General features: G+C 44.8%; 1 protein-coding gene across 2 annotated transcripts; it reads left to right on the forward strand.

Moving 5' to 3' along the window:
• The first annotated feature begins 10,312 nt into the window (after positions 1 to 10,312).
• On the forward strand, positions 10,313 to 41,808 carry HRH2 (histamine receptor H2). Of its 2 annotated transcripts, XM_084839274.1 has the most exons (4): positions 10,313 to 12,247; positions 18,844 to 18,917; positions 24,204 to 24,354; positions 40,811 to 41,808. In XM_084839274.1, exons 1-3 carry the CDS (start codon positions 11,118 to 11,120, stop codon positions 24,314 to 24,316), a joined length of 1,317 nt encoding a protein of 438 aa, XP_084695400.1. In that variant the 5' UTR covers positions 10,313 to 11,117; the 3' UTR covers positions 24,317 to 24,354; positions 40,811 to 41,808. The 2 variants fall into 2 exon arrangements, 1 of the variants encoding a protein (XP_084695400.1); XR_014788440.1 differs by lacking the exon at positions 18,844 to 18,917 and having other exon boundaries at positions 11,087 to 12,247; positions 40,811 to 41,807.
• The last annotated feature ends 30,281 nt before the right edge of the window (positions 41,809 to 72,089 follow it).

Here is a 72,089-nt window from a genome sequence, read left to right on the forward strand (position 1 = left end):
TAGTGAACTTCTATATCATTTCCTTTTGTCCTGACTTCCCGCACTGCACAGTGACTCCACGTCAGTGTTTCCTCTCTCTCTCTCTCTGTCTCTCTCTCTCTCACACACACACACACACACACACACACACACAGGATCTCATTATATCGTCATGTACCTGGGTTAAAGAGACTGTTCTTACTTGTCAGCACACGGTTCCTGTTCTCATTTACATCATTCAGCACTTCATTGACTTCATGGTGCTAATCCTGCCCCAGGCCTCCCTGAGCTAATCCTGCCCCAGGCCTCCCTGAGCTTCAGGCCATTTTCAGGAAATATGAGGATTATTATGGCCACCAGAAAACAAGGGGAATTAAATATTAAGAGGAAAATTACCTTAGTGCAAAATAATTTTCTTCACCCTCTAGCACAAGTCCACTCTACCTCAAGATCTGAGGAGAGAGACCTTTCTTTTTTCTTTCGGGGGTTCTGAAAATTACAATGAATAAAAATAGCCTTCGAAATATATTGAGTTATATCTAAACCAGAGTCTTAGCTTCAACATTTGCAGTTCTAGGGGACTATCAAAGTTTTCTGCAGCTGGAATAGTGACAGGCTTTCTTCTGTTTCCCAAGCTAAATTTACTGATAGTCAATTCATAGACATCAGTTTGAATGTTAGTATAATGTGATCATATCTCCTGTTTGCTTCCGTCTAGATCAAAAGTGGGCAACTTGCCATGATCCTTCACCCTTGGCTGTATTGGCTAAGGCTGTTGGGGGAGTTGTAGCCCAAAATTTCTGGAGGGCCACAAGTTGCCCATCCCTATTATAGATCAAACACATTCAGATTTTAATTATTTCACTCTTCTCGTGATAATTTCTGGAGTCATTCTAGTCTATTTTCTTTGCACTTGCTTCAGTTTGAATTCAGTCTTCTTAAAGATGGTTGGTGAAAAAGGGCACAGTACTCTAGATCTGGCTTCATCAGTACCTTTTAAAATATTATTAGTAAACACACACACACTCATTTCTATATGCCTAGTAATCCAACTATGTGCTTCCTTTGCAGCTACAACACATGCTCACCTTGTCATTTTCTACATTTCTGCTCCTTCCCCAATATTTTTCTTTTACTGCGTCTTATAAATGGTGAGTTACTGTTTTTATTTCAGTTGATAGCAAGGAATGTCTTCTTAACTCTTATTTCCCAACTACATGATAATGCACTTTGTTGTGTTGAATTTCAGCCTAATCAAAAGGTCTATGAAATGAGCTGATGCACTTACAGTTGTATATGTGCAGGCTCTATTCAAAGCTTCCCATGAATATATGGAAGGAAGTGATGTGGTCACTCTCCCCCACAATGTTCATATCCCTAGGTATGTGTGAAGAGCCAGTGTGGTGTAGTGGCTAGAGTGTTGGACTGGGAGCTGGGAGATCCAGGTTCTAGTCCCCACTCAGCCATGGAAGCTCACTGGGTGACTTTGGGCCAGTCACAGACTCTCGGCCCAACCTACCTCACAGGGTTGTTATTGTGAGGATAAAATTGAGAGGAGGAGGATAATGTAAGCCACCTTGGGTTCCTTGCAAGAGGAAAAAATGTGGGATATAAATGCAATCAATCGATCAATCAATCAATAGGTATTCTGGCTCATATGATCATCCAAATCCTTCTGAATAATTTCCCGATCCTTCTCTGTACTGAAACTGCAGTCAATAGGTTTCATCAACTTCCTTCTACTTTTCTTCCTGAAGTCAGCAATGCAAAGACTCGGAATTCACGTCTCATTTGAAACAAGATTGAGTTTTCTGTTCCTCCTATTATGTGCTGATGAAATGAAAACAGTGAATTGTTGCATAAAGCTGCAACATATATAATAAATCATTTTGATTGTTTGACTTTGAGATGGGTAATCAGGGGAATTCAAGACACTCCAAAAGTTTGTATGGTAGCAAAGCAGCAAACAGCCTGGATCAGGATTTGAACAAATATTTATTTGGTATTTTGAAATATTGTTTCAATAAGTTATACAAGGTGATCTTAACAGTCAACTAGCTGGTAAACAGATTATACAAGATGGGACTCACTTTGTTTGAGGAGGCTTCCTTGGCTCCTGCATTCTTATCTAGAGCTGTGTTTAACATTCTCATATCATAATTCCGCTGTGAATCTCCTCACTACAAATACAGCTTTAAAATGGTAGCTGGTATATTGTATTTCTTTAAAGTTCGGAGTTGCACGTATTATATATTTTCACCACTCAAGTCCACCTTGCCTGATGGAATTATAAGAGAAACCATAAAGGCACTAATAATCATTTTAGGGTACATTTGAATCTGGTGCCAGAGTTGGGAACAAGTTTGGGAAAACCTTTTGAAAAAGGTCATTCTCAGTTAGAACTATCACAAAAGCATGTACCAGCTCTATAGATTACAATGTTTCTATCTTGTGCATGTTTCAATTTGCACTGCTTATAACTAGGGCTATGCACAGACCCCTGCTTCACTTCGGATGCCAATTCAGACTTTCCGAACTGTCCCCACTTTGCTTTGGACTGATTCGGACCCCATCTGCTTCGACTCGGATATGAATGTGAAGCGAGATTTGGACCTCCAAATCGCTCATTTTTCCCATTGACTTGCATGGGAAAACACAAATGGCCATAACATTTTCAGGTTTCGCAATACATACATGAAATTTGGGGAACTCTCAGCCCCCATGGAGGGATGTCCACCTGCCATATTTCAGACAAATTGGGCCAAGAAGTTTTTGTGCAAGGCGCAGGTAAAATTGGATTTTTTTCAACAAAAACTCTCAAAGCAAAGAACTATAACTTTTCACTGGTTGCACAGAAGTGCATGACACTGGGGAAACTCTCAGCCCCCCTGGAGGGGATCCCACCTGCCAAATTTCAGACAGTTTGGCCCAGTAGTTTTTGTGCTAAGCACAGGTAAAATGTGCTGTTTTCAGAAACTCAAACCAAACTCAGAAGGGATAATAATCAGAGAAGTTAGGTTTTGAAGCAGAGAAGGTCACTATCCCTAATCTCTGCTGTAGGTTTTTTTGAATTGCCAACAACCCCTTTTCCCTAGTACTTTCCTATTCAAAATCACAGTCATGACCTCAGGGTCTCAGTTGTCATGTCTGACAGAGGCAGCAAGACACCGCAAGCAACCCTGCCAGGAGGGCATAGAATCATAGAATCATAGAATACTAGGGTTGGAAGGGGCCTACAAGGCCATCGAGCCCAACCCCCTGCTCAATGCAGGAATCCAAGTCAGAGCATCCCTGACAAATGGCTGTCCAGCCTCGTCTTGAAGGCCTCCAGTGTGGGAGAGCCCACCACCTCCCCAGGTAATTGGTTCCATTGTCGTATTGCTCTTACAGTCAGGAAGTTTTTCCTGATGTTCAGCCGGAATCTGGCTTCCTGTAACTTGAGCCCATTATTCCGTGTCCTGCACTCTGGGATGATCAAGAAGAGATCCTGGCCTTCTTCTCTGTAACAACCTTTCAAGTCCTTGAAGAGTGCTATTATATCTCCCCTCAGTCTTCTCTTCTCAAGGCTAAACATGCCCAGTTCTTCCAGTCTCCCTTCATAGGGCTTTGTTTCCAGTCCCCTGATCATCTTGGTTGCCCTCCTCTGAACTCTCTCCAGTTTGTCTGCATCCTTCTTAAAGTGTGGTGCCCAGAACTGGACACAGTACTCCAGATGAGGCCTAACCAGTGCTGAGTAGAGGGGAACTAGTACTTCCCGGGATTTGGAAGCTATGCTTTTATTACTGCAGCCCAAAATAGCATTTGCCTTTTTTGCAGCCACATCACGTTGTTGGCTCATATTCAGCTTGTGATCGACAACAATTCCAAGATCCTTCTCGCTTGTAGTGTGGTTGAGCCACGTATCCCCTATCTTGTAACTGTGCATTTGGTTTCTTTTTCCTAGGTGCAGAACTTGGCACATCAAGTCAAACTATGAAAACCTCCACCTTGTGGACCCACACTTCCCCCACCCCATCTCCTCCATGGTGGCCTGCCTAAGCGTCTTGGGGTGAGATACGGAGAGCTTGCAGGAGTTCTAGCACTACCAGCCTTCTGCTGGCCCCTGCTGCCTGCCTGCTGGGACACACTACCCAAACTGGGGGACAGCCAGCTTGCCTGCCAGTGCTGCTACTCCCAGCAACACCTTGCCCACCTCTGCCCCTGCCAACAGCACCCCAAAGATGCCTCATATTGGGCTTGCTTCCTTTGCTCTACAGTGTCATATTATATAAATAATAGCTGTTGATGTGTGTAGTGCTTTTACCCACTGTTTTTGGAAATGTAGACTGTGTAGTGCTTTAACGCACACTCTTTGCTTGTCCACACAGCACAAGCATGCGCGCGCAAACATGCACACACACGAGCAAAAGAAAAGCAAACACTAAACTACAAGCAAAGCGGAGGTGGGGTGGGGGGACTAACTATAACCCTAACAGAAGAGAAAGGGTTTTTAGTTTAGTTTAGTTTTGTTTTTTAAGGAAAAGAGATCAAAAATGGGAAGGAATACAGGACTTGAGAAAGGAGGAGGGGAGGCAAGAACAAGAAGAAGAAAGTTATAAATCTATCTAGACAGAATCAAAGTAAGGGCAAGCTAATGGTTGAGAGAGTATTGAAAAGGGGGGAAGCTAAGCAACTAAAGGAAAATTTTCTAGTTTTTAAAATAAACAAACAAGAATGAAAGGTAAAGGGGTGGGGGTGGGGAGGGACCCAGGGAGGGAACTCAAAGTAAGTACTAAATATTTGGTTTTTAAAGAAGCAGAATAGTTCAATTTACACACACACACACACACCTCTAGCCAAATAACTTCAGACAGAGCCCTCTAACACCACCAGAATGATCTCTCTCGCAATGAGCAAATGCGGCCGTACAGATTGAAAGGGGGGGGGGGAGCTAAGCAACTAAAGTGAAATGTTCTGGTTTTTAAAATGAACAGACAAGAAGAATGAAAGGTAAAAACCTATTACAGAAGGGTGGGGTTGGGTGGAACAAAGAACAGGTACAAAACTCAAACTCAGTGCTAAATTTTGGTTTTTGAAATAAAGAATTTACAAAAGAAAGTAAGAGAATAATTGAATTCAGATGGGGAATAAAGAAAGACACACAAAGCTGAACATGCAGGATCTCTCTCTAGTCCCTCTCTAACAACAAAACCACCACCTAACCAGCCTGCACCCTCTCACACAATGACACAAAAGCAAGCAAGCAAGCTGGTCTCTCCACTCCAATATCCCACCTCACCCCCCACCACTGTCACTGATTGGAGACTGCTGGGTTATGTACAGCCCTAATTTGGCAACTAGAGTTGCCATTCACCAAAGCTCCCTCCCTCCTCCTCTCTCCTCCCCCCCCCCCCGATCTCATGCAAGTTGATACATTTGAGGCCAGGCTGTCTGGGCTGCTCAGAACGCATTATAAGAGCTCCAAATCACCAACGCAGACTGAGGTGCCTCGTATAGGAGCCGCTGCACTTCAGGGCACCTCGATGCTGTTCTGATCTGCCTCATATCACACACCTCCAAATCAGCCCACTTTGCCTCATTATTTGGGCTTTGGACCAAAGTGGTGCATAGCCCTACTTATAACTAGGGCTTGTATGGGATTCTGGCTGATTTCCACAAAATGTACAAGTTAGGCAAGAATCTCAGATACTAAGATTCTAACTCTTCTCTTCCCTTTGCTTCTCAACACTATGTTTTACTTCTCCGTGTTCTTCTCGGTGTCAAGTCTACCAATGGCGAGTTTTAATTACATTATTACAATGAATTTACACAGAGTCGATCTTTAGCATAGAAGCCTATGGCCAAAAGGAAAAACGGGGACTAAAGAATGACATGCTTTATGCCACATTTATCTTATATAGAAGCTCAATATCTTAAACCGCTTATTGTTATCCTCTCTTATTACCCTTATCCAAAAGGTAATCAGTCTAGATGTCGAGAGAGAGCTCTATATCCTTGAATAGATTCCTCACTCTATTTATTTCTTAGTCTTGGCCTTTAGCCCCACCAAGCCTACATCTGATGCTGTTACCAGTAACCAGAGCAGGGGTGTCGTTAGTGAAAGGCCCATCTGGGCACGGGTCTTTTTCGAGCTGTGTCCCGGATCTTTTGAGCTGTCCTAATTGCCATTTTTTTACATATTCCTATTGACTTGCATTGGAAAACAAAAATGGCCATAACTTTTTTAGTTTGTAAAATAAATTAATGGAATCTGGAGGCTTGGAAGCCTGCAGGGAGCTGACTGAATTTGCCAAATTTCAGGCAGTTACATCCAGTGGCTTTTGTGCTAGTCACAGATAGAATTTGCTATTTTCAAGAAAATCTGTCAAAGCAAAGAGCTATATATATATTTTTTTTGTTCTTCCACAAAAGTATATGGAATTGGGAAACTTGGCAGCCCCATAGAGCTGATGGAACCTGCCAAATTTCAGGCAGTTATGTCCAGTGACTTTTGTGCTAGTCACAGGTAAAATTTACTTTTTCCAAGAAAATCTGTCAAAGTAAAGAGCTATAATTTTTTTGTGCTTCCACATAAATTCATGGAATTTGGGGACCTAGCAGGCCCTGTGGAGCTTACTGAACCTACCAAATTTCAGACAGTTAGGTCCAGTGGTTTTTGCACTAGCCATGGGTAAAATTTCCTTTTCTCAAAGTCTAAAACAAAAAGTAAAAACTGTCAAGTCACCCAGGGGATTAGATATCCCAATGAGAAGGTGTTTAAGGTGACCATTAGGTAGTCACTATCCCTAATCTCTGGTGTAGGGTTTTTTTTGAGGTGCAAAAAACCTCTCACCCCCTACTTCTCTTTTCTCCTCTTACATGCCCACTGTTGGGAGCTTGTCTGCAATGAAATTTTGAAGAGGGAGACGGAAGGGTAAGAGCTCCATGTGAAATACTGGGATTTCACACAGCATATGATTTTACTGCCCCAAACTGGAACATCTGGATTCTGCAGAAGCTTAGTAGCTTCAGTCTTCAGTACAGCAAGGGATCCAATCGGCCTCCACAAATTTCTTTCTCCCCTTCCACTTTAATTTCTGCTAAATAGCTGTAGGACTCAAATTATTCCAAAGGGAGGGTTAGGACTATGTGGCGTCATGATCGAGAAACTGCTGGGGCTTTGAAATAGTTCTATAGTTTTAAAAAAAACCTAGAAAAAGCCCTCAGTCACATCACCTCATAAAGCTCATTTAAGTACGGGCAATCATTGCAAAACCTGCACAGCCTCCTAAATTCTTCTGAAGTACTACTTCTCTGAAAGGAGCCACTTGGCTTAGGGAATTCTCTCTACCTGCCACCCCCGTGCACATTTCCAATCACCATTCTTCTTTTCTTCTTCCCTCCCCTATCCTGTACTTTCTTTCTCTTCTTTATTCTATCCAGAGCATATCTTGGGGAATTCTTAAAGAGAATTTTCTTTGGTGGGCAAGAGAAGTTCTGAACTGTATTTGACTTTATACAAACAGACAAGAGGGTTGGTTTTTCTCCTCCTCCTCCTCAAGGCTTTGAGAAGAGTGGGTTCACATGGTTGCAGAGAAACAAAACTGGGGCTGTTTTGTTTGTCATTTGCCATTGTCCAGCAATAGGAAGGGCTGTAGCTCAGTGGCAGAGCACATGTTTGGCATGCAGAAGGTCCCAGGTTCAATTCCCAGCATCTCCAGGTAGGGCTAGGAAAAAATCCTGCCTGAAACCCTGGATTGCTGCTGCTGCCAGTCAGTGTCAACAATGCTGCGCTAGATGGACCCAGGGCCTGACTCAGTACAAGGCAGCTTCCTATGTTCCTCTGAACAGAAAGCTTTAATTTAAAAAAATAGTTTTGGGTTTGTTTTTTAAGTGGAGGGGAGATAAATATTGCTAATTTATGCAATCCTATGTATGCCTACTGAGAAGTCTCATTATGTTTAATGAGGCTTCCCCTCAGGAAAGTGTGGATAGGATTCCAGCACAAGTTACTTTTGCAGGGAGGTTTGCACCCTGATATTCTGCATGTTTACTCAGAAATAAGTCCTGAGTTACAAACATGGTACTGTAGCTTAATACAGTGCCTACCCAATTCCGTCTAATGAATTGACTACCCTTTCAGCTCAGTCCTATGCATGTTTTGTCATTTGTGGGTTTGGGTTTTTTTGGAGGGTAGCATGAACTCTAGCTTCAGTGGTGAGGGAAAAGCACATAGTACATGCTCAGAGTTTCTCCATAACTTAGTCCTAGTTTTGAAAACAGACTCATTGGCTGAATCCTGGTGAAGCCTTGGCACAAATGAAGTTATGAGGAGGAAGATACAATAAGAGCTTTTGCATAAGAAGGAGGAGGCAGAGAGGAGTTGCACAAAACAAGACATCTGTTTTGATGAAGAGTTGCTGGAGGATGATAGGATGAGGAGGGATGGTTGCATGGAGGGGGATAGAACTCGTAGGGGGAGAATGTAAGTGCTCAGTGGTGAAAGAAAAACTTTCTGCACATGCTCAGAGGCACTCTCTATTTAAGAATATAAGAAGAGCCATGCTGGATCAGACCAAGGTCCATCTAGTCCAGCATTTTGTTCACACAGTTGCCAACCTGATGCCCATAGGAAACCTACAAGAAGGACATGAGTGCAATAGCACCTTCCCACCCATGTTCCCCGGCTGCTAACACAGGTGAAATGTAAATAAATTCTAGTAATTCTAAATTAGAATGCATGTATATCCTTCAGAAACTTTGCAGGTTTCTTGCCTGCAGGACACCTTCAGTGACCTGTGCATTTTCATACAAATTTACCCAAAAACTATTGGGAAAGGGGTGAATAGAAGGGAAAGCAAATCACTCCCTCCCCAAATTGAAGAACTCCCCTTCCACATGAACTGCTGTACCTATCCTTCTGAAACTTTGCTGGTTTCTTACTTAGGGACACCTGTAGGCTGTCTGTAATTTTCAGAACAATGGTCCACAAGGAACATAGGGAGATAAGTATGTCCTCTTTTGGAGACCTCACAATGTCAAGGCCACCCTTGCACAAAACCCCTTGTGGTTAGCATTCTGAAATTTGGTGGACAGGATCTCCTCTGGTGGGGCAATGAATCCTGAAACTTTTATCCAATTCTTCCAAGGAATTAAAATGTTATTGGCAGTTCCCTTTAAAAGAAAATCAAAATATAAACCCTGCACCTATTTTTCTGACATGTGGCAGGTGTAATCCCCTTCTAGGGGGCTTCTATGCCTGAAATTATCATCCAGTTCTGACCAAGAGAAAAAAGTTACAGTTTTTTTCTAATTTCCCATGGTAGTCAACAGGAAGCATAAAGACTCATTTTTCCAAACATTGACTCAAGTTTGGTGTTGAGCTGAAGTGGTCCAACTACAAATTGGCCAGAGTAGAAGCGGGATGTTTTCCAAAATGCTGAATTGGGGTCTGAGCTGAAGTGGGGTGGGGGGTCGGTGCACACTTTGTATGTATGTCTGTATGTATGTAATCTATACACACACATGCAAGCACACTATATATTAGACGTGCACTTAGACTCGTATATGCAAATTTGTGTTATGGGCCTGTGCCCTGGATCTTTTAAGAACCTAGCAACGCCCCTGAACCAGAGTGATGTAGCTGTCCCTGAAACCATGAAGTGCCTGGGTGAATGACTGGATAAGAGGCCTTTTGTGTGAAGTAACACCCTTGTGGTTTTGGCAATTGTAAAGATACCAGTGAACCTCCAGTGAACAGTCAACCATGCAAAGAAAGGTCCTAACCTATGACTCAGGGGTGGGAAACTTCCAGGGATCCAAGGGTTGCATTGTGCCCCGCCCCCAGTCCCACTGGGGGTAGCACCCCTTCCCCAGCTACCTGCACTGCCAAATTTGCTGGTGATATTTAGTGGTGTAGCAGTGGCAAAAAAACCCAGCAATGTTGCTTCCAAACAAGACATGCAGTGAAGCAAAACTGCACTCCTTGGAAGTTTCTAGGAGTGCAGTTCTGCTTCCAAACAAGGTGCACTTTGTTTTGAAGGAAAATGCTGCTTTTTTCACTTCTGTCATAGCAAATTCAGCAGCAGTTGCTGCATGCCAAGCATGGGTCACATTTTGACCTCCTATGTCATGGGGGAGAGGGTGTAGCTCAGTGGAGGTCCTGTGTTCAGTCTCTGGCTTCTGTAATTAAAAGGACCGAGTAGCAGGCGATGGAACAGACACCTCTCTTCCTGAGATTCCAGAGAACTGCTGCCAGTCAGACTAGACAGTTTAGGGCTAGATGGACACATGGCCTGATCTGCAGCTTCCTATGTCCTATATGTGTCACCTGACTCTTACTTATTCTTTCCAGATTCTGATCAAGAGTGCATAATATCCATCCGTCTTCTATTCAGCTATTCTCAGTCACCTTCAAGAGATGTACATAGGGACCTCATCCAAGAGCAATGAGATAGCTGGGACTCTTCCAACCCTGCTTTGGGCTGACCTATGAAGCCACATACAGGTATTAACACATCATGTCACTTAATGCATCCTAATGCTTCCTCTAAAAGGAGGAAAAAGAGACTGAGGAAACAGAAGTGGCTGAGAAAAAGGGAGGGACCAAAGGGACTGAGTAGAACATAAGAAACATAAGAAGAGCCCTGCTAGATCAGACTAAACGTCCATCTAGTCCAGCATCCTTTTTCCAGCAGAAGCCAAGCAGATGCCTCCAGGAAGTCCACAAAGCAAGGCATGAAGGCAATAGCCCTCCTCTACTGTATGTCCCTATGATCAGGAGTATACTGTCTCTGAACATGCGGGTTCTATTTAGCCTTTAGACCTATCCTGTATAATTGTTTCAAACAACTTATAAGAACATTGCAAACTAAGAGTCTGATCTTTCTACAGCAAGCTACTTACTCATCAGAGGATCCCTCCTGAGGATCGGAATTAAATCAGATTTGAGGATTTATTTGGACATATTCATTTTTCTCTAGATACCTAATCAGAGATGGTATTGGATTCATAGCATTTTTTCATAACAAATGATAATATCCCAGTGGCCATGATACAGAGGCCTATTGGGAGACTGGCAGAAGAAAGTAGCTGGACAAGTTCTTCAAAGAATCAGACACCAGGCACTTCTGTTTGAGTACCTGTGGGGAAGCTACCCCATGAGCCTGCATGGAGGAAATCTGAAACTTCTCTGTCACATGAGCATGAATTCCACAAACGTAACAGACAGCTCTCTCTGTCTTTGGGAAAAGGTGGTGATTGGGGTCGTTCTCACAGTCCTCATTATTGTGACTGTCTGTGGCAATGTGATGGTGTGCTTGGCTGTCTATTTCAACCGGAGGCTCCGCAGCCTAACCAACTGTTTCATTGTCTCCTTGGCCTTCACGGACCTGCTGCTGGGCCTACTGGTGCTACCCTTTTCGGCCATCTATGAGATCTCCTCCCACGTGTGGCTCTTGGATACTACCTTGTGCAATGTCTACATCAGCTTGGATGTCATGCTGTGCACAGCCTCCATCCTCAACCTCTTCATGATTAGCCTCGATCGCTACTATGCCATCACAGCGCCTCTTCGCTACACCACATTGGTTACTCCTCTGCGGGTGGCTGTGGCTATGTTCCTGATCTGGGTGGTGTCGCTCATGGTCTCCTTCCTACCCATCCATTTGGGCTGGAACACCAATGACACATCTGTCCAGAATACACATTCATCCAATGGGAAGAGGGAGTGCAAACTGGAGGTTAATCCTATGTATGTACTGGTGGATGGCTTGCTAACTTTTTACCTCCCTTTGCTTATCATGTCCATTACGTACTATCAGATCTTCAAAATAGCCAGGGAACAAGCCAAGAGGATTAACAATGCCAACTGTTGCAAGATCGTCAGACATGCATTGCCCACTATGAAGGAACACAAAGCCACTGTAACTCTTGCGGCTGTGATGGGGGTCTTCATTGTCTGCTGGTTTCCTTATTTTACAGTGTTCACATACCGAGGCATGAAGGGTCAGGTGTCTGAAACACTGACCACCATTGTCTTGTGGCTTGGGTATGCCAACTCAGCTGTGAACCCCGTCTTATACGCTGCACTGAACAGAGACTTCCGGACAGCTTATCAACAGTTGCTCAGGTGCCGGAGAGTGTGGCCAGATGCCAGAGAGACTTCCCTAACATATGAGTTGAGACACAACAACTGTAATCAGGCTCTGAGCAAGCAGGAAGAGAAACCTCTTCAACTGCATGCAAGTAATGGGAAGGAAAACCCTCACATCCACGATCATATAGAAAGGTAAGACTTCTCTGTTTGATGCTGAATTATTCTGGTGGTTTAAAAAAAGGGCAGAAACTGAATGACTCCTGTTTTAAAGCAGCGCTCAGTTCACAGCCAAGTTTAAGGACCAAACATTCATTGGAAGACTTGTGGAGAGCAGTGAAATATTTCAGGGTTTGCCTAGCTCCAGCCCCAGTCAGTCCAACGAAAGTTTGGCCTGGACCACTTTCAAGCTGTGTGAGTATTTCAGAAAGATATCGTCTCAGTCTCAGCCCTTCGACTCTTGATATATTCTGTTCACACAAAGCATGTATGCAAACATTTACACTAGTAAATGTGATATAAATGCACATCAGGGATCTATTTTTGTATAATTGTCCTTGAGTGTGAGTTATAAAACACCAAGGAACTGATAGGATGAATCCATATTGAATGACGGACTGGACACTTGGATTTGAAAGTGTTTGGCAAAGGGAAAGGAAGACAGTTTCACTGCAGTATACTTGTCTTTGAAACTCTGCTGTCTTTGGCTGCCAGTGTATTCTAGAAGCATGAATGACATGTTGTGTATCCTGTGTCCTGAGTGGCAGCCAATCTAATTAATCAATACAAACTCCCAACATGCCCATTGATTAAAACTTAGTCTAGGTTATTCTATTCTGTTTCATGAATATATTGACATACAATACATACAACTATTGTCTTAATATACGGGAACATAGGAATGTAGAACATAGGTAGCTGCCATATACTGTGTCAGGCTTTTGGTCCATCTAGTCCAGTATTGCTGACACTGACTGGCAGAAACGGCTCTCCAGAGTTTCAGGCAGAGTTTCAGACATCTTCTACTTGGAGATGTCAGGGATTGAACCTGGGACCTTCTGCTCTACCACTGAGCCACAGTCCCTTCCTATGCGGGAGATCAATATATTTACCAAAGTTTGGCTTAACCCAAAGTTAGGGACCTTTCTAAATGAAAAGCCTCAAGTCTCAAATAAACAAAGCCTACTTAAAAAGAGGAAGTAGTAACTCTGAGGACAAGAAACACAGAAAAGAGGAACACAGGAGAATACAGTTGCTAACTTCTTTGAAAGGTTGTGTCATCTTGTGATTAAGACTGAATAACAGAAACGTAGACAGAGTGCAATTCTCCTGGTGTGGAAATGTTGAATGTTTTTCAGTGAACAAAGTCAGTAGGAGAAAGTGATAAACAAATGACGTTAAATGGGAGATATGAATATATATATATATATATATATATATATATATATATATGAGAAGAGGTGGGATTGAAAGAGTACAGTAGCCAGAGTACAGTAAGCAATCACATCCCATATCATGTTCAAGTGTAAAAGTATAAAAGAAAAAGGAAGATATTGGGTATGGGTCACTCCCAGCAGGGTGTAACCTCTGCTAGCAGAAAGGTTAGTTGGTAAGCAACGGTAAGAACCAGACATGGAACAACCGATTGGTTCCAAATTGGGAAAGGAGTACGACAAGGCTGCATATTGTCGCCCTGCTTATTTAACTTATATGCAAAGTACATCATGAGAAACGCCGGATTGGATGAATCACAGGTCGGAATTAAGATTGCCGGGAGAATTATCAACAACCTCAGATACGCAGATGATACCACCCTAACGGCAGAAAGCGAAGAGGATCTAAAGAGCCTCTTGTTGAGGGTGAAAGAGGAGAGTGCAAAAGCTGGTTTGAAACTCAACATTAAAAAAATGAAGATCATGGCATCTGGCCCCATCACTTCCTGGCATATGGAAGGGGAAGAAATGGAAGCAGTGACAGATTTTATTTTCTTGGGCTCCAAGATCACCGCAGACAGTGACTGTAGCCATGAAATTAAAAGACGCTTGCTCCTTGGGAGGAAAGCTATGGCAAACCTAGACAGCATAGTAAGAAGCAGAGACATCACCTTGCCAACAAAGGTCCGCATAATCAAAGCTATGGTTTTCCCAGTAGTAACGTATGGCTGTGAGAGCTGGACTATAAGGAAGGCTGAGCACCGAAGAATTGATGCTTTCGAACTGTGGTGCTGAAGAAGACTCTTACAAGTCCCCTGGACTGCAAGGAGGTCAAATGAGTCAATCTTAAAGGAAATCAACCCTGAGTGCTCATTGGAAGGACAGATACTGAAGCTGAAGCTCCAATATTTTGGCCACCTAATGCGAAGAGAAAACTCACTGGAAAAGACCCTGATGCTGGGAAAGACTGAAGGCAAAAGGAGAAGGGGACGGCAGAGGATGAGATGGCTAGATAGCATCACCGATGCAATGAATATGGACTTGAGCACGCTCCGGGAGAGAGCACAGGATAGGAAGGCCTGGCGTGCTATGGTCCATGGGGTCACAAAGAGTCAGACACAACTGAACGACTGAACAACAACAAAATCATTTTATTTCTATAATAGTCTTAAATCTATTGGCTTTTGTTAATAAATGTTTTAAAATACAATCTATGACTATCTATTTCTAGAAAAAAAAATTCCTGTTTGGGTATGACTCAGTGCTTCTTAGTGTCAAGGTAACCACATCTCTCTGAACCTCTCTAAGCCAGATATAAACAGGAAGTAAGAGCCTGTCACTAATAAGCAGGGAGTCTGCTTAATTAGATTTATTATCCTTAAATTTAACTCTTACACCTAACATGGGAAAGGCAGAGAATGGGGAAATGTGGTAGGTATGGTTCCATGTGAAGATGCTCAGATCACATGATTAAAGGCTGTGTCCTTTGTGTCTAATGCCCCATTCCTAGATTATTTCAGCAGAATGCACTGCTGAATTGCTGCTAAACTATAACATCCTGGATGAATTGCCAAAGTTGCTATTCCTCTCGTCAGGGTTGCTGCTGCTCATGGAAGGGATGGTGCTGACATGGGAAGTAAGGATGCTGGTGCTCTTCTCCCATTATCTTATTCTCAGGGTTGTGATGTTACTGGAACATCATGGGAAGGAGTCATACCATAATAGCTTCCACACTGCCAAGGTAACATAGGAGTGGGCCCTAATGGGTATAATTTTTCATTCCACCTATCTAATGACAAGTGACTACTTAACATAAAGCTAGCTTTCTCTACTTTTTCAAAATCAGTCATAATTTCTACCTACTACTTTGAAAAATGAGAGTTCACATTCAGTCTCTGAGAGTAATTTCTTTTCAACATTTTGGAGGCAATGCGAAGGATTTCATGCCTTGATCTTTTTCATATAGGCCTTAATCTGGAGGAGAATTCATAAGTTCACCACTCATACCTCGTGGGGGGGAGTGTTCTCCTTAGGAAATTTCATTTCCCACCATTCCAAACTGCCACTCTCAGTATCCAGTTAACATCACAGCTACTGATGAGGGCAAAAGCTGAAATGTTTAGCTCTAAATATGTTTTGAAATTACTCTGTTAGTCTATCGTGTGTGTGTGTGTGAAAACTTTCACCCCCTCTCTCCATATTTATTTTTTCATATATATGCAAGATGGAGAGAGAAAGGGAGATTAAATTAGGTCAATCCAGTCCCTTGGGAAGGTGCTGCTAATCCATCTCAAGGCCTGGGTCTCCTGTCATATGTCAATTGGTACTTTCATTTCAATATTGATTCAGTTGTGCAGTAGAATAAACTGAGAATGTATTCACTAGTTCTTGGGGAAGGCTTTAGGGTTGCCACCTCTTTTTTTCTGGCAGGCTCTTCATCTTCAACAGCTATATGGCAGGCAGATACAGCAACATGATCCTCTCCATACTAGGAATAGCTCTACTTATTGAATTTGGCTGATGCAGATGGTAGAGAATTTTGTTTGGTTCATTGTTTGACTTACCAAAAATGTGTAAATTTCTTCATAAACACGTTGGAAAGAACTTGAGATTTATTTATTGGGCGGGGGATAAACATGGAGAAAAAGCAGGACTGACAAATTTGTCCATCCCTAGTATATTTTCATTCCTTTCCACAAACAAGTCTAAGTTCCATAGCCTTCCAAAGCTTTTATCTGATCTCAGACTGCAACTTGATCAATAGCGCAGAAACTTTCCACCTGGCGGATAGTGCTTAGTTTTGCTGCCTCGGTTCCAGGAAGTGCCAACAAAGAATCAATTCTTCTGTTTTATCATAGCTAAGGCTGGTGTAAGGTAGTGAGGCAAAGGGATTTTGTAACTCCTTCAATGATAACAGTGTTGCTTAGGCACCAACAACTAGAACTGGTGCTGTCTCACCCATGTGTTACCATCAAAGTCATAAAATTACACATTTGAGGCACAAATCTTGATGGTGTAGGCTTGAGACAGCCAGAGAGATCTTACTTACTTTGTTTTAGAAAAAGGGGGGGAAATTGAAATGTAGGGTAGTAATAGACTTCTGTTTCTATCATGTACTAAACTTTCACCCTAAACCCTAAATGTTTCACTGTTGAACACTGGTTCACCTGATGGTTCAGCCAACTCACTAATGTAGTGGGGAATGTGTAGGGAAAGGGTGTTAAATCACTTTCAGCCTGAGGGCCGAAGTCTATTTTAGAGAAGCTCTCAGGGCCACAGTCCTGTGGCTGGGGCCAAAGGTGAAAGGGGTAAGGTTAAAGAATGCCAGCATGTTGTAGCTTAAAGTTCTTACTGCCAGTATCTAAGCCTTGGGAGAGGCATTTTCACCTTTTAGAATGAGGGGAAAAAAACTTCACAAAAGCCATAGAAGAGGACATGGCCACCTTGGCAACCCCAGAGGGTCAGATTCATCCCTGGGCCTGAGGTACTTCACCTCTGGTGTAGGGGAAATACTTTGGTCTAAGAATCTCTTTGGCCCTTTAAACTTAAACAACAGTGTCCCCAGTAGAACATATCCTAAAACCCTGTCTAGTGCAGAGAATTTGGATTTTCTGGTTAGCTCACTCTCAGGCCTAGACACCACAGCTACACTCAGCAAGCATGTTTAAGGGAGCATTCCTGTGGGAATAGGCAGCTGCCTCTGAACTTGTTGGTTGTTGGGGTCCCCCAAAACCATTTCCCTCAAGTGCAAAATATTGTCCTCATCTAGATCAGTTAAGTTCCACTTAATTTTGCTAGCTGTGGTCTGAATGAAATCCCAGACTCTGATATGTTCTTGTGGGCGGTCTTGGGAAAGTCCCTTCTATCTGCCAGCCTTTTGTGTGTGTGTTTGTTTTTCTCACCCAACCTTTCCCCCTGTTCATTAGGATATGTTGACAACTGGTTTCTATTAGTGCTGATGTTCAGTCTTCATCTTTACAAACTTTAAGCATGCTGACATACCTAGGACAGCATGCTAATGTTTGCTTTTAAGCTCTGATGCTGCCTTTAGCTATAGCCTTTTGCATAGCAGACCCTTTATGGTGGGCCTTATAAACTCTGCCCTTTTCTATCTTGCCTTGCCTAAGTTTATATACCTTTGTTTAGAGTACCTTCTCATTACTATGAACATATTCCTACACCTAACCTTCACAGATATATTTTGCAGAAAAGGAACTGAAGCCCTACCAAATACCACTGGTGTTTTCATTATATACAGAATGAACTCTGCTGTATTATTACTGATAGACAGGGTAATATGTTCAGTTGAAAGTAGTTTACTTAATGAAATACAAAAGATGTCATTTGCTCACTGTTGACTGTAGGTACATGGAGGTGGATTCCTCCCTTTGCCTCTGCTATCTTGCCGCTATTGAGGAATGTTCAGTAACATTACTACACAAGTAAGGACCTACAACAAAATGTTACAGTATATCCCCAGCTCCTTTTACAGGGCTACACCCAGCCTGGTACATGAACCTCATGGTTTAGGGTTCAGGATGCAAGACATTTCAGGAAGGGAGGATGAATCTCTGTGATGCAGCAGTTCCAAGGAGTGCTGCTTTCCCATCCCCCTGAAGCCTTCCCCTTGCTGTGCTATAAAGTGCTAAAGGGCTCACATTCGGGATTGGCTGCTAGCCCCAAATCTGTGCACTTAATTTCTATATAGCGGTGGGGGGAAACAGCCAGCTCACACAGGGACCCTTGGGGCAACAGAGAGTGGGTATTCCCACCACTACCAAGGGTTTATATGAGGGGGGTGGTTGTAATCACAGGCTGCCTTTGCCAGGAGTCCTTGCTGTGGGCAAGTGTTCAGAACTTAGATTTGCATTGCATGTGGTTCATTTTTCTAGGCAGCTAGAAATCTGCTGTATATTTATCTTCACAGGACTGGTCAATGTAATTCAAGTCAGCTCTCCTTTGCATTCGAAATGTGCTTATATTACTACAACTAGGAAGGTACAAGCAAACCGACTGTGCTTCTGTAGTATAGATGTAATAGACTTTGGACCATTTTCTGTTGATGTTCCCACTATATAAGGAAATTAAGCTGAAATGACTGGATGGGTACAGGACTAAAATAAACTTCCCACTTCTTTGGAAGAAAAGAGAATATGCATTTAAGGTAAATTATTCCACGGCATATAGTGTAGGACTCTGTACATTTGGCCAGCAATATCAGAATGAATGTCTTGAAAACAAATGCTTTTTCTTTCCAACATTATGAGGATTAAAGATATTGTGTGTCACATTTGTTTGAGATTTTATACTGTTTGTTTAATTGTAACATTCTTTTTTTACTTTTGCTGTGTTGTAAAGGCTAACTACTTCATCAGCAATAAACTTGAAACTAGTGGGCAGGGCATCAACGTACAACATACAAAGTACAAGAGGTAGGAATAGACTGGGTATATATGTTCAATATATTTAGTGGCCATGGCAGTGTAACACATTTGATCACTTCTTTTGAGACAGTGCTGCTCTGGCTTGTAATATGGAATTGCTTCTATAGCTTTTACTGCAAAACCATATGCCCATATGTATCTTATCCCATTGTCTCTCTGACCTGCCATCTACACTGGAATTCATTGCAGCTCACATTTTTACTCTGGATGGTTTCAGACAACATGATAACCCACACTCAAGGGTTGAGTGTAAGTTATCATTGAACCGTGGGTTGTTGTTGAAACATGGGTTATCATGTTGACTGAACCCAGCCATGAACAACCCATGAAGAGAACCCATGGTTTGTTGTTGGGTTGTGAACCGTGGGTTGTTCATGGTTAACAAACCATGGTTTATTAGTGCTGCTTGGTTCAGACAACATGATAACCCACGTTTCAGCAACAACCCACAGTTCAATCACAACCCACACCCAACCCACACTAAGGATGTCGGAGAAATCTGCAATGGATTCAAATGAGTTCAGAATTCTATGAAGTTAACCTGCAGATTTTGCAGCAGACTGGCTTTCCCCAATTCTGCAGTCTTGCAGACCAGTTTTTTTTTTTTTTTTACTTTCTGGAATTTTACGCATATTTAGTCATAGAAAAATATGTAAAATTAAAAAACACCATCCAAAAATGTGCATTTCCCCCATAGGCGAAAGCATGAAAATGCGCATTTTGGGAGGTGGTAATTTACACATTTTGGGGAGGATTTCTGCATTTTTGCAAGTGTGAATTAGTACAGATGTGAATTTGTACACATTTGGAAAACATTGGAAATTGGAAAACATCCAATTCCTACAATGAACAGATGATGGAATGAAAGGCACCTTATCTACGAAATGCAGACAGAAGAATTTTTACAAAATTCATACATCCCTAACCAAAACTCAGCCCTGGATGTGGGTTATCGTGATGTCTGAATCCAGCCTCTATCTTGCATGCAGGTAGGAGTTACTTCTAGACTCGTGTCATTTTGTATTGATTATGCTATTTAATTCTTTGTTGTATATAGGTGTTTTTAAAAATGCAATATCAATTAATCACACACACACAGAGTCAATAATCTCATGAAGTATTTGGTCAGTTTTCCATGGGTGAGCTCCTTGTTAGTGTCATTTAACCTTTAAAATAAGCAGCTCACAGTATAACCCTATATGTCTACTCAGAAGCAAGCCCTATTGAATTCAGTGCAGCTTACTCCCAGATAAATGTGTTTAGGATTGCAGTATGAATCAGCTGGGTCCAGCAGAGGAATTTTGATAGCCTGAGTACTTTGCTTAAATAAGAATTGGACTCTTTGAAAACTCCCTGCCTGCTAATGCAAACTGTGCATTTCTGCAAATTTGGCCCATTAAACACTGCCTTAAGAATATTCTGCAGCCATTTTCTAAAAGAAGGCAACACCTTCATGCTAGGGAACAGCCTGGATGCCACTCTTGTTCAGGAAATTCGCAATTGCATGATTTATTTAGTTTTTGGTAATTTGCAGGTGCTGGGGGGAAGGTCAAGACTGGGACCCTGGAAAGGCCTCCTTTTGCTCCCTTCCTCAGTCCCAATCCAGATTAAGGGCTCTGTACCTGCTATTTGCACTGCAGATGGGGAACTTCCATTCACTCCCTAGTAGTGGCAGTTTCTGTGCCCTTCCTACACAATAAAATACAACCATAAAATAAAGGAGTCCAGGGGGTGTCTCCACAACAACGGAAGGAGAAGCAAATGGTGGTTTACCTGGATTTTTCAAGGAACTGGATTTGGTCCACGCAGGGTTCCATGAGCAAGTGCATGCACTGCACCATTCTAAGTCACTTCACAGGAACATACTTCTGGTGGGGTGGAGACGTGGAGTGGAGTGAATATCATCAGACTGGCAGGGGCCACTCAACCAATGAAAGAGGCTCCCCCCCCATCCAGGCTCTACCCCCCTGTCTCCTTCCCCTGAAGTTCCCATAGTACAATGGAGCAAAGCTTCACATTAATTACTTCCTTACAGCAACAAAGCAAGAGGTAAAGGCAGCATCGATATTTAGGGAACAAGCTTCATTGACCACAATGGGAGTTACTTCTGAGGAGACACCTGCTTCCCCAACCTATGCCCAACTCCGCCTTCTTTATTATTATTTCTTGCCCTTTAAAATTCCATTAGCAAGCACTACCTCCTATCTCACTATCTCAATATCTCACTATGGTACTATTGTGCAATCGTGAGATAGGGGGTATAGGAATTGCTGGCAAATGCACAATAGTGAGATACTGAGATAGCATTAAAGTGAAATCACGTTTTTGTCTGCAGTACCTACACCTCCTATCTCATTATCTGACTATCTCACTGTCGCCCATTTGCCAGTATTTCCTATATCCCCTATCTCATTATTGCACTACTGTGTGATAGTGAGAGAGTGAAATAGTGAGATAGCAAGTTAGAGGGGTAGAGGAACTGCTGGCAAATGGGCAATAGTAAGATAGTCAGATAGGACATGTAGTTACTCCTGAGAAAAGCACTATTTCACTTTAATTCTTTACTTAAAAAAAAAAGAGGCTGCTCACACCACTTTGCGGGGATGGCTACTGGAGTTTAGTGGTAGGCATGGTATGAAATAAATGCCATGAGGTAGCTCAGAACTCTGATGGCCAGCAGTGAAATGGTGGAAATATTGTGGAAACACAGGCAGGGACAACACTGGGGAAATGCCCCTTGACCGGGTCCGTGAGGTCACAGCCATATGAAAGACACATCCTTGGGCAGGGAAATCATGCCAGAGTAAATGCAGAGGGTGGTGCACACCACAACAGAAGTGCAGACAAGCCGAATTAAGGAAAATAATTGGACTAAAAGTAGTCTCAGAAGAACCGGGTTTTCAGTGCAAAATTCCAGGGTGGCTGCAAGATGGCCACAAAGTCATGTGCCCTGAACAACCTTGCAGCAACTTTGCAGTAAATCATTCATGGAGACACCCCCCAGGAATCACAATGAACACAGGCATGGAGAAATTTCATTGAGGAGATACTGGATGCAATGGAATAGTTATCTGAACAAATAAATAAATGCAGAAGTACTGCAATTTCTGTGATAGCAGCAGCTCAATGAAATGCTGCTGCTATTACAGAAATATCAGCAGCCATGTTTATGCCACTCATATGGAGGTGCCACCACTTTAATATGCAACAGAACTAGCCGGTGGTAGGGTGGCCATGTGTCCTACTTTACAGAGGACAGGCCTCTATTTGAATTGTTATCAGAGGACAAGCCTCTAGTTAAAGGCATCTACTTCAGGGGCTGTCCAGCCCTAGTCTGGTTTAAAGATGAAGGCCCATAAGAAGGGAGGGAGAGCAGCAAGGGTCTTGAAGTTGCCCAAAAACAATTAGACCAAGCAGGCACATAAGTCTTCTCCATTATGGTGAGATGTATTGTATTTCTATTCAAATGATAGTAATTATTTATAAATGTATATCTTATACATATAAGTTAGATTTTGCAAATTCTATGCAAATCTACCACCTCCTTCATCCTCCTTTTTGGTGGTGCACATCCTCTTTTTTGTGTGGAGGCGGCCACCCTACCTAGGATATTTTGAAGCTATAGGATTAGCATGAGTAGTATTGAGAATGGCCACTCTGAGAGTGTAGGGAAAGATAAATGGGAAGCACACAGGCTTACTTCCTTTCACATGCATTCTCATCTTGTTTATATTTATTTCTCTCCCTCAAGATGACATATTTTGAAGTCAAATATGATAGTCTGCATTTGAAAGCAGCAACCAAAGGTCAAAATGAGGCCCCTTTCTGCTGTTAATTTGAGATCAAGTTTAAATTATCTGGGCTTTCCCTCCACCGCAGATTTACATCTACTTTTTCAGTATTATTTTAGAGTAGATAAACCAACCACATTGTATTTGCATTGTATTGTATTTAATTATTTTAAATATTTCTATTGTATTCTATTTTTTAAGGACGCAATCCTATCCATGTTTAGAGAGAGAAAAGGCCTACAACTTCCAGAATGCCCCATGGTTGGCTGGGGCACTCTGGAGGGTGTAGGCCTTCTCTCTCTCTCTCTAAACATGCATAGGATTGTGCCTTAACTGTTTCTATGCCATTTTAGTCTTTTAGCTGTTTGTAATCCACCCAGAGAACATTGGTTATTAGATGGATTCGAAATGTAATAAATAAATGAATACACACTCCTTCACAACACTCACTGCCAAACTAGCTGGGACAGCGGCAGACTGGTGTGAATTCATAGCGTGCTTGGCCGAGGTGCAATTTTAAAAAAACAGCTGCAGTGGATGGTGTGGTGAGAGCTGAACTATCCCTCTGCCCAGCCCAGTAACCACCACTGGCCAGCTAGGATTTTTCCCCTTGGTGGGGTTCCAAAATAGGTTGGTCACTTATGAATCAGCAAAAAACAAAACAAAAAGAGTATAAAAGAGGGCATCAGTTTGCATAGAATTTGCACATGCTAATTTATATGTATAGATTCAAATTCAGAAATAATTATGATCATTTCAATAGAAACACAGTAAATCTCATTATAGTAGGGAGGAATGTGTCCAGGTGACCTGTGTGCCTTGCTCAGTCTGCTGTCCAGGTGCGAAAGGTTGATGGGCAACTTCAAGGCCCAGCTCCTCCTTCTGATGGTTCTTTATCTTTACACTGGAGTTGGATTGGGCAGCCCTTCAAATAAAGGATGGTCCTCTGTGAAAGAGGACACACGGCCACCCCACAAAACCTGAAGTAAGCACTGAGAAAAGTGGTTGGGGTATAGCAGTTTGAGGGCAAACGGTGTTTTGGCCTCGAACTGCTGCCCATCAGTGCTGTGCTCTCAGTACTGCACCTCAACCATTTTATATAATTCAGCAAGGCCCAGGTTGGGTCTACAGTGGTCTAGATTGACCTCGGAGGTGATCTGCAGATTGTTGCTTCTGCCTGTCAGATATGAGGAGAAATACACTCATTTTCCTTGCAGAAGTAACTACATTACCGGTTGCAAATGAGGCTGCTTTGAGCTATAATTCTGGTTTTCCTCCCCTGTTCATTCCAAATCCGGAGCTGGGCGACATAAACCAGAGCTCATGGAACAAAGTCTGTCATTTGTACCCAAGGTATAGCAGAATAACAGCCTGGAGCATATATATCCTAAGCATATTGTTGTTGCTTTGTGTCACTGACTTCTCTCTCTCTCTCTCTCTCTCCCCCCCCCCCGCCTCCCCCTCCTCATTTGAACCTTTTCAGCTCTGGGCCTTTTCCCTAAACTGCAGGCTGGCCAGGCCGTTAACAGTGGTTACTGTGACATAACTCTGACTGTCCTATTCCAAAATCCATGCAGGACAGAAGGACAAAGTTAGATTTCTGCTCGGGAAAGATTAAAAGCAGGGCCACTTGGGTGAGTACCTGGGAAGTAACATCTAGAAAGGGATCTAAACATCTTTTGTATAGTCCAGTGGAATTTCCTTTGTTCTGAGGAATCCCTGGATTAAGGTTGCCCCCTTTTTTTTCCTTCTGGAGAGAGGCTACATGCCTTTAGAACAGCTGAGTGATATTTCCATGCCAAGGAAAGCGTCACTGGTTGGATTTCTGTCTGACATGCAGCTGTCAAAGGCACAAAGCCTTTCTCAAGGAAAAAAATACAGCAACCCTACTCTGGATTGAGCAGGCAGTACTCAAAGGAGAGGAGAATGTCATCCTGTGTTTTTTTTCAGGTGGATCCAAATCCTTCCCACTTTCTCTCTGACCACCCCCCACTGGTAGCAGGGCTACCCTGCTTGAGACAAAGGGTGCTTCCAGATGAGGCTTTTATGGCGTAATCACCCTGCCACAGAATGCTATGCGGGGCTCAGATGATGACATCTTCCATTTCTGACCTGCCTGTGTTTTCCCACCGCTTCTTCCATCTTTTTTCTTTCCACAGAAAATCCCTTACAGAGGGAAAGTCAGAATAGCTGCACAGTGACTTTTGATTGGTAGCTGCCCATCTGGAAGCACCCCGGGTTTTAGGAAGGCCAAAGGGGAAGGAAATCACAATAACAAACAAGTTCCAGTGAAACTGAGGGTCACTCTGGAGTATTGTTATTCATTATTATCTCTGTGTGCAAGAGAGTAGCGCAACAGACAATTTTAATGTACGCCTTATGAATCTCTAGGGGGTATTGAAGAGGTAGTCTCTGAAGCCAAAGAAGTTTCTGGGAAATTGTGGGAGCCTGTGTGGGTGGGAGGAGTTATTCTGGGACAAGGCCTGTGAAAAGAGTTATAGACAGAGTGGCCTGGTATCTTTTCAACATCAGGGTGTGATAAATAATAGCTTTGCTCTCAAACTGGACCAGTGTCCATTGTTACAGAATAATCTGCATGGGTGTGGGAGTAGGCCACAAAGCTACATAATACTTCTCTTGCTTCCCATGCTGGCTGGCTTCTTTGAAATTTTTCCCAGAAAGAACAGTCATCAGAAACTACTGTGAATTTCCCATTTCCCAGTGTCAGCTATTCTCTTGTCACATGACAGGGGAGAAATTATGACTATATTCTCCCTAGCTTCTAACACTGACCAGATTTTTTTAAAAAACAGCTTTGTGTAATCTCCATTAGAAGAGAGAATATTTTATGACACTGAGAGCAGAGCTAAACGTTATGAGGGAAACATGGGTTTTCCTCATAAATGCTAATGTGGGGGCAGGGGGAATTCTCAATAGAGAATTGGGATGGCCCATAACTCAGTGGTAGAGCACCTATTTTGCATGCAGAAGGTCCCAGGTTCAATCCCTGTTATCTCCAGGTAGGGCTGGGAGATCTTGCCTGAAACCCTGGAGAGCCATTGCTGCCAGTCAGTGTCAAAATACTTGGCTAGCTAGACCACTGGTCCGTATAAGGCAGCTTCCTATGTTCCTGACGAGTCCTTCCTGGAACTCATCTTCCTGATATTTTATCATCAGTTTTCCCTAACTGGAAGTAAGCCAAAGTGGTGGGGGAAGACAGCACCCCTTCCACCCACTGATGTCAGCCATGCAAGTGCCTCTTGTTCTAGCATTCATTATATTTTTGGAAATGAGGGTATGAAACACCACTGCTGACTATGAATATCATTCTGCCCTGAAGTATTGAGAAAATGAAGTGAAATGCTGATAAGATCTGAGCTGGCAGTGACTGACCAAGAAAGAGATCTTGGGGGTGTGGTGGACAGCTCGATGAAAATGTGCGTACAACCCAGTGTGCGGCTGCTGTGAAAAAGGCAAATTCCACATTAGGCGTAGTTAAGAAAGGAATCAAAAATAAAAGCGCCAAGATCATACTGCCCTTATACTGCCCATGGTGCAACCACACTTGGAATACTGAGTACAGTTCTGGTCACCACACCTAAAAAAGGGGTATCGTAGAACTGGAAAATGGCAACCAAAATGATCAAGGGTCTGGAACATCTTCCATATGAGAGAAGGTTACAACAGCCGGGATTGTTTAGTTTGGAAAAAAGGAGGGTAAGGGGAGACGTGATAGAGGTGTACAACATGATGCATGGTGTGCAGAATGTAGATAGGGAAACATTTTTCTCCCTCTCTCAAAATATTAGAACCCAGGGTCATCCCATGAAGCTGATATGGTGGGAAATTCAGGACAGATAAAAGAAAGTACTTCTTCACACAGTGCATAGTTAAACTATGGAATTCGCTTCCTCAAGATGAAGTGATGGCCACTACTTTGGATGGCTTTAAAAGGGGATTTGATAAATTCATGGAACATAAGGCTATCAATGGCTGCTCTTTCTTTCTTTCTTTCTTTCTTTCTTTCTTTCTTTCTTTCTTTCTTTCTTTGATTTATACCCTGCCTTTCTACTAAACAATGTCACTCAAGGTTGCTGATAGCTACATATTTCTCCCTCAAGGAGAGCCGGTGTGGTGTGGTGGTGAGAGTGTTGGACTGGGAGCCAGGAGATCCAGGTTCTAGTCTCCACTCAGCCATGGAAGCTCACTGGGTGACTTTGGGCCAGTCACGGACTCTCGGCCCAACCTATCTCACAAGGTTGTTGTTGTGAGGATAAAATGGAGAGGAGGAGGATAATGTAAGCTGCCTTGGGTCCCTTGCAAGTGGAAAAAGGCAGGATATAAATGCAATAAATAAAATAAATATGCTACCTCCAGTAATAGTGACTGACACTATGCCTATGTACACCAGTTGCTGTGGAAAATGGGTGAGAGGATGCTGTTGCACTAATATCCTGCTTGGGAGTTTCCCATGGGCAGCTGTTTGGCCACTGTGTGAACAGAATGCTGGATTGGATAGACCTGGTGTGATCCAGCATGGCTGTTCTTATGTTCTTAGGGATGTGCTGCTGCTGGCATGTCTCACTTAAGAATTTGGTGGGGGAAGAGAAATTACCTTCATTTTTTCCTGCCACATTTATTTTTTACTTATACATCACCAAAAAAGCAACCCCAAAGATGTAGACTAACCAATGTTGGAATTTGGGAGACAGCTGACACAAAATAGTTATTAGTTAGATGCTTGAATAGGCAGTGCATTCCCCCATATTTCCTGTTCTTTTTTCCTGTGGAGCAAGGTATTGAGAGGATATTATCACAGGTCACATTGCCAAGGAGAAATTTTATCACCCTGCTTCAGTGTGTTCAGAAGTTATAGAACAGCACAGCATGTAACTGAGTGACGACCCCGCTCCCTTGGTGTGATGTACTTTCCTTTCCCATGAGAGTCCTTGTTATCTTCAGTTTGGAAAGTGAGGACCTGCAAGGCTGTGTCACTCAGAGTATATGTGTCTGTGTATGTATATCCCTCCCTCATTGCTAGTGAGGAAGAAACTTCACCGTGAAATTTCTAGCTGAGCAATTACTTTCAATTGACTTCACAATCGCCCTTTATAGGTTCTGCCAACTCTTGTGGGTGTCGCTTGGCTGTTAAACAGCTATCCCAGAGGTGACTGCATTTGAGTCGCCGTCTTTTTAAATGACCCATCATTGACAACACTTCCCTGCAAATCCATTCCAACTGGTCAGGCAGCTTCCATTTTTAGCAAGAATTCCCAAACAGTGCAGGAACTGTGTCATTATCTGTTCGTCTGCATGTTCGTCATCCACAATAATGATGGAAAGCAAGTCTGAGTCATACATGGAAAGTTAGGCATTCAGACTGTAATCGAGTTATTATTTACTGTGAGTCTGAAAAACCTGGGCAGGGCTTAGCAAGTTAAGGTCGGAGTCACCTCTGCATACCGTCCCACGACCCTCTCCGGCTGATAACGTGTTTTCGGTTCTGCCTCTACTTTATTGACAGTGTCACAGGGATTAAAAAAACAGAGGTCACCTGACTGCCCAAAGCCAGATACAATTGTTATGCTGGCTCCATACAGGGGCACTTATAACCTTGCACAAGATCACATGCAAACAGCGTTTCTGCCCATTGGGGGATGGAGACTTGAGACTGAACTGCCTGCCAGCAGCAGTTTCTGACAGATTTACTCCCTGTCACCACTCCAAACAAGCTAGCAGAGGAGTGTGGAGGCTTGAAACAAGGTTTCCCTGCAGGTGTACCTGGGCCCCAGTCAGAGCATCAGCGTGAAAGCCAGCAACCCTTGAGTGCATTCATCACAGAGGCCTAAAAGCAGCAGGGATGGAAGTGACGGTTGAGTGATGCCTTTCGAATAAACATGAGAGCCAGGCATGGCTAGAGGAGGAAGAGCTTAACAACACTATTTGATGAGCCTGCAAACCTCCTCCCTGAGGCCTGCTCAGACCTGTTCCCCAGACCATTAACTTTCTTTTTATTAATGCTGTCATGTCAGCAAAATGACCAGACAAGAACTTCCAGAGAGTTCAGCTCGCATCTCCCCTCATATTGCCCTCTCTCCTCGAGAGACCTTTTCATGTGGTTTGCCCTGAGAAGGAAGATCATTGCTGCATTTGGCTTCCCATGGTTGTATCTGTCCCCTTGACAGGGAAGTGACACTATTCACTTAATAGAACAAGGTTAATCTAATACCTAAGTTCATGGCTGTGTGAAGCCCAAAGGCTTGCATGGAAAAGGAGGGAAATGGAATGAATGTAGACTGGTGGGAGCTGCTGTCACTGGGCTATCCTTTGAACTTTAAGCTGCCCACTGGCTAGCAACTGTTACCATTTTGACCCTACATGAAGTTGTATATTAGCCAGTGGTTTCCACATAAGCACTAGCAGGGAGACCCCAGTGCCTCAGGAACATGTGGAATGGGGGGGGGAGGCAACATTTTTGCCCCTGATTGTCTCCCTAAAACAGAGGTGCAGAACCTCATGCCTGGGGGCCACATCTTCTGGGATACCACTCTGGATCCCTGGGGTTCCCCAGCTGGCCATGCCCCCTTCCTCTGGCCCCACACCCTTTCCCTCCAACCACAGATCAATTAGAGGTTTCCTGGCATTTGTGCAGGTTTTTCTCCCATTCTAAAAAGTTCAAATGCCTCTCCTAAGGCTTGCTTACTGGCAGTAAGAGCTTTAGGTAGAAATATGCTGGTATTGAAGCTACAATGTGACCTGCTCAGCATTGGAATGCAGCCCCCGAGAACCTGTCCAAAATGGAATTCAACCCTCAGGCTGAAAGAGATTCTGATATTAAAAGTATAAATGAAATAAAGGGGGACTTTTTATGAGGGCTGGGAATCATTTCACAGTGATATGTGGTTTGTTTTAGTTGGGGGGTGCTGGACTTTCAGAGAAAACATTATGCACTGCACCGCATAAACATGGTGCGCAACCAGATATGTTAGACTGCCAGAATTCCAGTTGCATTAGACTGTCACAGAATTGTGTACGGATTTAAGCTTGCGTCCTCTCACTGATCTCTTTAAGCAGCCCTAGCTGTACTCACTAGCCCAGTGTGCACCTTCCAGCTGGATGCTTTCTTCAATGACCCATCAGATATCTGCTTCTCTTATGCCAGCGTGCTGTGCATTCAGACCGGTTCCCAGAGGCAGAGGTGAAACTTGCTTTTACTTCTTTTTTTATGGGCTATCAGTGGTGAAGGAGAATAGCTTTAGTAACTGAACATTCACACCTCTGCTTTCCATTTCCTCTATGATGAATCCTTCAACTGTTTTTACTATTTTCTACAGACCGCATACCTTGCAAAGCATCTGTAGGGGTTTTCATATCTCATGTGGTAGTTCCCTTCCTTCCTCTCTCTCTAAATCTCTCTCTCTCTGTCTGTCTCTTTCCTCTACTGTGTTTGCAGAATGTGCTCATTGCACGCACACCCTAGAATAATGAGATGGGACACAGAAGTATGGGTAAACTAAACCCACAATTGATTAATTTACATGCAACAAGATCTGCATCCCAAACCATGCAGGGTTTTTGTTCCAAACTCTGGAGCTGCCTGATGGCTCAACTTATTTGCAGATGCAAGTGTTAGATAAAAAGTTCTTGCTTTCGGTTGGAAGAAAAGGATGCCAGGCAGGCAGCAGTGGATCCAACACTATTTTATTAATCGTTTTGCAAAACGGGTGCAGAGCAGTCTGGACCCCGAGGCACGTGTGCAAAAGCCTTTTATACCTTATTGCTTCTATTGTTCTTGCCAGTAACCAATGAAACAGTCAGTACATCAGCTTACCAAGCCAATAGCCAATAAACAGTCAGTACATCAGCTTACCAAGCCATTAGTCATGAGCGCGTCAGTATGGTTCCTTTTTGCTCCACCTACATTTTTCCTGCCACTCGGGCTCTTACGTGACTGACGTGCCAACCGGTTATGGAGTCTCTTTTTCTAACAATTCCCTCCTTTAAGTCTTTACTCACGTCTTAAAGCGCTTAAAGCGGAGTCCCTTTATTGGTAAAATAAAGCAAGAGCATCTGCTTTGACAGAGCGGTTTCAATTAATCGCTGGGATAAGCCTCTGACGCAGGGGATAATGCAACAACCAAATAATACTAAAACTCCAGCCGTTACTGCAAGCGAGATAAGGATCGAGGCCACTAGGTGTTTCCATTTTCCAAACCATCTTTCCAATCAGGCGGTCACGGGGTTGTTAATTCCTGAATTCTCGGCTAACTCCTCGGATAAGGCGGTGAGGCCCTGCAAGGCCCTTGTTACTGTGCCGTCTGGAGCAGTGTTGTTAGGGATGAAGGTGCAACATCGCCCACCTAGCATAACACATACCCCTCCTTTTTCTGCTAACATCATATCAAGAACACGCCGATTTTCCCAGGCCATTTGGCTAGTGGCATCTAGCTGCTCAGCCAATCCCTTTACAGCATCACGGGTGTAGTTTATAAACCTTTGTTGATTATAATAAATGTAATTGATCCAATCTACATTTTTGTTAATTGTCACCCACCAAAACAAGGTAGATTCAAATCCTGCAGCGATTTGATTCCTCCCTTTGAATTCATCTGGTACTCCCCGTGGCACCCCTATAGAGTCAATGTATATTTCATCATCAAAAGGGGTTACCAACCGCTTCCGTCGGGGTTGGCTAGTTCTTTCTACTGGATGATATGCAATTGAAAAGGGGACCGCCAATTGGACTAATCCACAAGCTCCGGACCAATTGGAGGGCAACACTTCATATAACTCTAGACCCGCACAGTACCACCAGAGATCAGCCCGTGGGACTAGAAGGGAATTATTCCTAAAGCGGGTGGAATTAACACATTTTATTTTGCTTGTCAGGTTCCCCAACCGCTCCCCCCTCCCTGTAAGGTCCTGGTGTATGCATCCAATATGGTTTCTTTGTTGCAAAAAAACTATGGAGGGTCTAACGCGATTTTTTAATTTGAGAGGAGGGTATAGCTTATTGAGAGGCTGGCACTCTTCCCCACACATCAGGGTTTTGGAACAAGCGGATCACACAGGTGAGGAGGGAGGGAGTGTCCCATCCTAGAGGAAAAGGCATCACTCTCGCTACCGATCTTCCTGCGGCACAAACAAAACAGTCATACTTATTTAAGGACTTGGTGGTATACTTTACCCATTCTACCCACACATTATCAGTTTCTTCTGTTATTGGGATCCCTAGTCTGGCTTTCCAGGGACGCTTCTCCACCTCAGGAATTTGCACCAAAGGTGGTTTGGGAGATGCAGGTGGTCGCGGGTCTCTTTTGACGGGGATTAGTTTACCTTCTTTTTCTTTTGCCTTCCGTATTAGCTGATTGACGGTTTGGTGAACCCGCGATGGACTCCACTCACCTAGCCCCCATTGAGGAATAGTCCTCCCACCCCCTGGTTCTGGTGCCCCGGCTGTTATACAGGAGAGCAACATCAGGATCCATAGCCACTTCATTTTAACAATAGTGGTTATGTTATCAAGCCCGATTGAGTCGGATCCTGGCCTTTCCTAGGTGCTGAGATTTATAAACAAGAGGCGATTGTGGTTCCTGGATGGCTTCTTCGCCTGTGTCCCTGGCAGCTTCCGGTGGGGTGCCAGGGAGCAGAGGACCGTTGCCCGTGTCCTCCTGTTTTCTCCGGGTGACAGGAGGAGGCAGAGGTCGTCTAAATGGCTTCAACCGGCTGCAATGTGTCCATTTGCTAGAACCTACAAGTTTTACACATGAATGGCTGGTTGGTCCCACTAGATAGGGTCCTTCCCACCCTTCCTTTAAAGCTTCTTTATTCCACTTTTTCAGCAATACTTCATCTCCCGGTTGGAAAAGATGGATGGGAGCATCTAGCGGCAATCTCTGGAACGGGACAGAGTAGGCCCGGAGCTGTGAAAGAACAGACTGTAGAGAAGTCAACTGGCCCCTTAATATTTGATCTCCCATCTCCCATTTGACCTCCTCCCTCCTTCCGCAGTGTACCCGAGGCGGGAATCCAAACATTAGCTCAAAGGGGGACAGCTTTATGTCTTTTCTTGGCATTTTTCGAAGCTTTGTCAGAGCTATTGGCAGAGCCTCAACCCAAGTGAATCTTACCCCTTGCTGGAGCTTGGTTAGAGTCTCTTTAAGACTCCGATTGGTTCTTTCAACTTGCCCACTCGCCTGGGGTCTCCAGGGGCAGTGTAGGTGCCACTCTACCCCCAGAGCTCACGCCAACCCTTGTGTAACAGCTGAGGTGAAATGTGAGCCCTGACTGGATTCTATAACGTCAGGCAAGGAGAACCGGGGCACCACCTCCTGTAACAACTTAGCAACTACAGTTTTTGCTTGACAGTTTCTGCATGGGAACGCTTCTACCCACCCTGTCATTTGACACACTATTACAAGCAAATACCTGTAACCCCTACACGGTGGCATTTCAGCAAAATCAATCTGTACCCTCTGGAAGGGATAGTACGCCCATGGTCGCCCTCCTTTTGGTGGAGGGGATGCCCTGGGGGAGTTAGTTTTCTGGCAGACCTCTCAGGTTGCGGCTAGTTGATGGGCGCATACAGTTAGGCCAGGAGAGACAAACAGCCTTTTGCAATAGTCAATCATGGCTGATGCCCCAGGGTGTCCAAGAGAATGATGCACTTGTTCCAGGATAGCTCCCTGCAGGGTCTGCAGGAGAAGCAGTCTTCCATCCGTCATCTGGATCCATCCATCGTTGCGGGGACTCACTTTGTGTTCTTGTGCCATTTGCAACCCAGAGGGGGAGTATGTGGGGCGCTCTTCCCTTCTGGGTAAGACAAGGAATGTTCCTTGGATTCCTTCCCTGGCTGCTCTCTTTGCGGCCTCATCAGCTCTTTGATTTCCTTGCTTCCACTTTTCCTCTTTTTCCCTTCCATGGGCTCGGACGTGGATAACAGCCACTTGTAAGGGTAACTGGAGGGCATCTAAAAGGTCCACGATTAAGCCGCCATTGGCAACTGGGGATCCATTTGCTGTAAGGAATCCCCTCTCTTTCCATAACTGTCCGTGAGTGTGCACAACAGCAAAAGCATTTTTACTGTCAGTGTAAATGTTTACCCGCTTTCCTTTGCCTGCCTGCAAAGCTCTTGTCAGGGCCACCAGTTCAGCGGATTGGGCGGAGAAATGAGGAGGCAGTCGTTCTTCATGGACACTCTCGCTTTGGGTGACCCCTGTGTAATGCTTTCCGTCTAGCATATAACTGGACCCGTCTACAAACAAATCTTCAGCTCCCTCTAACGGTTCATCTTCAAGATCTGGCCGACCAAGTATCCAAGTCTAGTACTTCAAGAAAATCATGATCTGGGAGCCCCGGCCCACGTGTGCCGGTAACAGGGTGGCGATGTTGAAGCTAGGGCAGGCCTTGAAAGTGAGGCTTTCGTTCATTAGCAAGCCTATTTCATATCGGGAATGCCGAGCCGGGTTGAGGAATTTGCTTCCTCCCCCTGACCCTAGGATTTGTGGTACCCCATGTGGCACCCAGACCTCGATGGTCCCTCCTATTGTCATTTTTTCAGCTTCAGTGCAGATTAAGGCTGTTGCTGCTACCGCTCTCAAGCAGCTCGGCCATCCTCGTGCCACAACATCAAGGACTTTGGAGTAGTAGCCCACTGGCCTCCAGGAAGGGCCCGTCTGTTGGCAGAGTACTCCCGAGGCTACGCCCTTATTCTCATGCACGTAGAGTCTAAACGGTCAACTGGGATTTGGCATGGTGAGGGCCGATGGTGACACAAGGGCAGCTTTAAGGCTGAGGAAAGACTTATTCATTTCTTTAGTCTATTTCCATTTGTCTAATTTATCTTTCTGCAGCGCCTCATATAGTGGCCATGCTATTTCCCCATAGTCGGCTATCCACAGCCGACAGAATCCCAGGTAGGCCCTTAGCTCACAGGGGGACATAGGGACAGGGGTGTCACGAATGACTTCGACTCTTTCTGATCCCAAGCTTCAGGTCCCCTTGGCTAAGTGGTAACCTAGGAATTTTACAGTTGGTCGGACTAGCTGCACCTTCTCCCTTGACACCTTATAGCCCCCCTCTGCTAGATGATTGAGGGAAATTGTTCCATTAAGGCACATATCCTTAGCCTTGGCTGAAATCAGAAGGTCATCACAGTACTGGAGGAGATGCACCTCAAGGTGCTGATGGACCCAAGGCTCGAGGTCCCTTTGAAGTTGCTGGCCAAAAACGACCGGTGAAAGATTGAGCCCCTGAGGTTCACTGTCCATGTTAATTGAACCTTTGACTCACTCTCTGGGCTCTTCCACTCAAAGGCGAACAAAGGCCTCGAATCAGGGTGGAGTGGGATGCTAAAGAAAGCATCTTTTAGGTCTGTGACAGTGAACCATGCATGATCTTCTGGAATTCTTATGAGAAGGGTATGTGGGTTAGGGACCACAGGGTGGGAGGCCTCGATTTGCTGGTTAATGAGGTGGAGGTCTTGCACAAGGTGAAACCCCTTGCCCCCCCCTTTTGACACAGGGAGAATGGGCGTGTTGTAGGGGGACATTATCTCGATGAGTCGACCTTCCTCTCGGAGCTTCGTTATTACTGGTTGTAGACCCAGCTTCCCTTGGCAGGAAAGGGGATACTGTTTCACATGAACTGGTTTCGCCCCTTCCTTGAGAGGAATTTTGTATGGTGCTGCCGATTTGGCACGAGAGGCCCCTCCAACCCGGGCCCAAACCAGAGGATTGACTCTGTTTTCTATTAAGCACCAGTCTTCATTTGCCTCTGAGGTGGGTTCCTCTATGGCTTTAAAAAGGGCCATTTGATAGTTACTGCTCTGTTGCTTGGGGAGTCATACTTCCATTCTTCCATCAGGAGTGAAAGTGATCTCAATTTGGAGCTTAGTCAATAAGTCCCTCCCTAACAATGCCACCGGACAGGAGGGGGTACAGAAAAACGCGTGTTCTAGGTGTGTTTTCCCAACTTTGGTAAACAAAGGACGAGAAAGGGGCACTCGCGTTGCCCTTCCCTCGCCCCCCATTATGGTGGTAGTTCCCCCACTTCCCGTTGGTGGCTTGTTAAGGGGGAGTATGGACAAGGCAGCCCCTGTATCTACAAGGGCATCGTAGGAGCGGCCCCCAACTTTAATTTTGACCATGGGGTCCCGTCTTGCCTCGGAGATGGCCAAGAGGGGGCTGGACCCCGGTCTGTCCTAATCTCTTTCTTGTTCATACAACACTCTTTGCTCTTCCCCCCTGCTTTCTTTCTCTTTCTGTTTTAGGGCTTCACAGTCTTGCTTCCAGTGTCCAATCTTTCTACAAAAAGCGCACTGATCCTTTCCTAAGAGAGGCCCTTTTCTGTTCCCCTTTCCACCCTTCTTAATCCCTCCTTGCTCTGGCCTGAGAACGGCAGCAAGTAGTTTTGCCTGCCTCTTATCTTTTTCTTTTTCTTCTTCTTCCTCTCGTCTTTCATAGACCTTCTGGGCTACTTCAACCAGGACTCCCAAATCAGCCGCCAGTCCTCCTTCGACTTTTTGTAACTTCTTTCTGATATTTTGGCAGCTATTTCCTACAAACTGCGTTGTGAGAACTCGTAGGTTATTTGGGTCATTCAGGTCAATGTCAGTATATTTAGCAAAGGCTTCTCTCAGCCTTTGGAGGAAGACGGCGGGGGGTTCGCTTTTGTCCTGTTTTAACGTCAAGACCTTTTGCAGATTGGGGGCCCTTCGAGCTGCCTGTTTCATGCCCACTAAAACAAGCTGAAAGTATTCGGCATGTAATTGCCTTTGCGCTGCCGTGGCCACTCCCCAGTCAGGCCTCCCAATGGGCAAAACCTCTGCCACCCGCTCTTCAGTCGCCTGGGGGTTCTCCTCTCTAAATCTAGTTCGCGCCCCCACAAGAATAGTCGGTTTTTGACTAAGGAAACAAGTGTTTAACAACATTTGTGTGTCGTCCCAGGTAGGATTGTGTGTGAGCCTCACATTTTCCATTAAGGACAACAATGGACCAGGGTCCTCCTCAAAGGGAGGATTGAACTGTTTCCAATTGTACAAATCAGACGTCATAAAGGGGACGTAAACAAGCATTGTCCCCTGAGGGTGTTGGACGGTAGGATCGGGGACCTCTCTAATAGGGAAGGTCAGTTTTACTGGTGGCTGAGGGTCCTTCCATAAATTGTAATTAGGCCCTCCTTTAGTTTCCCCATCTTTATCAGGCACTTTTTCCTGGGTTCGAGGCCCCCAAGCACCCTTTATCTCTTTAAGATTTTTCTCGAGGGCGTCCAAACGATCTTGGAAAGTGTCCTCGAACTCAGTCATAGACTCGGGGCCGGACCTTGGCTCACGAGGAGGGTCTCCCTCGGGAATTTTTAATGGTTGCAACCCTTGGGCAGGCTCCCTTGGAGGAAATGGAGGCTGGAGCGGGCATTGTCCCCCCAGGACAGCCATCCCGTAGGGAGGAGGAAGTAATGGATCCTCGGGGGCTGTAGCTACCACCCTAGGTGGTCCCTTCCTCATTAATTTTTTTCCAGTTATCACAGGGAGGGCCTAAGACATACATTTAACTACCCACGGGGCGGGCTCGCCGCCGAGGGGTACGCAAGTTGCCCATGAATCAATATAGGGGAACTGATCCCAACTTCCCCTCTGTGTTACTATTATACATACATCAGAAACTAAAGTCGGGTCAAAAGACCCCCCAGGTGGCCATTTGGGCTCCAATATTGGCTATTCCCTGGTACAAAGAAGGACAAGATGATCCTTCGTCATCTTAGTTCCATAATCTTGTTTGAAATGTGACCAGTTGCGCAAACAACACTCCAAGGGCGTATGGGACTCTCCCGTGGGCCTGGATTGGGACCCGCCCATGACGGTGGCATTTCACTCAACAAATCTCGCGCTTCGCCCTCCTCTGACCCAGCCCGTCGCCGGGATAGGGAAATGCAGATCGGGGCTCCTCACTCGCTTCGCCCGTAGGCGTCTCACACAATCACAAACGTACCACCGTCCCGCGTGTATCCCCTAATGTAAGCTGTTTCACTTACCCCAAGGCCTCCTCTGTCCCACCCGCAGCCGTGTCCAGCTGCTTATTGATCCACTGCCTGTGCCAAAAAGGAGTGATCACGTCTCCCTCTCCCTCTGGCGTTGGTCCCCAAGCGCCTTCGCCACTGCCGACGTGAGGAGAAGGCAGTGTAAAACAACTGCCTGTGGCCACTCCTCCTCTGCAGCCCCTCGGCTCAGCGTGAAGGGGACACACCCCGAAGCAGGATCTGAGTCACGGCACCAAATTGTTAGATAAAAAGTTCTTGCTTTCTGTTGGAAGAAAAGGATGCCAGGCAGGCAGCAGTGGATCCAACAATATTTTATTAATCCCTTTGCAAAATGGGTGCAGAGCAGTCTGGACCCTGAGGCACGTGTGCAAAAGCCTTTTATACCTTATCACTTCTATTGTTCTTGCCAGTAACCAGTGAAACAGTCAGTACATCAGCTTACCAAGCCAATAGCCAATAAACAGTCAGTACATCAGCTTACCAAGCCGTTAGTCATGAGCGCGTCAGTATGGTTCCTTTTTGCTCCGCCTACATTTTTCCTGCCACTCGGGCTCTTACATGACTGAGGCGCCAACCGGTTATGGAGTCTCTTTTTCTAACACAAGTAAGCAAACCCAGATGCTGGGTGAACTAACCCAGACCATGGGTTGTGGGTAGCGATAGGGGATTGATTAGCTCAGTTCACATTTTGATGCAAACTCACCTAACTTTGCACTTTCAAGCCTCTGTGTGAACAAAAACTCCATTACCCTTCAAAATTCACACTTCCCCAAATTTTATAATGGAGTTCTCCAGTCAAAATATTTGTACAACAATGCATATATTACAGGCAAGAACATTTTAAAAATACATTGTATTAGGAACCTTGGTTGCCAAACTGTGTCTATTACGCACAATGCATACAAAACTGCACATACTAGGAGACAAGAGCATAAAAATGGTTCCGAATTTTCAAGCATGATTAGGCTGAACATCAGGTTATGTCTCTAAAAAAACCCTTTGCACCTTATTTTAAAAGATAGGAAACCCACAGCATGATCCTATCTCCAGCTTACTCCCACCATGTGGGACAGGATTGCTCCCAAGTTTACTTGCAATGGCAGAGTACAATTATTTATTTTATTTATTTATTTGATTTGTACCCCATCTTTCTACCAAAACCGGCACTCAAGGTAGATTACCAGCATCATTAAAATTGATTAGAACAATAAAAAACATTAAAATACAATGAAAACATAACAATTATGGCAGGGAAGGCGGAATAAAAAACAGCACCCAGCCCTACAGATTCACTTACAGGCCAAAGGCCTTCTTGAAGAGAGCAGTCGTTGCCTGCTGGTGGAAGGACATCAGAGAGGAAGATAACGTAGCTTCCCTTAGGAGGGAGTTCCACAGCCCGGGAGTGGCCACCGAAGAGGCCCTCTCTCAGGTCATCACCAAATGTGCCTCTGAAGGTGGCAGTCTCAAAAGAAGGGCCTCTCCGGATGAACTTAAGGACTGGGCAGGCTGATATGGGGGAAGGTGGTCTTTCAGGTAGCCTCGTCCCAAGCCGTATAGGGCTTTATAGGTCATAACCAGCACTTTGGATTCTGCCTGAAAACAGACCAGTAGCCAGTGAAGCTGCTGTAACAAGGGCATCATCTGTTCCCTGTAACAACACAAGACTTATGAGGGGAGGGGGGATCTAGTCACATGGGGCTGAGGGATTCTACAGGCAGGTTGCCTCCCAACCACTGTGATATGGAATGGACTGATTCCTTACTTTCCTGCCAGGCTCTTTCAATCCCTACCTGGGAGGAAGCTCTGAAGCATGTGGCAGCAGGAGTCAGTCGTTGCCCTTTTAACCACTGGGCCACAAGTAGCCTTTGATGGTAGACACTGCTGCCTCTCCCTGACAGCCTCCTTGTGCACTGTGCAGGTAATGGAGCATGGACGGGGTAAGGCTGAATCACCAATGCACTGTAACTCGTCACCATGACTATTGGTGCCTTCTCTACACTGCCAATGTGGGGGCATCAGTGAGGGGAATCATGATGGTGGAATCACCCCAAACTCTGCTGGAGTGCCTTTGAGGTTGCTGGTTAGCTTTTGTTTCTACAGCTATTTTTGGTGCTCTCCATTTTTCTGCTGTGATTGTATAGGATCATAGCCACAGGGTGCCTCTGTTAGCCCTGGCACGGTGGCCATTCCACGTAGAGGGACCATAGAATGAGCCTGCTCATCTGATAATTTTAAAGAATGCATCAAAGCCCTTAAGGACCTGTTTCGCAAATAAGGGGACAATTTGTAAGGGCGCAATGCTGGCTGGGGAAACCTGGGAGTTGTCGGACTTTTTCTGTCTAAACATGCATAGGACTGTGCCCTAAACTCTTTTTCACAAAGTATGTGGCAGATGTTCCATAAGGGATGCAACGTTCTTGATGTTAGAAAAAGAAATGAACTTAGTTTACTTCATCTTTTATCCGATGATCTCCGGGGAGTTTACAACACATGAAAATTATACAAAAAGCTACCTAGTAACCTTTGTTTCTTGCTAGTGGCAGATCCCAGAGTGCCCTTCCCTTCTGCAGTTCCAGAGCAACTGGCAGCTGGGGTAAGCTTCCTGTAGCTGTTTGTCCCCTGTCCTATGGCTAGGGCCAAGCTGATCATCCCTCTGCCATGATGTCCTTCCTGGTACAACTTCACAGTGGCACTTGTCCTCTTTGCCAGTCTCCATTTTATCAACGTTGTTTGGATTTATAGCAAGGACTTAGCAAAGTTTCAGATTCAGAACAACTACATTATTAGTTATTAAAACAGTTACCTAGCATCAAGTTATTTTGCATAGATGGTCCCTGGATAATTAAGGAAAGATACCCAATAATCTTCCCCTAACTGTGCATTCTTTTGATCTGTCTTGCTTTTGATGCAGTCATTTACCATCCACCACCATCACACAGCCTGCCATACATGCTGGACCAGGAAATACTTCCTAAAAACAATGACTGGGGAAATTATTTAAAATTATCATCTGTCCGTAAATATGAATGATTTTCATTTGTGTTTATCCTCTAGGAATCTGAACCCACCATGTGATACATCATCCTCTATAATCCCATCCTGCTGCCAAAGGCTCTGGTTGGCCAAGGTCCTTCCCAAGAGGGATGTATGGATCCCTATGTTTGAGGAGCAAATAGCAGATGTGCAAAAAAGAAGGCAACTCTCTGCACCCCATTCAGTTATCTACTGTGTCTTTTCCTGAGCCAGGAATTGCTTTCTTTTGAAGTTGAATGTAGAGAAGGATGACCCAAGATGGCTCAAAGATGGCTTGAAATTGTTGCATCTGACAGACACATTATCTCTGTCTGGTAAAGGTGGCTTACTATGGGGCTTACTCCAATTGCAAGGACTTGGATTTTACTGTAAGACTCTTGTGAGTGTCAGTGAGTAACTATATGTTTGTATGTCCACAACCAGAAGATAAAAGCTTTCATCTACCCCCTGACAATGGATTGAGATTTTTCCTATCCAAGAAATCAGAAAGAAATCATGGACTGAAGATCGGAGAATTCTCTGTCTCCTGTATAAGAGCTCTAAGATACCCTTGGGCCTCCATTCTCCCACCAGACCTACTGTCTGAGTCTTCTAGTACCTATGTTCCTGAGCATTCACCTTTAACACACAGTTGACTGCTCAAACTCTCTTCTCCTTCCTGCCCTAATCTCCAGGAGACATCCATTAATTATATGCCATGTTGTCAAAGTTTGAATGACAAGAGATTTTGAATACTAGGACTGCAGGGAGGAAATTAATAGGGCAGGAAAGAAGGATGCATTTGGAGGAAGTAAGGGAGAAGAAGGACAATAGACACTGCACTTCTCTGCGTGGTCATGCCACACGTTCTCCCTATCGTTTATTACCCTATTAGAAGACAGAAACATTTTATTGACAGTATTCCATATGGAGTCATCTGGTATTTTTAAAATGGCTTATGATTTTAAAAACATCTGATAAAGTGCATTTGCCAAAAATTTGAGAATTTTAAATATTTAATACATTTAGCTTCCATAATTAAACAATGTCTGGCTTCTAATTCAAAAAATATTGCTATTTAGTATATTTCAGGTCAAAAACACCAGAAAGAGAGAGAGAGAGAGAGAGAGAGAATCCATCTAGAAAGCATATTGCTTGGAATATTATGGCTGCAATTCTATGGCCCCTGGGAGGGTGTCTAAGAGGTCATAGAATTGTTTGGATCTTCCCTCTGAGGGCAGAGAGAGGGGTCCATCCTCAGAAGGGGAGACCTAACCTCATCTCCCATGGAAACTTCCACATCACTTGCCTCCTCAACTTCAGGGCTCCCATGTTGGGCAAAGTAGAATGGGGCAGATCAGCGGCATAGCATTGGTAGATCAGGGGAGGTTTGCATCCTCAGGATCCAAAGCCCTCCTTCTCCCCCACCCCCCCAAAACCCACCCAACACCAGGGGGAATTTACACCAGCCCTCAAGCTGGTGTAAATGATTTTCTACCATTGCTTGGCTGCTTGCCAGAGAGAAGTTGTTCAAAAACCCTCCTGGAATAGGAAGGAAGGGGGAAGAATGACTCTCCTCCCTGCCTCCCACCTTGCTGGCATGAGCCCGGCAGCTCCAGCACCGGAGGAGCCCTCCGCATCAGGTAGGAGGATTGCTCTGCTCATCGTGTTATTTCTTTTCTGTTCCATGATAGGATGACCAACACTTTGCAGATATTTTTGAACAGTAGTTTTTATGTTGGAAAGGCTTCAGAACATCTTTTTGGTGTAGGATGGGATGCTATTTTCAAAGGCTAAAATTTTGCACCAAATTTTTCAAATAGCTGTTTAACAAGAACCATTGGTGGGAAGTGGGTGATTTGAGAGGATGTGTGGATGAGTGCTATCCCACATGCTCTGGGATGTGTGGGATGTGTTTAGATGTACAAGGTGTGATTTACTAACCAAAAGGCTTCTGAACGTGCAGAATGCCATTCTCTCCCCACTTAATAGCCTCAGCAAACCTGCATACTTTTGGTATGAGGCTTTCAGCCCAGAGGATATGGCTCCTAGGCAGACATGATTTCTGCAGAGCTCTAAGAAATAACAGACCATCTTGTCCCTCATGAGTGAATGTATGAGTGCAGATAATTTGCAGTGTATATGGATGCATAATGCGGGTTTTTCCTCTCTTCTTCAGTAAGCTTGTCCCTACACTCCCAGTTCTGCAGACGTCCCTGTCACTGTCTGATGCATAGTAGAAAACTGAGCGTCTTTTGAGGCAGTAGACTCTTTGGGTTAGTCCTACTTAGAGTAGATGCACTGAAATGAATGGGATTTATGTTAGTCATGGCTAACCAGTCCCACTCATTTCAGTGGGTCTACTCTAAGTAGGACTAACATTGGATACTGCTGTTTGTCCTGAAAAGGCCAAGTCTGTTAAATCCTACCATCTAATCTAGTTCTCTAAATTAGAACTGACATGGAGACATTCCATAGGACAAAGAACTGAAAAGTGTAGACTGGTGCTACATGCTATGATGGTGGTGGGATAGGATATGGAGGCCATTTTCAACTGGTCCCTGAATGATGAAAATAACATGCCTTCGGACCATGAGTAAGGTGGCCACTTACACATCACCAAAGGAGAGGAAATGTATCACCCATATATGCATAAAGAGGATACAGATTTGCATAAACTTTGCATATGCTAACACACACACACACATTCATATATGCAATTTTGTAAATGATTACTGTAATTTAAATAGAAATACAATACATTTTACCATACAGAGGAAGACTGTCACCAGGTGCTATGCCTGCTCGGCCTTCTGTCCAGGTGATATGTGTTGATGGGCAACTGCAAGGGCCCTCCCATCTCTTTCTTTTTACAGTGCTTTATCTTTAAACCAGACTTGGACAGGACAGGCCTTCAAATAGAGGGTATCTTCAAATACTGGACTGCCCTCAGACAGCCCTTCAAATAAACTGCCCTCTATAAAGTAAGACATATGGCCACCTTAAACATGAAGGCTAGTGTTCGTGTTGTTGTTATATCAATTCTGGGTGGAGTGAGTCCAACAATTTTAGTGCGTCTAGTGATGGAGTCCAATACAAAAGCTATCTATTCACACACACCTCAAAACCTCATGGGGTGGTGGTAGTGGTGCTGGCAATGTCCATGGCTTTTCTAGTAATTAGTCCAAAAGCAAAATAAAAAATGCCCAGGCTGGTTTTTAAAGATGGAATTGTTAACATAGCTCAGCAGTATGCCAGGTTCAAAACATCTCAGCCTGAGTTCTGCAGTGGGACGTTACGTCTTCCAAACAATTTAGAGTTCTTGGAGGATGATAACCAGTGTTTTGACAGGAGGCATCCAGTAGACCTACTATACCTGGCTTTTGGCAAAGTCACTTGATGTAGAATAGGGAGCAATGGGGCTGACTACACATTACAGGCAAACGTGTGTAAGTGAGCCTCAACATATAACCTTTTTAATAAGATAAGTAGCTTCAGGAGAAGGGGAGAATTTGGAGCAGGGAAGCACCAGGCGAGCAGGAGCATTTACCTTTTTGCCCCCTACAGCTTCTCTGCTCCAAATGTCCTGGGAAGAGGAGGGGTTACATTTCCACAGGTTCAGAATTATGTTTATGTTCCAAGAGAAGGAATAAATGGACAGTTTTCATATTTGGAAAATAAGTAGCAAATAAGTAAAATAAGTAGCAAAATATATAAAAATGATGTGCAAGAAAAAGCATCGCAGTGCCACCTACCTGTCAGATATGTTTTTTACACCTCTAAACTCAGTGGTACCAGCAGTCCCCATGTAAGACCTGTCTGCTCACGTCTTACTGAACTGTCTGCAAATATATTCCACAATCAAGAGAGCAAAAAAATCTAATTAGGCACGCAGAGAGATAGCATTCCAGTTAGCCAATTCCTGGAAGTGTGTTGTATATCTTGCCATTGAACAAATCCAGCTGGGTGGTGAGAGGTCAAATTTTACCCCAACACTTACCTTGTGGAATTCGCAAGATATGAGAGAGAGAGAGAGAGAGAGAACTGTATAGATCTCTCCATCTAACCATCATAACTCTGATCTCTTAATCTAGAGTGATATAGTGATCTCACAGTTTGTTCTTCTTGGATCTCCCACAATCCCTTTTGGCAATAATTGATCACACTCTGACATATGTTTACTTCAAACACCATGTGCACATACAGCAAAATTGCATACATGTTCAAACCGCACATAGAGGATTCATGCTCTTTCTACATAGAACTTTCCTCGAAGAAAAGCTACAGTATGTGAAGCATGGGGAAGGGGGTGGTGTTGATTTACATCAAGGCAATTTAAATTAGCAAGCCAGGGGATTGATTTAAAATCACTGATTTAAATCAAGACTCCCACTGATACTGCTTCATATATTTCCTGAACAATGATGCAGATCTGACCACAAAATCAATTTATAACAGAGCTTTGACTATTTAACATTGTTGTTTCATTTTCACAACCAGGCCTTGTATCTATTTGTCTCACTGTGTATGTTTTCTTTTTTAATGTTTCCTTTCTGCCTATACAGGAAATGTTTTTTAAAATATTCCCATATAGGGTCTTTTATGACCAGCAGCCATGGCAATTTCCTGTGCATTGGACAATTTCTTCATCTTCGTCTCCTCCTCCTCCTCCTCCTTTCCAGTGTTGCCCCTTTCTTGTTCAGTCTGTCTTAGCCCATCCCCACCTCACAAAAAACAAAGTAGCAAACAAAATGAAATGTCCATGACTGGTAGGTCAAAGTAAGGTCTGATGTTACTGGGCAGACTAGACCAGTTTATTTCCATCAGGTAGAAATGAGATGCCTATGTTTCATAGGTGGGGTGTAAATAGTCATATTTGAGAAGTGATCTAATTGGTTCATCATTTTCATAGAAAAGCCTCTGTTAGCTGAATGGCCATGTTCAGTCATCAGGCTAAATCCTAGTTTAGAGTGAGCCAGAGCGAGCCTTGGGCTAGTGCTCTCCTCCCCTCCCCTCCACCAGTGTATGGAGGAGATTGGAAGCTTTTGCTTCCAATTTCAGTTAACCTCCATTTAGTATCTCATCCATATCATAAACTGTGGTTAATGTTAACTATGGTTGGTTTAAACAAGCCAGCATTATAACCCATGGTATGAAGCTAAGAGCGCCTCCCCCCCCCCCCATCAAGGATTCTGGGGGGAGGGACAGAACGCCCCCCCCATCAACATAATCCGCGAACAGTTGAGTGATTTTCGTACATCCCTAGCTATATGAAGAAGTACTTCCATTTATCTGTCCTGAATCTCCCACCATTCAGCTTCATGGGATGACTGAACCTTCATGGGGTTCTAGTATGAGTCTGAGAGAAAGTATCCACTTTCTCTGCATCATTCATAGTTTTATACCCCTCTATCACGTGCCTCCCAAGGGCTAGATGTGCCTGATCTCATCTGATCTCGGAAGCTAAGCAGGGTCAGCCCTGGTTAGTGCTTCGATGGGAGACTGCCTGGGAATCAGGCTTCCTGCACTGAGCAGGCGGTTGGACTCAATGGTCTTGAAGGCCCCTTCCAACCCCATGCTTCTATGATTCTGTGTCTCCCCTCACTTGCCTTTCCTCCAAGCTAAACAACCCCAGACATTGTAACCTTTCCACATAGAGGAGTTGATCCAGACACTTCATCATTTTGCTTGCCCTTTTCTGCATCTTGTCAGTTCGTTAAATAACATTAACGGTTAACCACAGTTTTTCAGTACAAGCAGCAGCACAACAAGTTGTGGCGTAGCAAAAACAGAAGTGAAAGATGCCGATCTTCTTGAGGCCACCCTGGAGGAAGAGGGAGAAGCGAGTGAGTGTGGATGCCCAAGAGGAGACAAAGCTCATTCCTCTCTAGCAACATCGGAAAAATCCGCAATGGAACCCAGTGAGTTCAGATTTACATGAATCCAACCCATGGATTCTGCAGCGGACCAGCTTTCCCCCTGTTGGGTGGATTCCGCAGACTTTTATAATGTTTTTCTAACTTCCCTAATTTTGCACAAATTTCCACATAGAACAATATGCAAAATTTAAAAAAAAACAGCCAAAAATGTGCATTTTCCCCATAAGCTAAAGCATGAAAATGCACATTTGGGGGGGGGGGATTTGTGCATTTTCACATGTGCAAATTTGCACAAATTTGGAAACAAAAAAAATCTGATTCTGGCAATGTATGGGCAATGGAATGAAAGGCACCTGACAAACTGCAAAAAACCAGAAAGAACAGATTTTACATAATCCGTACATCTCTGTTCCTGTCACAATAAACTATGATTTAACATGATGTCTGGGCCATTGTATCTGATAGAAAGCATTGAACTGATTAGGTGTGCTAATATATTTATATTCAGATCATTTCATATTAACATAGTTATTGTTTAAGATAAATGTGATATTTAAAAATGGTTTTAAAAACCTGATTTAAATAAAAGAAGAATCTCTTTTTAAAGGCATTGATTTTTATCCACCTTGGTTAATCAGCCTTAAGGGCCTGAACCCAGAGAGCATACTGAAATTTGTCAGGCCAGCTCACTGACTTCAAAACTAAGAAACATGAAGAATGTAAGCAAATCTCAGAACTATCATATTTGAGTTAACTGACCTGAGCAAAGTAAGTGCAACTCCATTATTGGTGTGTGTGTGTGTGTGTGTGTGTGTGTGTGTGTGTGTGTGTTGGAGCTAGCATTCTCTCCTTTTCAGTTACTCCTACACTTCTGGAATGTTGAAATGTCATCATTCCTTAAAATGGACAGGGATATATCAGAAAGAGGAGATACATAATGGATAATAATAACCTCTTCCTTCTATCACAACACTGTTGCTTTTGATATACTGGGACATGTTCTGTGACCTGACCCAAGTTTAAATGTGAAGACTCAAGTCATATATTACTGCAGCTACAAAGGATCCATTTCCCCATTCCTTCTTCTCATGCTGCTATAGTAATATTTCAATGGAGGAACCATGTCATTTGCCCCACCCACACAGTTTCTCCAGGTAGGCATTACCAGTGAAACATGAGAAGAACTCATTGATTAGCATCTCCTACACCTCTGTGGTCATGTATAAATGGTGACCGGTAAGACACCAAAGGCTGGCCACTGGAGTCTCTGGTCCGACACACACACACCCAGCTTCTCACACACACCATCATTGTAACATCTAAAAGTCACTTAACCCAGCTTATCCCACTGGAAAATCCATTCAGTATTGCAGAACTGAGACTTATATGTTTGAAGCCAAGGATACACCATACCATCCTGTCTTTGCAGTTCTCCCATGGCAGTTGGTGTGGGGTACTCTGAACTTTGGGTCTGTCAGCTCCATGTGAGCTGCAAAACCAAATATTATGACCCAGTCTTATGGTCCACCATAACCCAGCTTCTAACTCATGAAAGCAGCACTTCAGTGCATCATCTGTATGTCATGAAATAGCCAGAGACATACTGGCTTTCCTAGGGACTGTAGCTCATGTCTGCTGTTACAACAAAATTCTAAGAAGGTGATGTAGGAAAGAAAGCATTGATAAGGCTATCAATGACTACTAGTCCTCGTGGCTGTATGCTATCTCCAGTATTAGAGGCAGTATGTAGACCAGTTGCTGGGGAACACGGGCAGGAGGGTGCTGTTGCACTCACGTCCCACTTGTGGGCTTCCCACAGGCAGCTGGTTGGCCACTGTAGGAATAGAATGGTGGATGAGGTAGACCTTTGGTCTGATCCAGCAGGTCTCTTCTTATGTTCTCATCTGCAAGATACAATAGGTCCCACCAATCCCTTAGCAACAGGAAGGGCAGAACTTTAAAATGCTATTGAAGCTTATAATTCTAGGTTGTAGGAAATCATCCTTGACCCCACTCCCCCTCCCACCACCACCACACACACACAAGGAAGAAGAAAAAAGGAAGAAAATGAAAAGGCTTGCTACCTAAAATAACAATTACAGACTAATCTAATTGCAAAAATGATTTCAATTGAAGTGTTTCATTACCATGCAAAGCAGAAAGAGCCACTTGTAATGGTTACAGTAGTTCTCCTGATTCATCGAATCAGGTTTGGGGTTTGGCTTTGTTTGTTTTTTATTATTAGATTGCAGGCTAGGGGATAAAAAGCTTTGGTAATTAGGGTCTTGGAGAAGAGCTTCCCATTCTGCAATGTTCACTTTTTAATTTTTCATACTAACGAGCTCGCAAAGGGTGTGTGTGGAGGGATAGGGAGGGGAGCCCTGTCTCCTAAACCAGCCACTGTTTGTGCTTCTACTGGACGAGAGCCCTCAGCAGAGTGGAATGCATGCCTACCTCGCTGCAGCTAGCCTCCCAAACTTCTTCCCATTTCATCCATTTCATCATGTTGCCATGACAGGGCATAGGATCTGATGTGAGTTGACACCCAATTACAGCACACCACCTCCAGGATATAAACCCCTCATAGCCTACAAGTTGACCATCCCTGGTCTAATGGGTCGGGTTCAGGAGAAGCCTCCTGCAGGCTGAATGGCTCCTTCCATACATGGGAGCCTTCTGATATAGCAGAGGAATTCCCTTGGTGGGATGGATGAAGCAACAATCTTGTCAATTCTCCCCCTTCCCCTGCAGTTCCCTATGTCCTCCCCCCATATGTTCCGGTGGGTATGGGGACCCTCCAGAACAGTGGAGGAGGTGGTGCTGGGGTGTGCAGAGGGAGGGGGAATTGGTGATGATTGCTTCCCACCCACCCCACTTCAATTGGCAGGATTTTTCTGAGTTCAGTTCTGCTCAGAGAAGGCTCCCCCCTGGTGGAAAAGGAGCTACATCCAAGCCAACGTCTCCAGTGGAATGGCTGTTGCAGTTGCCTAATTCAGTAAGCACCACATGCCTTTTTGTGCCAACTGAGACCTCTTCTGGACAGAGACACTCTGGTCATGATTACCCACACTCTGGTAACTGCCAGATTAGACTACTGTAATGCACTGTACATGGGGCTGCCTTTGGAGACTGTATGGAAACTGCCGTTATTCAGAATACAGCTGCAAGATTGCTAACTGGGACCAGGCATTGGGCACATATCTCATAAGAACATAAGAAGAACACTGCTGGATCAGACTAAAAGTCCATCTAGTCTAGGATTCTGTTTACACAGTGGCCAACCAGTTGTCGACCGGGAACCCACCAGCAGAACAAGAGTGCAACAGCTCCCTCCCGCCCATATTCGTCAGCAACTGGCATACATAGGCTCACTGCCTCTGGTACTGGCAGTAGCACATAATCACCAGGATGAGTAGCCACTTTTCCTCCAGGAATTTGTCCAATCCCCTTTTAAAGCTATCCAGACTGGATGGATAAAGCCATCCATATCAACAGTCCTTAAAGAACGGCACCAGCATTTCTGGGCACAATTCAAATTGCCAATGTGGCCTTTAAAGCCTTTCATGGCTTTGGGCCAGCGTACTTACAGTATTGCAGGATCTCCCTCAGGCTGCTTGTACCTCAGACTTGGCTGGCTTCTCCTCCTCCTCTGAGCTCAAGGTTGGGGCCAGGACAGGCAATTCCACCAGGGTATCTTTCATGCTGACAACATATCTCAAGTTCTGTCAGCATAGCAGGGTTTCCACCAAATTCTATAGCCCAGGGGTGCAGAACCTCAAGCCTGGGGGGGAAGTCCAATCTGGCTCTCCTGGGGTCCCAATCCAGCCCTCCAGGGGTCCCCAGATGGCCATGCTCCCTTCCCTTGTCCCCACCTCCTTTCCCCCAACCACCAATCATTTGGTGGTTTCCCGGTTTTTCTACAGTTATTTCCTCCATTCTAAAAGGTTGAAAAGTAGCTCCTAAAACTTCGTTACAGGCAGGAAGAGCTTTAACATAAAATACGCCAGCATTTATGGTGTTTGGCCCCATCCCTTTTGCCTTCAGCCCCACTTATTCCCTGTTGGAATGTGGCCCTCGAGTAGAAATGCTGGAGACATCTCCCGTGGAATCAAATGAGTCCGTATTCCAAAAAATCTGACCTCTGGAGTCTGCAGTAGATTGGCTGCACTCACCACTGGGTCTGGAAGAGTTCCTCCAAGGTGCCTCTCTAGCTTTCTAAAAAACACAGTACGCTAATGGCAGCTGCCATTAACTTATTGCAGAAACATTACAGCCATAAATGGCATATGGTATGTCATTTGCAGCCGTAAAGCACTTACGTTTACATAAATACAGCCATAAACAGCTGCAATTTAGGTAAAAATAAGTGCTTTACAGCCGCAAATAGCATAAAATAGCCATTTATGGTTGTAATTTCCCTGCAATAGGCTAATGGCAGCCACCATTAGCATATCACATTTTTTTAAAAAGCCAGAGAGCTGTTCTGCCAGCTCTGGTGGATGCAGCAGGGCTCTGGAGGAATCCGTGGGGGCCCAAGTGGCCTGAATTGCTCCACAGTGGACCCCTTAGAGCAGATATTGGGGGGGTTGTATATCCCTACCCCCAAGTGCTGGAATTTGGCCCTCAGATTGAAAGAGTTTCAACACCCCTGCTATAACCCCTCAGCTGACAGAACTCATGTATAGAAATGTGTTCTAAATCATTCATCCATCACAGCTAGTAATTTTTCCTGGCTGAAGAAAGTTCTGATACAGAAAGTAGTATTTCTGATTGTGATCATGAAAAGGAAGAGAAAGGAAATTAAAATGAGGACTTGTACATAAAGTGCTTGACTTACGTCAGAGATCTGATGGAGTGGCCTCTCCATAAAAGCTTATGTCATCGCAATTTTGTTAGTTGTTAAGGTGCTACAAGACTCTGTTATCAGAGAGACAGCGTGTGTGGAATTCTAATTCCAGATGAACCATAGATGGGCTGGATCACCCTGTAATAACTTTCAAGATGTTAAGTGTCTGTAAATTTAATATCTGACTGCCCACTGCTGTTATCCAGCTGCATAAAATATGGCAATAAGATAATATAAATCAAGAAGAAACACAAAGGCATCAACCCAGAGAAAATGTTGATGTGAGGCAGCGAACTCAGTGAGCCACAAGGGGTCAGACGTATGAAAGCAAAGTGGATTGTTGAGCTGTATTTATTTTGTTTCTTGGATGCTAGAAGTTTGGAGGCAGCCTGAACAACTTAAGGCTTACAGGCTGACTGCAGCTCCCTTACCTGGGGAAATTCCAATCATTAATTGGTTGCAACCCTTCCCCGTTGTTGTCAGAACGTATCATGGCATCATGGCAATCACTTGTGACCGAGTAAGATTGTCTTCCAAAGATAGAGTCTATATAGATAACTCTTTAAAAGGATTAGACAGATTCATAGAAGATAGGTCAATCAACACATTAATCTCTAGCAGTGGGTCTGCAGGTGGCTGTGAAGGCCAATTCCGGATCTACACAGCCTCCCACAGTGAGGACATAGGTTTCCAGGGGGAAGGAGGTCATGGCGAGGGTTTGCTTGACGTGCCTTCCGCTGAGCTCGTTTCTCCCTTTTGCCCTGTACTTGTGATTCTTCAAAGTCCATAGCACCTTTAATATAGGCTGACCTCCAGGTGGAACACTCCTGGGTTAGAGCTTCCCAGTTCTCAATGGTTATGTTACATTTTTTTAGATTAGCTTTAAGAACATCTTTAAATCTCTTTTGCTGTCCACCAATATTCTGTTTTCCATTCATAAGTTGGGAATAGAGTAACTGCTTTGGAAGATGATAATCAGAATATCATCTGATTATCAGAACATATGAGGCCTATTCAAGCCCATCAAAAGTGCTTGCCTCACTGTTCCGGATTCAGAAGCATGTGGAGGAGTTTGCATCAGTTTTAGCAGCCAGACAGCCGTGAAATGGTTGAGAAGAAAGAGAGCCATCAAGTGGAGAGAAGGAAGTGGATAGGCGAAAGAGAGTGTTGCTGAATACAGAGACAGGAAAGGGGGTAACATGGAATTCAGAGAGACCTATGGGGTGGTAAAGAGAGAAAGAGTGGCATGGATGATAAATGGGGTTGCAGAATGGACTGTGAGTTGCAGAAGCAGCGATGAGCAAGAAGAAAGTCTTGACATGGTGGAGCAAGATATGACAGAGTGGTTTGGGGTGTAGTGAGAAAAAAAGGGTAGTAAGTGAGATATGGGGGTGCAGAAAGGTCTGTGTGGTGGGGAAACTGAGAGGTGGGAGTGCAGGCCTGTGGTGATGCAGATGGCGAGACAGAGAAATCAAATCAGCACAGGTGCTCTGGGGCACAGCAAGAGTGCTAAGGAATGGAGAAGGGAAAATAGGTTGGGTTAGAGAGATGGGCTTCAGAGAGATCTGTGGTGGTACACCAAGAAAAGAGAATATGCTATGGAGCACAGAGAGGGAAAAGTTTAACAGAGAATACATTAAAATGTAAATGTTAAAATGGTCACAAAAGTGCACTTTCCAGGGTTGAGATAGCAACTGGAGTTACTATAAAATAAAATACAAATGGCTGTCAAAATGGTTGAAGTTGTGCAACCTTGGTTTAAGGCAGGGGTGCTGAACCTTGGGGCCAGGGACCATATCCAGCCCTCCTGAGGTCCCAAACCAGGCCTCCAGGGTTCCCCAGATGGCCCCATCCCCTTTCCCCCAACCACTGATCATTTGGTGGTGTCTCAACTTTTGTTTAGCTTTTCCTCCATTCTAAAACGTTGAAATTCCTAAGGTTTAGTTACTGGCAATAAGAAGTTTAAGCTACAATACGCTGGTATTTTGAGTCTGTTGGCCCTGCCCCCTTCTTTCCCTTGGCCCTGCCCCTGCCCACCACTAGAATGTGGCCCCCAAGAGTTTCTCCAAGCAAAAGAAAGGACCGAAGACTGTTATCTCCTCTTTGTACTGACCTGGAAAGTCCCATACAAGGAATGGCCCAGATCTATACAATTACCCACCCTGACCAGCAGTCTGGGCTTGGGCTGAGATAAGGAGGGGCTGGCCAGATCCATCAGATTAGGGGCACCAGAGGCAGAGGTGCCGGAGACCAGTCCAGGTCCCAGCATCATGACCAGCCTTGAGCCACAGCCTGAGGCCATTCCATCAGGGGCTCTTGATCCAGGAAGCCCTGAACTGGGACCCCGGGCATCCATACCCCAAGAGCCTGCACATATACCCCAAGCCTGAGGCCATTCCATCAGGGGCTCTTGATCCAGGAAGCCCTGAACTGGGACCCCGGGCATCCATACCCCAAGAGCCTGCACATATACCCCAAGAACCCAACCCCCTCCACATCCACATGTTGCTCCGTCAATGCAGACAACACACCTGGAGAAAACCCTCAGAGAAGAGAGTGAGTGGTAGGCTTCAAGCCAAAGGTCTGCCCCTTTAAGGGCTTCCACTCCTCAAGGAAAGGGCAGATCCTGAGAGGGAGTGATCTGGACCTGGAGGTATAAATGGCTTCAGCCAAGTCCCAGAAGCTGTTGGAGCCAATCCCCCACTTAGAGCTTTCCATGGTGCTGCAACTACTGGGTTGACTTGCCACATCATGATCCGTGAGCTTCTAGTCAAAATCAGGACAAGGTTAATGTCAAGCAGTCCCCTTAAAGTATCCTTTGCCACCCCCACCCCAGGGCACGACATTTAAAAACAAAACTTATCATATTAAATAAGACCTACCTCAAGAAAGCCCTATCATAGCTGCTACCATTTGTTTGGGATGGATACACTGGTTCCCAGTTACATCTACCCTAACATCTAGATTTCTCCATTGGTTTCTGTGGCCAATTCTCACTTCCACTCCAGGAGAGATTTAATTATGTCTTTGAATTTAAACCAGGAATTCTCCCATCCAGACAATGAAAAGGTTCACCTTGTCCTTTTTCTATCTCTGCGGATGAGAGGTGAGGCAATCAAGGCCCTAGAAACTGTTGAAATAACACAGGAAAGGTTCTTTCCCGTTATGGATGATGGGGGGGGGAGACACCTTCAAAAACTAGATGAGGGGAACACAACCTGCTCCCCCAGGCCTTTAGTGCAGCTCCCACAGGTGCTGTGATCTCACCACCACCCCTGAATTCTCCCCACCACCATCACCTGTACTCTGCAGTCCTTCCCACATAGATCCTTATACACACTCCCCCACACACTGCTGTGGGCAATGGGGAAAGAGCAATCTGTATCAGGATCACTGAGATATGTGTACATGTGTGTGCACGTGCATGTGTGTGCATGTCTGTGTAGCCCCTGATTCCTGAGCCAGCCTCATATGCATCCCTTGGGGCCACAAAGGTTGTATACCTCAGTACTAGACGGTAGCAAGTTGGAGCTTCAAATAGTACGGCCACTTACACATCACAAAAAAGGGACACATATTTGAATCAAATGTACCTTTGCTCATTTATATGTACAGGAACAATGACTAGGAAAAGTTGCTATAATTTAAATAGAGATACAGCATAGCGGGGGAAGACTGTGAACAAGTGACCTGTGGGTAAAATCCAACATAAGTCCTACTTAGAGTAGACCCATTGAAATGAATGTGATTTAAGTTAGCCATGGCTAACTTGCCCCATTCATTTCAATGGGTCTCCTCTAAGTAGGACTTATGTTGGATTTTACTCTGAGTGTCTATCTGCTGTCCCAGTGCTAAGTGCTGATGAGCAACTTCAAGGCCCTTGCTGCCCTCTCTTCTTCTGGTGCTTTATCCTTAAACTGGACTTGGACTGGACAACCCTTCAAGTAGAAGATGCTTTCAAATAGAGGACTGTCCCCTGACAGCCCTTCAAATAGAGGACTGTTCCCTGTAAAATCAGACACATAGCCACCCTAGCTTCTAATCAATTGTTAGGTGTTTTATGAAGTCATCAATACCAGGCTGGCTGAACATTTTAAGCTTGCTCTGTGTGTGTGCGTGTGTCACTGTCTTTATTACTGGGCACACACACAAACTGGCTTCATGGACTAACCCAGGGATCTCTCTCTCTCTCTGTTTTTTTTAAATGAAATAAATGGCATCTTTAAACAGCCATGTGTGATCCCACAGACCACATCTCACTCCATTGGCTGCGTAATGCTTTCTGAAATAAATAATGGAAGTAGTTTTGCTCTCTCTGCACTGAAGGTCAATCCATTTCCAGAGCCAGTGAGACCCGTGATTGACCATTCATTATTGCCGGGGCCCATTTGACCATTGTAAACACATGCTGTGCTGCCAGAGAAGTTTTTTCAGGAAAGCGCTTTTCAAAAACCTCTGTTCTTACCAGCACGCAGAACCGTGTGTCAGGAAGTTCTTACTAAGAACATTTTTTATAAGTGGATTCTATGCATGGAAGATTTGCACAGCCACTGTGTCTCCTGAGGGGCCCACAATTGCATTGCTCACCCAGCCAAGAGGAAGGGGAAGGAACAGGGGGAGGGACTTTAATTGAGTATGTCAGGGCCCTCTAGAAAAGCAGTGGGACAAGGAGGGTTGCCTGGCCTGCCTCAGCATGGCTGTGTTTGCCCAGGTTCCCTGTGTGCTCCTTAAGCATTTCCACTGGAGACACAAAATCCGAGCAACAATAGCACTGCTGTGAATGGAGGCGGGCAGTGAATGGTTCTCCAGTAGCACGGCAATAACTCCCTGCGTGATGAAGTGGAAAGATTTCTAATGCCAGAGATTCACAGCTGTGGAGAAGCAGCACTGGGAGGAGTCATCATTTAAAACATGATACAGCTTAGTCTTCCATGTACCAGAACTATCCGTAAATGGCCATGGGAAGTCTCCGGATGAAGCAAGATGTGGGGCACAGTTGAATGCACCTTTCCCTCAACCTTTCCTTCATCCCAGGTGGGGCCAAAGGCTAAAGGGGTGGTGTGTTGATCTGGGGCCCTGATTCTGTCAGGGCCCAGTCAACAATTGATTCTTTTGATTACCAAGATGAAACTTGTGCCAAAAGATGACAGTGTGTTGATAGAGAACGGATGCAGAATATATGTCTATACAAAGGAAGTTCACACCTCCCCTCAGTTGACAAAGCAGGCACCCCTGTCACAGGCTGATATGTCTATCTGAGTCCTCAAGGCAGATGGGGAAGCCATTCCCAGGGCCAAAGGTTCTCCAAGCTGGTAGCACGTATCCCCCCTTGAAGCGAGACCAAATTGTTCTGCTCTTAGCACAAGCTTATATATATTTCTCTCTCTCTCTCTCCACTCAGGAACTGACAGGCAATGCCTCTTCTCCTCTCAAAAGAAGCAGAGGGGCTCCCACCCACCAACCCCAGGTGCTTGAAGCCTCCTAGCTTGGGAAACTAATTGCCTTTCTGAAAGAGGCCCAAAGTTCTAGCTGTTGGGAGGGGGGAGTCTCCCACTCCCCCCATGAGAACCAAGGCAGCATGCCCTTATCTCCTTAACTGGGCCAAGGCCTAGCAGTGCCCAAATGTTGACACATAGAGCTATACTTGCTTAGAACCCAAGGCCTGGTGTAAAAAGCCAGTTTACTTAACCATAAAACTGCTGGTTAAGCTAAATTAAACAGGTCTGCTACCAGCATCCAGGAACTCTGTGAAGTCCCCTTTTTTGCTTATTAACCAATTCCCTACAGGTGGAGCCCAAAGCTAGTAGAGTTGGAGCCCAAAATACCAGCATATTATAGCTTAAAGCCAATAACTAAGCCTTAGGAGAGGCATTTCAACCTTTCAAAATGGCGGGGGGACTGCACAAACACCAGGAAACCACCAAACAATCAGAGTTTGGAGGAAAGGGAGTAGGAAAGGAGAAGGGGGTATGCCATCTGGGGAACCCTGAAGGGATGGATTAGGATCTCAGGAGGGCCAGATCTGGCCCCCAGGCCTGAGGTTCAGCACCCCTGTTCTAAAACCTTGAAGTCTTATAGTGGCCACAGCTTTCATCCACTCTCTGGATGAGACCCACCCTTGGTAGCCTCCCACAAGTCAGCTTTTTTGTTATTTGGATGTTGCTGTTCCTAAAATTCCTTGAACAGTCCAAAATTCAGTTTGGCAGCAGCTCTCCAGAATTCCAAGGAGAATTCCTTCCTAGCCCTACCTGGAGTTGTCAGGGATAATATCTGGGACCTTCTGCATGTAAAACAGGCACTCTGCCACTGAGCTATCATCTGGGAACATCCAGGTTTGCAAACATTCCCACCTTGAAGAGTGACTGGACAGAAGAAATGTCTCTCCGTGCCCAATTGCAGTTTTCATCCAAGTTTTATAAAGAACTGAATAGACAATGAAGTGGGGGTTGGGTTGCTATGTCGTCGTCGTCCCCCAGCAACATCATGGGAGAGCCACCTGCCTAGCAGACTCCATCATCACAGCAGGATCTTTCCTATGTGCAGGCAAACCATGCTAGTAGGAGCACTTTTTAGAGTCCCCATACATGGTATGCTCCAGGGACTCACTCCACCAGTGCTTTGAGATTGAGAAGCATGAATCATCATCTGCGTTTGGATCTAGACATATGGCAATGCCTCTGCAGCCTTCTCTGCTGTTACAACTTGGGTCTGTTGTCAATCTGTGTTGCAGGGAACAGGAAGAAGGAGCAGTCTGTGTGACATGTCTTACCTTCAGAAAAGTGTCAACAGCCCAAGGAATCACCAAACATCAGGAAAGCTTCAGCCAAAGAGATGAGACAGTTCCTGGAACTGAAAGTCCCATCTGCACAGCAGGGAAATATCCTTCTGACATAGGGTGGCTATTGGCTTCCAAAGGGCTCTTCCTGCCTTTATCCAAAGGTAGCTATAGAGAGAGAGAGAAGCCTGGAGGGAAGATCACAGAAAATCCAAGTGAGCAGTTAACCAAATAAAACAAGACCAAACAGATTCTTGCAAGAAGGGTCTCCTGGAAACAATGTCGTCTGCAGAGCACACACAGAATGTCCCAGAGTATTCCAACTCTCCAAACTTTGTCAACTATGAGGAGGTCAATATGAGGAGGCAGTCAGGGCATTTACCAGGGTGATCATGATGTCAAGCAAGAGCCTGTGTCACCAGGAACTTTGGAACTGTAGTCCAGCCTGACAATTAGGGATAGGGGAGAAATTTCTTTTGTTTGCATTTTAATGTGAATGTACCTGATTTTATCCTTTGAGCCAGCATGAGTACTGAAACCTAGGTTATCCTTTGAAATTTGCACTTCTTTGAATTTTACAATGGAGTTTTCCAATCAAAAATGCATACACAAATGCATATCTTAGGAGAAATAATATTTTAAAAGGCACTGTATTTGGAAGATTGCTTGCAAAACATGTTTCTATTAGGCAACAATGCCTACAAAGTGCACGTATTGGGAGAAATGTGCACAAAAATACTTCTGAATTTTCGTATGAGCTTGTGTGAAAGATGTTTGGGATGAACAAAACGTAAGACTGAAAAATGAGAAACTGAGTGAAACCAAAACTGATTCATCCATCCCTATGGAGAACAGCTGAGTTCTTCAAGAAGAGGTGCTACTAATCTGGAACACCGACTGTTCTTATATTCACAGCCAACGATGAGTTATAAAAAGTTTTTCAATTTTACCTTGAGGATGCATCTACCTCTATTCCTGAACTCACCATTTGCACTTTGGTTCATTTCTTCCAAAGTTCAAGCCTTCAAAACCAAATTGCTGCATGCTGAAGTCTTGGTGCCAGAAATGTCAGTACTCTGGATATTTGTAGTTGAAAACCTGTTAAAATTGGATACAGAATTTTAATTTTGCAAAACTATTAATTGAATGTGATTTGGGTTGGCTGTATTCATGCTCATATGACATCATTTATTTTAGCCAGAATTTCTTGATGTGAAGCTTGAAACTGCATTTAATATTACAGGGTGTGTGCTTTTTACAGAATTCAGAAGGATCATAGAATCATAGAATAGTAGGGTTGGAAGGGGTCTACAAGACCATTGAGTCCAACCCCTGCTCAGTGCAGGAATCCAAGTCAAACGTTATTATAAGATAGGGTCAGTATATTTGTTTGGACTGTTTGTTTTTGCAAAAGTGTCAAATATGCTTCTTTAGCATTAAGTGACACTCTTGTTTCTCGGAAGTCCAGTTTTATGTCCCAGAGCAGACAATTGGAAAATGTCTTGGGCCAGCCAAACAAGAACAAAGGAATGGTTGCCTCAACACCTAAACTCCCAGCAGCTTCAACTGTAGATAAGGTAAGATCTGAGACTAATATTAAACTAAGTCTGCAATTCTAAATAAACTTACTGAGTAATAAACTCCAGTGAACACAATGGGACTGACTTCTGGGTCAGTAAACAAGCATAGGATTGCAGCATAAAGTATTTACCCAGAGCATTGTGTCTGAGGTCCTAGATCCTAACATTTTTTTCAACAGCAGATAACATGCTTGGATGTACCTCAGTTCTGTGTCCTCCTTAACTGGTTCTGCCCATTGGTGTTGAGGCTTGGTCAATTGGTGAGAGGGGATTTCAAATCCTATTCCTGAATGGAACAGGGTTCCTATCATTTTTATAGTATGAAATTCTACTATAGATTTCAACTAGTATCTACTACTATCTGCTATAGATTTCTATAGTATAGTAATAAAATGTGTCCAAATGATGCTGTAAGTGGTTTAAGGAAGATCTATCACCCCTCTGTTATGGGTGGGGGGAGCAGAAGCAGCATCAGTGTGATGTATCCTTCTGCTTTATAATAAGATTGGTCATTGGCAACAGTAGACTGGGGCCAGCCAGCTGGAACTCTGGAGGAAGGCAAATCCTCTGCCATCACTGCTGCTATTGAAAGGTGTCAACCAAAAAATGCTCAAACAAAAGAGATGGGCCTCAGCACTTCCTCTGCCTCCTGAGATCCAGTTTTCCAAACATATACGAGTACATACAATAGCCAATTGAAATAAATAGAGTTGGCAGGCAACCACCAATATTAAGTACAAATTCAATACACACACACACCAGTAGTGACCAGTATTGATGAGATATTCTGCCTATGAAATATGCACAGTTGGAAGGTAAAGGTTCTAGGATGAGGTGCAGCTCTGAGGAATGGTGCAAGGAGCCAGGAGCTCCACACAAGCTGGATCTGTGTACCAATTTCAGGAACAGCAGGGTTTGAACTTAAGAAGCTTATGGCCAAAACAGACATGATCAAGCGGTTCTATGTATTTGTTCGCATATCTGCCATGCTCACATATAATGCAAGGGTGGGGAGGGGGAGTATATTATTATTTTTACATGAAAAGAAGCATGTGACTGAAGGGAACTAAACCCTCTCCCTTCCCGACCTTCAGAGCACTCTGCTTCAAGCCATTTTCCCTCTAGTTCAGCTCAGTTCTGGTATTGGAGCTGCACTGGGAGAAAAGAGCTTGAAGCAAGTAGGTGCAGCAATGGAAGGCGGGGAAGGGAGGTGGTTTCACTCCCCTTACCTCCTCTTAATCCATGGCATGTCTAGTTTGGCCTTAGCATAGATGGCTAAGATAGATGTGCCAATCCCACCCACACCCCACAAAGTATCTGTTACTGGATTGTACCTTTACAGAGTTCAGGTGTTTTGAATCCAAATGTTTGAATTCTCTCCATGCATAAAATGTCTTCAGACACCATAGAAGGTCACTGTTCTAGCTCTGTAGGAGAAAGTTTGGAACTGTGGGCAACAGAAAGAGCCTCAGAAAACCAAAGATCTGAATTCTGACAGTCTCTAAAAAAAGAATGTAGGTTGTATCCTCCTGAAAGAAATCTCAGGGGGATAGAACCTAAGAGTAGCTAGATGCAAAGGAGAGATAGAACCTATCTGATACCTTAAATATTTGCCTAGAAGAGGCAGGTGCATCTAGCCGTAAATTTGGCAAGTGCTTCTTGTCATGTCATGGTACTGCAGGGCAGACTTTGTTAAAAATTGACTTTTCCATTTATTTGTTTTTTGCATGTGATGCTTGTCCAGTGAATACTTCAGCACATGTCCAGATCATGACTCATCACATCCCAGTTTAAACCATACTGGGGTTGTTGTTTTTCTCCTCCAGAATGTAGTTATTTGTGATATCATAAAAAGAAGAGGAAAATACCCAAATGCACTGCAGGAGACTTGTTTTGTTTTTACAAAATGGCTAGGTGCAAAACACATTGGAGTCTTTCAAGGGGGGAGAGTGGTGGTGGAGCCAAAAGAAGTTTCCTGAGGGACCCCAACAGAGAGAAGAAAGGCAGAAGAAGAGCTTCCATTTATGGAAACATCAAAAGAACAATTAGATAAGCAGAAGGAAAACCAGCTATGGACAGAATCACAGCTTCCTAGGGTATATAGGGAATCAAGTAAGAGGGTAATCAGCTGTATCAAAGGCACTGGAAAGCTCAAGGAGAATGAGGAATGAATAGAGGCCTTTAGATACTGCAGTGATGAGTTCACAAATGATTTTTGGGAAGGCAAGAGTGTAAACCAGATTGGAGGGGGCTGAGCATAGGGATATGTGAGAAATTAGTTTCAGTTCCTTTTTATCAGAATGTACCCAATTCGCACCTCCCAGAATTGAATGCAGCCACAATCACAGTCTGATGTCCATACATTTCTGAGCTTGCAATGTGATTCACACAACAGCAAAAATGTCTTTGAAAAATGTGTCCATCTGAAAAATTCACACAAACATGTGTCAGTCAATGGGAGAAAATGCATACATTTCAAAAAGGTGCACAAATGATGGGTACATTTGGGGAAATGTGCGTGAAAATATGCATGAATTTTCATGCAAACCCATCCCCACCCCCCAGGCTCACAATCCAACATGGACATGAGTTGGAACAAACTTCTAGGTGAAAATTGGAGAACCTCGCTAAACTCAAGTCTTGCTGACTCACACATCCCTGGTCAAGAGTGGAGTTGGAGGAGAGAATACCAAGACAATTGGAGTAACCAGCATGCTCCAGGAGTTTGGAGGTAAAGTGTAGAAAAATGATGGGGCGGTAGTTGGAAAGGGAAGATGGGCCAAGGGATGTTTTTTGGGAACAGGGGAGACAGTGGAATATTTCAGTGCAGTACTGAAGGAACCAAAGGATTTCTGCTCCACGTCAGAGCTAGCAGAATCCCAGTCTTCCTCTAAACAAAGAGGAGAGAGAATTCCAAATTAATCCCTTTTTTAAAAAAGTGGCTGAGAAGCCCAGTCCCCTGTCATAAATGTTTACAAGCCTAGTTTTTTTTTTAATAAACTAGTCTATTTCTCATCTTGTTAATGAAATATAAGAAAAAAATTAATCAGAAGCAGAAAGCAGCACAGAGCATGTCTGTGGCACGTCTAGGTAAATCTAGGGCCTAGGGCTGGATTAGGCCCGTGGAGCAGAAGTTGCCCACCCATAACCTAGTCCACTCTCACTTTGCCCTTTTCCAAGGCTAAGCCCTTCTTTATAATGCCGCCACATTCGCCTTGTAGCCAATCACCTCCACTTCCTGCATTTCTCCAGCACATCTCTTTGATCTTCCCCCTCACTTCCACACTTCCCAATTCCCCCAAGCTGTGCCACTGGCCTAGCAGCTAAGGGGTGTCCCCCAGCCACACAGACGGTCAGCTGTCTTTGCCATCAGGAGGCAAACCCACTCGGAGTGAGCCAGTCCCACACTGAGCACTTCCATGGGCCTGCATTCAATGTGTTTGACAATACAAAGGGAGGCAGAATGCACAAGCTATTCATCACTGTAATATTATAACTCATAACAAACCTTCTCACATCAGGTCCACCTGGTGACAGACAGACAGCTCAGGCATGGAGCCATCCAGTACATTTCTGAAGGCCAAAAGGAAAAAAACAAAATATTTCTTCTTTTTCTTTCCAGTCTTGTATTCCAATCAATTTCCTTCCCTTCCCTTGTCTGCCCAGCAGTCATTGCTTTGATTAAAACCCTAAAACCAAACCAAATGCTGTTTGTCAGTGAGACGGATGTCAGCACCAGCCAGAGGGAGCACTTTCAAACTCAGCTTGCATTTTCTGTTCCCACCTCTGTCCCAACAGATTCACAGGTACCCTTAAACATTCAGGTACTAATATATTTTGACACATGAATGCTGCCACATAGAATACTGTATATATACCTGTGCATATATTATTCCGATATTTCATTTCACCTCTGGTGGAATTCACAAATTGATGATACACAAACCTTTGCTGTTTTCCACGCGTCGGTTGCAGGAGAAGTCATGATATTCTACTTTTGCTAGACAACCCCCACCAACTCACATGTGGGATATGCCCACAGGGGAGTTCACTGGGTCCTGCAATTTGGCACCAAGCCTGAAGTGTGGCTTTTAGGGGTGTCATTTTGTATTACAATTTGTATTGTATTACCAGGAAGATCAGCAAGAATGGTACATTGGTGTTTTGTGTTTAGCAGGACTCAGATGTCATAAACCACAGTATCAGATACTTTAAAAACCTTGCATGCCAACATGCCTCTAGCCTTTCCTATTAGGAATGGATGAATGAGCGATGTTCAAGATCACTAGGAGTCTCTGAATATCAACTTGATGCTCATCTTGTGCCCAGTTCCTGTTCGCATTCGCAACTCCAGCTCACTCTGCATGAATGGGAAAATAGCACGAATCAAGCGGAGATCGAATGTAAAATTTCCATAAATTCCCCAAATTAGTGCAGATTTCCCAATTTGTGCAACTTTCCTCTGTATACTAAAGCAGGGCTAATTCAGGCTACAGGGGAAATTTGCAGAATTAGGAAATCTGCACAAAATCAATCTGCAAAAGTTGTGCAAACTGAACACGAGCACATGTCCAGCAATTTGCAAACATTTTCAGTGAACAAATATTTGTGCCCACATTCAACGTTTTGCAAGGAAAAACTAAATCCTCATCATACATATCTGCTTCCTATAATGCTGTCACCACTACACCTAACCCCAGCTGCATATAGTACAGATGAATGTGGGGAAGGTTTGCAACAGTGCAGGTCCCTTCTGTGGTGGATCTGATCCAACGGATGTGGCCACATGCACTGAATATGTTCTTTCTCACTTACATGCAGCATTTTTTTTTCACAAAGACTATTTTCCATATCCTCCGGTAGTCAGATATAGGCGTTCCTTGCTTTAACATACACAGGATCAGCAGTCTTATCCTTAGTGATTCTACTTTGATCCCACCTCAAAGATGCTCTACAGGTTCTTACCCTTTTGCTGTCTCCATCTGAGCTACCTAAGGCAGTAACTACCTTGTGGTGTTTCACAGCCTATTATCATGTTCCCCAGCCTTGACCTGTCCTCTGGCTCCGAGGAGGACTCAGAAACAGAGGAGACTCCCTCCATTAATCCAATCCCTGCTGGGCCAGGGCCTTCCAGGCCAGAAGATGTGCCTTTACCTGACTTCTCAGATACAGTGGATGCTCCCCCATTACAATCTTCACCACCCCCACCCAGTAGTAGCCAGCAGCTACAAATCAGGCACTAGACCTTTAAGAAACAAACTACTTCTCTGAAGTGATGGAGTTAACACAGGTCTTGAGCTGCTGGCCTTTAGAAGGCTTCAGAAAGCCTTTGACTGTTGCTGAGTTAACAGCTCCGCTTGCTTGAGTCAGCTAACTTGGAGCTGGCCAAGGTCCTGGAAGACCCTGCCTGGTCCAACTTCCCTGGCTATTCAGCACCCTTAAACTGAATTTGCCCTGCCTGGACTGGACTGGACTGGACCTGACCTCACTTGCCAAGTCCTTGCCTGATGGTTTTAGCACCTGGGTGCCTTGAACCGAGTGGGACAGGACACCTATTTCCTCAAGCAGGGGTGGGGAACTTTTTTTGGTCTGAACTGGCTACAGGCAAGCATGCCAGCAGTGGGTGGGGCCACATCCCAAATTGGGATGGTACTGCTGGCATGTGGCCCTCCGACATGTTTGCTCAGACTTATGCACACCCACAGACACATTGATACACACACTTGCTCTTACACATACTGATACACACACCACACAGAGAGAGACCATGCAAACATGCACACGAGCACACCAATACACACACACTCACACAGGGACATATCCAACACTTTTCTCTCTGCCTGATCTAACCCCTTCTGCAGAATTGTCCTCAGGCTGGAAGGCCTCCAGTTCCACAACTCCGCACATCTCACCGTTGGGAATCACCGCTTTAGAAACCTTCAGAGTGCAAGTGCCAATTTGGTTCAGGTTACAGATGTGTGAGATACTCTTAGGGGCCGCTCCACTGTTCTTCTGCGAGAGCGTTCCATACCATACCCCATTCTCATTGTTGACCTTAGACTGAGTTGAAAGGGGGGAACTCAAAATGCTCTTGAAAGGAGTTCCTTCCTTTTTTGTTTCCCATTAGACAGAAAGGGAGATTCAGAATAAGAAAACAGTGCTGTCTCTTGGAGCTGCCACCTGAAGTTACCGCTTCACTTTTCTTCATAAGAAGGTTGGTCTTATCTTTTTATTTCAGATGAGTTCCTTGGGGAGGCTTTCTTTGTGGAGCTGGGCCCTGCATCTGTATTACCCACCCTAACCAGTGAGCCTTTGGAGCCCTTCCATGTTCTAGCAACACTGTTAAAGGGCAAGAAGGATGCCCTCATAGGGAAGTAAGATGATCTCTTTTTTAAAGTTTGCATGAAAATACAAACTCGTTTTTCTGTGCATTTCTCCTAAAACATGCATTGTTGTACACAGCTTCCCCTAACATACACAGATTTGCCATTTTCCTAATGTAATAGATTTTTTAAATATTGTTTTCACTAATTCACTGCACTTTCCCTTAATATGCACATATATGTGTGCGTTATTAATTAAAGAACTCTATTGCAAAGTTCAGACAAGTGCAAATTTTGAAGCATAACTAACTTTCTGTTCACATGTCAGTTCAAAAGTGTGACATTGGGTAAGAAATGCAGAAGTTTGCATTAAAACACACACAAAAACACTCAGGGTTTGGGATGAACCAAATGTAAGACTGGGAACGTGAGAAACTGACATTGAAATTGACAGATTCACCCATCCCCCTACCAGTCTACTAATGAAAGTTGGAGCTACCCCAGCCATTTACAAGTTAATAGAGCCCTTAGGAAAGACTTAAGGCTCTGCCATGTTAAAGCCCAGAAGGGAAAAAATGCTAATCCTCTTGTCAGCCTTAATTACACCCTAGAATACAACTCAGCATAAATGTCTTTCAGGCACTGCAGGCAATCAGCATCTCAGCATGGAGGCAGAAGTTACTGGAGACCAAACAGACACAGGCAGGGATCTGACATGGCTGGGGCAGAGCAGGGGGAGGATATAAAACTGGGCTTTGGGACATAATGGTTTTTTTTTGGGGGGGTGCTGGTAAGAGGTAATAAATACCAGCTCCCCTCCAAAAAAAAAAAAAAAACTGCCCATCCATCTCTAAAAGTGTGCCAAGAGCTGTACAAAAAAAGTTTTCAAATGCCTGCTGCAACAGCTTACAACCTGATACTATTTTGTCCCCCGCTTGTTGTTCCCACTCCATTTTCAAGTGCAAAAATGTATTGGGTATGCAACTAAAACTGAGGGGTTCAGCCATCAAGCAGAAGTTTCTTAATTCTTAGTTCTATGCAACACAAACCTCACCTTATCTTGAAAAGACGTTTGTTTTCTTGTTTGTTTATATCCTGCCTTTTTTCCTCTTGCAAGGAACCCAAGGCCGCTTACGTGGTCCTCCTCCTCTCCATTTTATCTTCACAACAACCCTGTGAGGTAAGACAGGCTGAGAGTCAGTGACTGACCCAAAGTCACCCAGTGAGCTTCATGGCAGAGTGGGGGCTAGAACCCAGGTTTCCCCAGTCGCAGTCCAACACTCTAACCACTGCACCACACCACCTCTCTGAAAGGTTCTTCCACACATATGCAAATACTCCAAACAAGGTAATGTGAAATGAAGTGAAAGCAAGGGGAACCTGCATCAAAATGTTCCAGTGGTGAAGTGCTTCTATTCAGGATTCCCATTCCCTCCCCCCCCCCCCCGCCCCTGGTGTTTTCTGTTTTTCTCCCAATAGTCAGTCCACATTCTGTGGACACTGAGCATCCTCAGTTCTCACTTGGCTGTTTTTGCAGAGTTCCTCCCACACCTTCAGAGCCCCCCCCCAATACTTTTTGTACTTTTTCAAACCTTGAGGTTCCCCCGAGTCTGGTGTTAGCTCCTGTTTCGTGCACGGGTTGTGCCGCACTGGTGACATAAGCAACGGGGCTCTCCCCCAGAAGACTGGAATTCGTATATGATCATGACTCCCAGAACCATAAATCAAACTGAATTTGTGCTAGCAACTATTTAGTATGGAATGAAATTTTTCTGGTTTGATGGATTAACATGGAGTACAAGATCCTGTGCATGTGGTGTTTGAATAATGCTCCAGTGGCTGAACTGCAGGAGAGAGGCTGAATATGGGAAGCGCTACACAGGACAGTGCTCTCTTTGGGTGAGGGGAGCAGCCAAAGAGATGTTGGATCCCCATAACTTTCCAAGTGCAAATGGAGCCATACAACGGGATCACGGTGGCTATATCCATCCTCAGCTGGAGCCCCTTACAGATGTTCTCCGCTCGTACGTTGACTGTATGGAGAAGGGCTGTGCTGTTGGCCCCACTCCAGATGTCCTGTACGTAGAGCTGAAGGTCTCAAGATTAGGGTTGTTGCGGGCACCTGACCAGGTCCGGGAGAACGGCAGACTACCCTGCACTCAGCCTCCTCGACCCCCCTCGCCAAGCTGTGGGGCGCTGATGGACCCATCTGTTGAGTGACCCAGAGCTCGGCAGTGCCTGGGATCAGCTTGCCCCTCGCTGTGAGCTGCCAACCTCTGCTGCCGGTGCCGCTGCTCCTTTCTCCCCCTCCCAGCTTGGCCACTGCAGTTGCAGCAGTGCCACTCCTGCCCCACTGATGCCACCATGGTAGCTGGGGTGGGGGCGAGAGGAGAGGCGAATGGCACTCTCTTCTCCCCCCCTCCATCCTGGCTACTGTGGCGGCAGCAGTGCTGGCAGCGCAGGAGGACTTCCCAGGCCCTTCCACTCACTGGTGCCCTTCCTCGACTGTCCTCCTTTGTGGCTGCCATTTCAACGCAAGATGGAGGTTCTTGTTTTTCGTAAGTCTGTTGTTGCAGAAATGGCCCTTTAGGGCCATCATTGTGCACACAATGGACTTCCGAAAAACAAGAGCCCGCATCTTGCATTAAAATAGCGGCCACAAAAGAGGACAGGTGGAGGAAACACAGGCACAAGTAGGGATGTCAGAGAATTCCGCCACAGACCCCAATGAGGCCGGATTCCAAGAATCCAGCCCCATTGGGGTCCGTGGCAGAATGAAGCACTCACCTCTGTGCCCCTCTGGAATCCATCCCGGCCAGCTCCTCCATGTGGTGATCCTGTGGAGCCAGCCGCCAGCTCCGCAGCGCTGACGATACAGCTGGCCACCATTGCCATGCCATATTTGTGTGCTAAGTCCGGATGCAAATGGTGTCCACTGCACCATTTGCATCCCTGTTTTCACGCGATAGGCTATGCAAATTATATTTACATAGATATTTGCGTAGCCTATCGCATGAAAAAACAGGGATGCACATGGCGTAGTGGATGCCATTTTCGTCCAGACTTAGCACAGCGATACGGCATGGAAATGGTGGCGGGCTGTATCGCCAGTGCTGTGGAGCCGGTGGCCAGCTCCACAGGATCATCGCAGAGCAGAGCTGGCCTGGACGGATTCCGGGGGGAGGGACAGATCGCCTCCCCCCCGCGGACCCTCCCACCCAGAACGGGGTAAGTGATCCGCCCATCCCTATGCAGAAGCCAGGCCCAGATGTGAGCGGAAGGGTCGCTGAGCCGTCCAGGTGCTTGCACGGCCCAGGTCACCTGGGTGAGCGGCAGCGATGATGGCTGGAGTGCCTGCCGAGTGTGGACTCAGTGGCATCCGTCCATCCCTACTCAAGATGGATATCTCTGCACAATACTGAGGGTGGGGCATCGGGGGTGGGGCACAACATAGAATCATAGATTCATAGAACATTAGGGTTGGAAGGGGCCTATAAGACCATCAAGTCCAACCCCCTGCTCAATGCAGGACCTCGGGGGTGGGCCCAGCAATGTGGTCCTCTTCCCCTTCCAACATCCCCATGTGTTCAATGTAGTATGGAGAAGGTCTGAAAGAGCTGGTGGTCTAGGAATGTAGCCAGGATGAGGCAATGAAGGCATCTTACGCAGACATGTCATAGATGATGTAATATATTGATGGTCATTACAAGCTAAATCTTTCCACAATGGAATAATTCTGCTTTCAAGATGGTAGACAAAAAGCCAGAGATACTTAAGTGAACCCAGGAGGCCAGACAGAGTGGCCCTGTCGCAGCTTCGGATTGGCCCTCTGATTAGCCTCACACAGGGAAGGCCATGCAGCCATTTCTGGAATACTCCTGGTGGAGAGGGAGAAAGCCAGAGTTGTGTGACACTGGAGAGTAGCAGAAGGAGCTTGTCAGCAGCACAAGAGGTTCTAAGCAAGAGTCATCTGTCTGAGCAGCGAAGACTTGGAACTTTAGCAGCGACACCTTTAAAGATCCACAATAGACTTACCTTAGTCCAAATTCCTTGGGATGGAACACTAGAGAAGCCTTCCCCAACCATGCTGGTTGGGGTTTGCTGGGGTTGTAGTCCAACATATCTGGAGGGCGTCAGGTTGGGGAAAGCTACTCTAGGGCCTGGAAGCTGTTCCAGGCATGGAGATTCTAGTTATGGCACTGTCACGGGCCCTTCAACTCATCAGTGCTCACTAGGTAAAGACTGCCATGCCCATTAAACTGTCATGATTGAGGGCACTCCCACCAAGGAAGCATCTCCCTACGCTCTTGGAAGGGAGGCGAGTGGCAGGCGGCATAACGAACATCTCCCTCTATAGGGTACCAACTGTAAACCCCCTGAATATATCACACTTCCCTTCTGCTTCCTCTTCTGCCACTTGCTCTAATCCAGCTGGACACCTCATCTGAAATATCAGCACACAGATTAACAAGCAAACAGCAGCAGAACCCAAAACGGTTACAGAAAGGAACACCAATACCATCAAACCCAAAGGGAGTGCACCAACAGATGCTGATTAAGCACAATGCCAGCTCTGGTAATTAATTTCTCGAAAGGAGGAATTACCACTGTATTTCTCCAGCTTGAAAAAATCCCCTAGCTTTGTTATCACAGCTGTCCCTCCCTGCTCCTCTCCCATCTCTATTTTCCACCATCTAATGAGCAACCTGGATTCCTGGCCATCTTTTTGCTATTATTTAATCCATTCAGTCATTACACTTCTATATTGCCCAATAGCCAAAGCTCTCTGGGCAGTTTACAAAGATTAAAACCCCACAAATACAATATAATCATATAATATAAAACCATTTACATATAGAAATATAAAACAATTTTCAACAATCAACAATAAAAATCCCAGGACCTGTTTTGTTTGTTTGTTTTAAAAACCTTATCATATGCTGTCAAATGGCTGGGAATAGAGGAAAGTGTTAACCTGGCAACAAAAATAGGACAATGTTGGTGCCAGGCGGACCTCACTAAGGAGGTTGTTCTATTATTGGGGGCCACCACCAGGAAGGCCCTCTCCCTTGTTGCCATTCTCCAAGCCTCCCTCAGAGGAAAAGGAGGGCTATTTGTTTCTTTCAATGGGTTTGGCCCAAATGCCCCCAGAGAGGGCTGTAGCTCAGTGGCAGATCACATACTTTGCATGCAGAAAGGCCCAGATTTAATCCCTGTGGAGGGGGGACCTATCTGAAACTCTGCCAGGCAGTGTCAACAATATTGGGCTAGATTGACCAATGGACTGATTTGGTATAAGGCATTTCCTATTTGCCAAGGGGATAAATTTGCTTGTGCTGCTGCTGCCCTACACAAAAGTAACTGATCCCATGCTTGTAGCCAGTAGTATAGTGGAAAATTTTGAAGTGCAGGTGCTCATCATGACAGCTCCCATAACCATGCCTCCAAGGAAAGTCCAGAAATGCAGGTAGCTGTGCTGATCTGTATCAACAACTGGTTCTAGCAGTTTTCATCTCTAGCAGGAGCAGATTTTTTTGTAAAGCCAGTGGGTTTTAATTGCCCATTCATGACCAAGCCACCCCAAAATACTTTGCACTAAACAGGGATAGTTCAGAACCATCTATTGTTGTTGGAAAAATCCATCCTCCCCCCTCCCAGGTACTGTGAGGATTGCAGCTAATCTCAAAGGGAAGCCTGGGGGCATGGAAGATGACATCATCACCCCTGCTAATCAAAATCTTGGTGCTTCAGCCCTGCCAGCCCTGGGTCCACTACATCTCTGCTTGTTCTAGGGTGCCCACTCTGCCAGCTCTTTCATTCCAAGATCTCTCCACTTCCAATTCTGACAAAAAAAGGCAGCTCTTATAGGGACACTTCAGTCTGGCGACCTGCCCTTCACAATCATCCTCTATATGGTC

The sequence above is a fragment of the Heloderma suspectum genome, chromosome 2 (assembly GCF_057233095.1).
Source record: "Heloderma suspectum isolate Gila_16-S chromosome 2, 16-S_ref, whole genome shotgun sequence".
Classification (NCBI taxonomy): domain Eukaryota; kingdom Metazoa; phylum Chordata; class Lepidosauria; order Squamata; family Helodermatidae; genus Heloderma; species Heloderma suspectum.

Coding starts and splice junctions, on each gene's coding strand:
- HRH2 (XM_084839274.1), top strand. CDS start 11,118: ATGAGCCTGCATGGAGGAAATCTGAAACTTCTCTGTCACATGAGCATG. Junction 12,248..18,843: donor ATCCACGATCATATAGAAAG/GTAAGACTTCTC, acceptor TGTGTTGTAAAG/GCTAACTACTTCATCAGCAA. Junction 18,918..24,203: donor CAACATACAAAGTACAAGAG/GTAGGAATAGAC, acceptor GAACCTTTTCAG/CTCTGGGCCTTTTCCCTAAA.